At 40.1% G+C, this 71,212-nt stretch overlaps 5 protein-coding genes, 1 long non-coding RNA gene and 1 other non-coding gene across 9 annotated transcripts in view; 5 read left to right on the plus strand and 2 right to left on the minus strand.

Annotated features, from left to right (window-relative positions):
- Positions 1-2,003: 2,003 nt before the first annotated feature.
- On the minus strand, positions 2,004-2,075 carry TRNAP-UGG. The gene has a single exon. It is a non-coding gene; the product is annotated as a tRNA-Pro (tRNA).
- Positions 2,076-12,659: 10,584 nt separating this feature from the next.
- On the plus strand, positions 12,660-17,598 carry LOC122007166 (protein POLYCHOME-like). Of its 3 annotated transcripts, none has more exons than XM_042562972.1 (6): positions 12,660-12,785; positions 12,892-13,021; positions 13,096-13,160; positions 13,261-13,327; positions 13,706-14,002; positions 16,726-17,598. In XM_042562972.1, exons 5-6 carry the CDS (start codon positions 13,748-13,750, stop codon positions 17,221-17,223), a joined length of 753 nt encoding a protein of 250 aa, XP_042418906.1. In that variant the 5' UTR covers positions 12,660-12,785; positions 12,892-13,021; positions 13,096-13,160; positions 13,261-13,327; positions 13,706-13,747; the 3' UTR covers positions 17,224-17,598. The 3 variants fall into 3 exon arrangements, with proteins under 3 accessions (XP_042418906.1, XP_042418907.1, XP_042418908.1); XM_042562973.1 differs by having other exon boundaries at positions 13,709-14,002; XM_042562974.1 differs by lacking the exon at positions 13,261-13,327.
- Positions 17,599-18,432: 834 nt separating this feature from the next.
- LOC122007167 (AT-rich interactive domain-containing protein 5-like) lies at positions 18,433-27,165 on the plus strand. The gene is made up of 13 exons (XM_042562975.1): positions 18,433-19,571; positions 19,652-19,691; positions 20,829-20,881; positions 24,597-24,642; positions 25,032-25,124; positions 25,389-25,511; positions 25,605-25,656; positions 25,730-25,805; positions 26,163-26,229; positions 26,325-26,375; positions 26,452-26,544; positions 26,621-26,717; positions 26,797-27,165. Exons 1-13 carry the CDS (start codon positions 18,946-18,948, stop codon positions 26,802-26,804), a joined length of 1,425 nt encoding a protein of 474 aa, XP_042418909.1. The 5' UTR covers positions 18,433-18,945; the 3' UTR covers positions 26,805-27,165.
- A 25,957-nt stretch (positions 27,166-53,122) lies between these two features.
- LOC122007168 (heat shock 70 kDa protein, mitochondrial-like) lies at positions 53,123-56,221 on the minus strand. The gene is made up of 5 exons (XM_042562976.1): positions 56,008-56,221; positions 55,497-55,573; positions 55,308-55,386; positions 54,626-55,192; positions 53,123-54,548 (listed from the first exon to the last, which is right to left on the minus strand). Exons 1-5 carry the CDS (start codon positions 56,086-56,088, stop codon positions 53,298-53,300), a joined length of 2,055 nt encoding a protein of 684 aa, XP_042418910.1. The 5' UTR covers positions 56,089-56,221; the 3' UTR covers positions 53,123-53,297.
- A 1,914-nt stretch (positions 56,222-58,135) lies between these two features.
- LOC122007169 (aspartyl protease family protein At5g10770-like) lies at positions 58,136-61,076 on the plus strand. The gene is made up of 2 exons (XM_042562977.1): positions 58,136-58,452; positions 59,724-61,076. The coding sequence occupies exons 1-2, from the start codon at positions 58,338-58,340 to the stop codon at positions 60,977-60,979; spliced, it is 1,371 nt and encodes a 456-aa protein (XP_042418911.1). The 5' UTR covers positions 58,136-58,337; the 3' UTR covers positions 60,980-61,076.
- A 1,150-nt stretch (positions 61,077-62,226) lies between these two features.
- On the plus strand, positions 62,227-65,874 carry LOC122007171. The gene is made up of 5 exons (XR_006118857.1): positions 62,227-63,929; positions 64,191-64,482; positions 64,582-65,025; positions 65,117-65,498; positions 65,588-65,874. It is a non-coding gene; the product is annotated as an uncharacterized LOC122007171 (long non-coding RNA).
- Positions 65,875-70,563: 4,689 nt separating this feature from the next.
- Positions 70,564-71,212, plus strand: part of LOC122007172 (transcription factor BIM2-like) — a 6,474-nt gene continuing 5,825 nt past the window's right edge. Inside the window, exons 1-2 of the mRNA XM_042562978.1 lie at positions 70,564-70,883; positions 71,158-71,212. The exon at positions 71,158-71,212 is cut by the window's right edge and continues 57 nt beyond it. Of these exons, the coding sequence (XP_042418912.1) occupies positions 70,790-70,883; positions 71,158-71,212 (149 nt within the window). The 5' untranslated portion in view covers positions 70,564-70,789. The remainder of the gene's footprint in view (positions 70,884-71,157) is intronic.

Here is a 71,212-nt window from a genome sequence, read left to right on the forward strand (position 1 = left end):
AAGCGTGTGATTGAGACGTCATGATGAATCTTCATATTCCTAAAATTATGGTAATCTCATTGAGATGCTACAACTTTGGGAAAAATGGAATACTAATATTGACGAGAAATGTATCTTAGAGAAAGCTCTGAGAAATGTAAAGCCAATGGATACAATGAGAGGCTACCGCCGCAACAATTGAAAGCTACTAATACAAAAGCGTGCAAATAGATGTCTCTCTTTGCCGATCGATTCAAACAGCAGATAATTTAGGAAGAAAATAAGATTATTTATTAGTTTCGCACTTTACGAGGCTACCTTCCAATTGGGGAGATAAGGTCTAGAAACTACCCACCGAAAAGAGTTAACCTTCTGGATAAGGACATTCTACCAAAGTTGAAGATAGATGTAGCAAACAAAACTATGATCATAGAAACCAATTAGATCGACAACCAATTAGATCGACAATCTTGAAGTAGAATTCGAAAGACAAGCGCAGCTTGCATACCTGACATATCCTTGGGGCTGGAGGGGCAACTACTGGGGCAAAAGACGGCCCTCCCCATCCCGGACAAATTCGACAAGATCCCAGCGAAGTAGAAGACCCTGACGAGCCCGATCACCTAGGGCATCAGCATGAACCCGATGACGAAAGTGACGGAGCCGCAGAGCATAAGCGCGAGCGAGGCGCCGAGGAGGAGCGAGGCGAAGCCCGCGGGCGACATCCGTTGCGGCGGGCGCCGCATCAGCGCCGGGGGTGCGTCGGCGAGCGACAGTGGAGGCTGGGGCGCCTGCATGAGGCTAGCGAGGAGCAATTCGGATCCTCTGTCCCTATGTCCCACTGCCGATCGGACAGGTCAGATTACATCTCAAGGATGCCTTGCACATCACGAGGATACTGCACACATCTTAAAGATGTAATGATGCATTGAAATGTAATCTGACCCGTCCGATCGGCAGTGGGACACGTGGACAGAGATAAATGGGGACAGAGGATCCGAACTACTTTTCTCGTCCCGACCACGATGCCCACCGACGACCAGCTGTCGCGGCTCATCCAGATTACATTTCAATGCATCATGGCATCTTTAAGATGTGTGCAGTATCCTCGTGATGTGCAAGGCATCTTTGAGATATATATAATCTGACACATCCGATCGACAGTGGGACATGAGAACAGAGGATCCGAACTACGGGAAAAGTGGGAACTTCAACCCTAATCCCGATGCTGAAGGAGCTGAAGGAAGCAACGGGTCCGGTGACGATTTGATTGGTATTGCAAGGTTTATAAATAAAATACGGAGTGGAGGAAAGGAACGGGTGCGAGTGTTGTTTGGCATATGAACAATGTTTATTATGTTTTGAATATTTTATTATTTATTCATTTATCTTATTTCGAAAATAAAAAATTAATAATGGAAGGTTAGAAACATGGAAAATAATTTTAAAAAGCTTGAAATGTGGACAGAGGAAAATATGCCAACTATATTATTTTTAAAAAATTGTTATTTTATAAAATATTTATTCTAATATTTAATTATTCACGTCCTGATTTTTACTTAAAGGAAACTTTGATTCCAAGCAACGATAATGCGTTTTGTCCATCACTATTCTTTGACTACTCAAGCATGTAATTTAAGAAAAAATAATGAAAACTTTCATTTTGAATTAAAAAAGTAAACGAATATTTTAATTGGATGATGTATGAAGCTTCCGATCTCCAGTGCATGGGAAAAATAGATAGACAAGAGCCAATAAAATGTGAAAAGAGGAAATAGAGAACTAGAAATCAGGTGGAGAAGGAATTTTTCAAGAGGTCTCTTTATTTCATTTTTCTTACCTTCTGATTTTGCATCATTTATTCTGAGTAAATGTTTCCAAAGGAAATAATAATTATTTTTAAACGATCACCTGTCCTCATTTAAAGGAAATAACTTTTTACATTTTCTCTGATTTAATGTTTAAAAAAACTAAAATTTTGAAATGGGAACCTGAAAATGTTTAAAAAAACTAAATTTTTAAATGGGGCATTCCGAGAATCGAACTCGGGACCTCTCGCACCCAAAGCGAGAATCATACCACTAGACCAAATGCCCATTTGATAATAAGAAATTGTTACCATTATTTGTAAAATTGCGATCCTAGATCGTAGGATGCAAAATCATTTTTTGTAGTAAGATCATAGCAGGATCGTAATAAAATCAGAGCAAAATCATAGTATGGTTGGTGAAATCTTTAAAAAGTCATAATTTTTGACTCGGATTAAACCACATAACTTATAATATATAAAATTGAAACTTTTTCATAAATCTATAATTAATTTCAAAGTTTACCCTTAATCATCCCATCTCAAAATCAAAAAATATCATTTAAAGCTTTTTTGGAGACTCGGAATATTTTATCTTTTTTTATTATATTTTTTCCCATCTTTTGCAGAGTTAATGTTAGGGTTTTGAGATTATAAACACATGTTTAATTATTTTTAGTTAGTTTTTTATCAATAATATTCTATAATTTTTTTCTTTTCCCCAAAATGATAAGTTTGTGTATGCCTATTGTCTAGTATTCCGCAGAATCAAAAGTCTTTAGAATATTATTTCTGACATTTATATTCAAATCAAAAAATTTAATAGTTTCTGCTATTTCTGTTAGATGTTTCGTTAGCCTTTGTAAACCACAAGAATATTTTTAAGGTTTAATGTGATTATTATTATTGTGTTAATAGAAATTTTATATTATTTTATTTTTTAATAAGAAAAATATAAATATTATTGAGTGCGAGAATGATAGTTGATGCGGTGATTTGGGGGGGGCCATCCTACTGCCACGGTGGAGGTCAAAGTCAAGAGGGTCAATGGGTGGACGGTTTAGACCGGTTGGACGAGTTATACGCTGACCGGAGATTAAACACCGATCCACCAACTTCGGCAAAGGGAGTAATCAAACCGATGCTCAAATGGCGCAGAAGCCGATCTGAGCGGCTCCTCCGCTCAGTCCAGCATCAGACTCGACACCAGCTGAGCACGCTAACAGTGAACTACCCGCCGAGTGGCTATTCCGCTTGGCTCAACAATCGAGTTTGAGGACAATGGGCTTCCGCCCGAGCAGCTATCCCGCTCGGCACGACAACGGACGACACTTGGATAATGGATTTTCAGCCGAGCAGATATCCCGCTCAGCGCGACAGTGGACTTTCAACTGAGCGACTATCGCGCTTGCGTGACATCAGATAGCGCAAAGATAGTAGAATTCCGACCGAGCAGCCACTCCGCTCGGTCAAGCAACAGACACAGCGGGATATCTTTCGATATCCTTTTGGGAGCTAGTGTCGCTGACAAGCGGCATGGTCAAATAGAATATCATACGGCGGAAGCTTCCATTGTCGCTTCAGAGATATGTTCAGCCCGTTAAGGTACTGTATCAGGGACACTTTACTGACACATCTTTTCGGGAAAAGTTTGGAGATGTGTGCTTGCCTTGGGAAGCGTTCACATGCGCCTCCAAAGCTCTATATAAAGGGGGTCCAAGCATCGGCGAAAGTATGCTTTACACGTGATTTCTACTGTTGCACTACAGTTCTCATTTCTTACTTTGCCGGAGACTGACTTGAGCGTCGAAGGGCCATCGCGGGGCCCCTTCCGTGGCTCGACACTGACACTGCTTGTGTTACAGGTGGGAGCGAGGTCAACAGGAGCGTCACATCCCCAGCATCCATCTCTTTGACTTTTGGACAATATCAGTAGTCAAATTACTAGTTAATTTAATTTTGTATATATAGTAATATAATTTGAGGTGTTGAGGGTAAACGAATATATATATATATATATATATATATATATATATATATATAAAAGATATATATATATATATATATATATATATATATATATATATATATATATATATATATATATATATATATATATATATATATATATATATAGTAATTTATTTATATGTAAATGAGTATTTTTAGATCTCTTTTCTAATTATTAATCTTGTATCATAAAATTTTAAGGATTTTTTGTAAGATCGTAAAATTCTACGATCTTATCCTGACCGATCCAACCTAATCTTGACGTCAAATCAATTCTACGTATGATCGTGATTTATAATATTTGAAAAAGACCCTTATCAAATAAGTCCACTTTAATCTCGTTGTTGGTAGATATATATTATCAAGACTTAATCAGCTTGTAAACTTGAATATCTAGATTATTTTTTTAAAAAAAAAATAATTAACCTGCCAACTTCAATTATTTGATAATCGATTATAAACTGATCCTATATGATCCTGTCCAGAATCTGAGTCGGATGAAGGTCGGATGAAGTGTCGCGGGTGTTAACGGGGAAGAGACTATGATGCTACGGTCGCACGAGCTTCGAAGAACGGTTCCCCAAGTGGCTCTGAAGGACTGTCGGGCCTGAGTCGACAATACTAGAATTTTACGCACACTCCGACAAGCACACGGAACGTTAGAGGCCGAGAACCAAGAAAAAAGTCTCCAGAGCAGGTCCTCTGATGCTCAAGTCAAGTACTTAACAGTGTAGGAAGAAGAAAAGTAAAAGACAAGTATGTAAGTGAGTGTACCTGCGTAAGAGAGAAGACGTTTTTTTTATATGACAATACGCACTTTCTTGAGATTGCCCCCTGCTAGAGGGTGTCGGGTATAAGGATTTGTCGGGTGGTGGAGGGCACGTGGCATTCTCCCATAAACTGGAGGAAAGTTCTATTTACAGATGACCTCAACCGTTGGAATATTCCCTGACATGCAGTAGTTATTCTCTGACAGGTGGTTACGATTTCCTGACTGTTGGTTGGTCCTAGGAAGATCGTACCGGTTCCACTGTATAAAAATTTTGTACAAGTCTCGAACCTTTCCTAAACAACTCATTGTGTCTTTTAGAAATTAAATTAGGAATCGCAAACGGAACTAAACACTATTGATTCCAAATTTAACTTATCTGTTCTTAATTGTTTAGATTTAGATCGCAAACGATGCTTAACATTATTGATCCAAATCCACCTATGTTATAAATTCAATTAAATATTAATTTCTAAAATTGGCTTTCAGAACTGCATGGTGAGACACTGGTCCTTCTTGGGTATGAGATCATCCACCACCGCCTAGATAAAGCCTTTTAAGGAAATCTAATATTTAATTTCCTTATATAACTCTAGGTTTAACCAAAATGAACAATCGAATCACAAATTTGAAAAACAAAAAAAACACAAACTCGAATCACAAATTCGAAACTTTAGAATCATATGTCTCTTGTGTTTGCAAATCATACAAAGAAAAACTAGCATGATGCGGAAAATAATTGCTAGTTATACCTTTCTTTGTATGCAACGACCTCTTGATCTTCTGTCGTATTCCTCGTCTCCTCTTGGACGTCGTGTGAGCGACGAACCTCCAAGATGAATACCACCCAAAAGCTCCTCCTCCTTCTCTAAGTTTCGGTCACAACCACCACCAAGGAACAAAAGAGAGCAAGGGGAAAGGAAAGGGGAGAGGGCCGGCACAAGAGCAGCCCCGGTCCTAACATTCAAGAGGCCTTGGGCAAAACGATAAAATAGGCCCTAATTTTTTCTAATATAGTAAAATTTATTTACAATGACTTCTTCTAATTTTTCTAGATGTAAAATCATCTATAATATTATTAATTTCAAGATTTTCTAAAATCTCTTTTCCAATAGATAAAATTACTAATCCATTCAATCTCTCTTGCGACATCGTTGATCTCATGTATGTTTTCTGTAATTTTAATTTTGAGAAACTTCTTTCAGCTGATCCTACGGTAACAGGCATAGTCAACAATATTTTATAAGCAATTGCAACATTTGGATAACAATCTATATTTTTTTACAAAATTAAGAATATCAACTGCCGACATTATCTCATTTGGTAAAGTTAGTTGTAGTTTTTTTAATTCTGTAAACAAATCATCTAACTCAGCATCTAATGAATTATCATGCGTAAAAGTGGATGTCAGATTAACACAACATTTTCTCAACTCATCATTATCCAATGATTTTAATGTTTTCGAATCAAACAAAAAAACAAATATATTTTTAAATATTTTCATTTCATCAAACCTACTTTTCAAAGAAGAAATTGTCATGTCTGCAATAATCACAAAATAATCAATTCTAAAAGATTCTTCAGGTGATAGTGGAACTTAATCATCTTATTTCTCATCAAATTATTTTTTTCTAAAAATACGACGTTTCGTTTAAAATATTGGCTCTATATTCATATCATATGCAAGACTTTTAGCAATAGTCAAACTTGTTGCAAAACCATCATTCCTATATTTTTCAAAATATGATATTATGTCATCTAATTGTTTCATAGCAGAATCAATGCACTTAGATTTTGATTGTAACTTCTTACTTATCATGTTTATAGCAAATAAAATATCATACCAAATAACCATACCAAGTAAAAATTCAAAACTTTCAATTGAGTTAACTATACTTTCAGCTTCACTCTTAGACTTTGCATCATCACAAATGTCATATAACTCTAATAAAGCACTTCGCACTTTAAAAGCTTGAAACCTAATAGCTTGAACACTTTTAATACGACTTTCCCAACGTGTGTTTGAAAAAGATTTGACAATTAATCCTTTCACATTATCAAGGAAAACTTTCCATCTTTTAGGAGAACTTGAAAACAATGTATATATGCGTTGAACTACTCCAAAAAAAGAAACGGCTTTAACACAAGAATGCCCATATCACTAAGAGTCAAATTAAGACTATGACAAGCACATGGCATGTATAACGCTCTTGGGTTTATTTCAAGCAATCTCTTTTGAACTCCTTGGTGTTTTCCTTTCATATTAGAGTCATTATCATAACCTTGACCTCTAATATTTTCAATACTAAGATCAAGTGATTTTAATATATTTTTTAATTCATTAAAAAGGCCAAAACTAGATGTATCACTAACTTTTAGAAACTCTAAAAAATACTCTTCTATTTTCACATTGCTAGATGACATATTAACACATCGTACTATAAAAGTCATTTGTTCTTGATGACTAATATCCAGAGTACAATCAAGAATTATTGAAAAATATTTTGCCTCCTTAATTTTCTTAATGATAATACTTACAACATTATCGGCTAAAAGAGAAATCAACTCATGCTGAATTTTATGACCAAGATAATGATGATGAATTTCATTATTTTGAATACGTCTAATATGATCTTGCATCACAACGTCAAATTCAGCAATCATTTCAATCAACCCTAAAAAGTTTCTATTACTTTCTTGATGTAGTTTCTCATTAGATCCCCGAAAAGCCAAACAACGTTTAGAAAGACATTTTACAATTGCTAATATTCTTGTAAGAACTTGTCTTCAACGCTCTCTTTCTTTAGAGATTTCTCATTGTAAATTTTTATCAATTGTTTCATTTTTATCTAATCTCATTTTTAATTCCTTCCAAGAGTTCATATTAGTTATATGTTCAATAGAATTTTCATGTTCTTTAAGTCGTTCACTGATATGTTTCCAATCTCTAAATCCATCATTCGCTAAAGAACTTCTATTGTTTTCAGATTTAAATAACTTGCAACAAAAGCAATAAACTTTATCTACATGTTTACTATATACCAACCACTTTCGGTCTCTTTCCTCTCCATTACTTAACTTTTTAAAATAATAAGTACTCGAAAAATGTCTAGAGTTGTGATAAAAAGGAAATGTGAGATTTATTTCTCTTATAGGCCCCTTTTCAACTAAAATATCACGTGCATTGTTATCAAGATTATCCTAATTTCTTGAGTCATATATATCAAGTGGAGGAATAAATTGTTTATTAATATTATTATTCTCATTATCTACTACATTAGTAACATTTTCTTGCTCTCTTAAATTATCTTTATCTTCATTAACATCATGAATTTCATTAGATTCATCATTAACATCATGAATTTCATTAAATTCATCATTAATATCATCAATTTCATTAAACTTCTCACTAACATCATGTATTTCTTTAGACTCATCTATATTATCCCTATTTAAAATTTCTATATTTTCATTAGAACTTGCACTTTTAATAAAGAATTTATTAAGAGCACCTATTTGTGATTCAATTAATTGTTCTAGTCTTTTTCTTTTTTCACATCCAGAAATATGTTTTTTAGGCAACATATTAAAATTCACAAAATCACAATTAAAAAGCTATAATTTAAATCAACTTAGTTTGAGTATAAAAGGAATAATAACACCTGGATTGAAATTATTTGTAGGCTTAGCACTTAGCAGCTTAAGCACCTCGCCTCGGACACGGTAGACTGTAGTAAAACACCTGTTTATTAATTTAACAATTAAGTCAACATTAAATTCCAAATTTACAATTAATTAATTAACAAAAAATTCCTATTCTATGAACAATTAACTTATTAACAAAAAAATCCTAGTACAACACCGTGTAGAGTGTGTAGACTTGCAATCTTGCACTTGTAGTTGCAGACGAAGAGTTGAAGATGGATAGATCTGTAGATGGTGCAATCGTCGGCTTGCAAGTCGCAACAGAGTGGAGCAGCCGTGTAGAGCAGAGGCAAAGGACTGAAGTAGCACTGGTACAACCATGCACGGCGCAACGCCACAACCGTGGAGCGGCGGAGACAGGGAGTCACAGCCTCACAGGCAGAGGTGAGACCGTGAGAGAGGTGCAGTCGTGAGCACTGAGCCGGAGCGATTCGCTAGAGGAGAGGACTCAGAGGAACAGGCAAGCAGCTGAACAGGCCCTGGCGGTGGTAGGGAAGCGGCGTTTTCTTCTTCAGCTCCTCCGACGCCGCTCAGTGCGCCGAGTAGTACACCTCGTGTGGGGACGGTGCGTTTTCGGCAGGGCCGCGGGGGAGAGCGGAGTACCGGCAGAGAGGGTCCCTGTTGTCCCTCCTCGTCGCGCGACCCTCCAACGCGCTCGAAGCAGCAGCCGCCGACCGCCGGAGGTGAAGGAGAGTAGGAGACGCAGTCTCGCAGAGCGGCAGAGGTGAGAGAGGTGCAGAACGGTCGAACGGGGCGATTTCGCCAAAAGAGCAGCCGAGCAGCAGCCGACGATGAATTTCGTGGAGCAGCAGCCGACGAATGCAAAAGCAAAAGCAAAGTAAGTTAAGTAACTTAACCTAATTCCTAAATAAATAAATATATATACATTACTTATTTATAAAATTTTGGCCCCCCAAAATATTGGGCCCTGGGCAGACGCCCAAGACCGCCCAGCCTCTAGGCCGGACCTGTGCACACCTAACACACATGCCAAGGGTGCAACATAACTTTACCTTATATATATACACAATGCTGATACCCTGCATCCTGGGGTTGCGCACTCGAGGTGCGGGTTCGAGAGGGCAGGACTCACTACTAGAAATAAGATCTATAAGGCCACACAAAAATGTCCTTATAGAGTTATAGTATATTTTTAGTGACATCAAAGTTATGGCGACATCATCAAAAAATGTATTGAAATGCGATGTTAGCATAAACCTTCTAATATAATCCTGACATTTGTTTAATGTCATTATAAAATATCTATGTTAACTACAAAAGCATCGTAAATATCGAAATCTACTGACTATCAAAAATGCCACGAAATGTATACTACATGGACATTTATGTATATCTTATTAGTATCTTAATAAGGACAAATATAAATGTCACCTAAATTAATTTATATTGACAATTATAAATATTTTAAAAGTTTTATATAAGGTCAATAACACATGTCAGTAATGATAATTTATAAAGTCATTTTAAATGGTCAGATTTAATAATCTATAATGATATTATTAATTATCAAATATAATATTTGAAAATGACATTACATATTATTACTGATATTTATTCATAATACAAAATATTACCACATATTACAAAAAAATATACATCATCACAATTTACTACTCATCATAATTCACCACTATATAAAATAGAAAAGTTTTACATCCAAAATATCCAATTCATTCACCACGTCATCACAATTCATCTCATCATCACAAAGTACAAATGCAATACTAATGTAATTATGTAAAAATATTAAATCCAACACTAAGTAAATACTAACAAAACATTGAGTTTTAGAACTAACAAAGTATTGTGAAATAAAAAACTTTACTAATTAACTATCAACTATCTTCAACCATCATATACAAAATTCAAGTACCTGTCACCTACAAATACAATCCAAAAATTTGTATAAGTAAATTAAACAATGAAAATATAAACATAATTTAAAAGATGGAATATCATATATACCAAGTGAGAGACAAATAAAATATCATTCCATATGCACTAATAAAAATCTTCACTTATTGCCAACTGCAAATACATTTCGTATTTATTTAAATTTTTAATAATATGATAAATATAAAAAATTAATAAAAGGTTAAAATCATACCAGATGACAAGGCCAAGCTATCAATCCTCCAATTGTATCTTTAAACCTTTGTAAAAGATCATAAGGTCTAATTAAATTTTCTTCAGATTTTAGAACAACTAGTACTTGTACTTCACACCAATTTGGTTCTAGTTTTTGTCTCCCTACTATATTATTTGGATCCATAATGAGAAACACTCTTTTTGTCACAATTTTTGTCGAATCAAATAAGCTTTTGATCGAGACAGAACTTCCAATCTACATAAAAGTGGAAAATATGACAAATATTTTCAAGATGTGTGGAACATATATAATGAACTAGAAATTAAGTGTGGCCCCAAACCTTATCAAAAATTAATGTAGCATGCTTTTGTTTATCAAAAGTTGTGTGGGTAGGTCACCCTCACAAATATTCTTATTGTTGTACATCTTGAAAGCATTTCCTAAATCCTAATCATACATCGACAAATAAGAGAGAGAGAGATACAAATAGAAAATTATCTGAGTTAAAAGTGTTAAGAGATGGCAATGCACTTAATATGTCTCATACAGTATGGTGAGAATATTGCTTTCTGAAATTACCCAATGTGAAGTCCTAATCTATCAAAATTCATTGTAAACGAATACTGTTTAGGACTAGCATAGCATTTAGGTTTTCTAAGATTGTATATATGTATCTAGAATTCTAGATACACATACACACAATAATGATAAGATATTTAAGAGATTTTGCTCACCCAACTTGAATAAGTTCCAACCATTTGTTACTCTGATAATGCAATTATGTAACAGAGTTACTATGACACCAGAAAGAAATGTAAACCTTGATCAATGATACATCCAATATTCAAACAATAAAAGCTTTCAATCAGAAAAACAAAATGGATCATTTTTTCAAATAAATGAGAAAAAGCTGAAACAATCAGATGAAAAAAATTTGGCATAATAGACTTTAATGCATGTCATTCAAAAATTACAAATAACTCATTTAATTTATAATTAAGTGTCTGACATATTTTATAAACTCCAGAGTATAAACAATTGGCATAGCTAAATAAGTAATTTTATCATGCCAAAATAAGAAAGCTATATCACTAATCTGAACAAAGTTGCTCTTACAAAACTGATGTTAGAAGAACATGATTGATTTTACTTGTCTAGCATATGATGCATCATTATAGAACAGACTTGCTCAAATTTGCTTCCACGAAATAAATGAAGTTATAAGTTTACATGTGACTTACTTTTCATTCAAATACCTAGTTTATTAAATCAGCTTGTCTCAAGAGTATTATATATATATAAAACTGATATCTTGCACGTCGCATAGTGCGTGACTGCACAAGCAGGATATCAGTATGATTTTTTATTTTTTTTAAAATTTTTATTTTTAAAATTTAATATTTTCTCGAATATAAATATCAAATATATTACTATAACCCACAAACGGATTACTATATCCATAAATGTCAATTTTTTTTTCCGTTTTTAATTTTTCTTTTAACTGAATACTATAATCCAGTTGAAATGCTTGAACCCTAGAGGTAAAATCTTGAATTTTTTAATATAATTTTTTTTTTAAAACTCTTTACCCCTAGCATTTAAGCATCCCAATTTGATTATAGTATTCAAGCTAAAAAATTTTTAAGATGTTATCGCTAAGGTTCATGTTTCCTAATTGAATTATAATATTCAATTATAAAATAATAAAAATTAAAAATAATAAATGTTTATGGGTATATTAATATATTTATATGGTATAGTAATATATTTGAGATTTATATTAAAAAAATATTAATTTTAAAAAATAAAAATCATAAAATAAAATAAAAATAAAATAACGCACGCTGATATCCTGCCGTGCACAGTTTGGAACTGTGCGACGATATATATTAGTATTTTTAAAAAGCCTAGATAAATGCTTTTTTTTAGGTAGAAAAAAGGGAAAGTGTATTTATCTTTTAAAATTTATTAATCGTTTTGAGCAAATATTAAATTTACTGCTTATAATTGAAGGCTTTTAAATAAACGTGCTAAATTTGAAATAAAAAAACACGGGAATTAATTTGCAAGGGCCAAATCAGGAAAATCATGAAACTACAGGGGCCTTAAATTTTTCCCGAAACTAATTATTATCTTAATGAGGTCTGTTAAATTGAACCTGCGGGACATCTGCCTCGAATTATTTGTCCGCCAATTCTCCAAATTTGAAATTTTGAACGGGCGGAATATGTCCTACCATCGTTTCGGCGGTGATTGGAAACTAGTTGCTAGTCGTTCCACGGCTCGATCCGCATCCGCTCTGAGAGTCCCGTCACCGCCTCGGGTTCCTTAAAACCGAAACCCTCTCTCCCTTCACTCCTTGCTCCCTGGCCGCCGATCGTCCGGAGAACGAACGCTTCTTTCGGGTGAGAAATGTCGATCGCCGTCCAAAATGCGTCTCTTTTCTTTGATTCGATTCGATTTGTTTTTTTTTTTCTTGAGATTCGCTGATCTGATTTTGTTTTCCTGAAGGAGGAGGAATCCGCAGATTTGGTTTTGTTTCGAAAGGTAAATTTGCAGATCCGTTTTGGTTTCGATGTGTTGAGCACGGAGTTTGAAACCGTCACCAGGTGTAAAGGAGAAGAATCTGAAGCCTTTTTCAGTAAGAAATATCGTTTCTCCTGATACATGTCTATTTCTCGATAATTTTCAGCTCATCTTTGCCAATGGACGTAGGGTATCTCCTCATTTGGGAATCGCTAAGAAAAGAAGGAAAGGCAACGAAGCTGACGGCTGTATTGGTAAGCATACGATCATAGATTATCAGTTGTGCACTTCCTTGTTCAATTAACCGTGGGTTCCTTGTATTTGCTATGAACTAAGGTGTTGTTGATTCTTTAGGGTTTTCTCGTTTCCTTGGATATTCTTTTCTACAAAGATCCAAGTTGAGAATCCATTGCCTGTCTCGGTAAGAAATGGGTCACATAAATGCAAATGTTTTGTTTTAGTTCTTCAATTGCTTAGGGTTTACAGCTGCTGGTGGTCATTTTATCATTTCCCCCCAAATTTATCATTTCTTTTTCTTTTACCTTACCTTCTTTTGTCAATGTGCAACGAGATAAATTAGGCTAAGAATGGTGGATACGTTCATAGAAGATCGATGAATGATCTAGTCAAATGCATTGAGTTAGTGTTGATTGTTCAGGGACGGTAGGCATAGTTGTAAAATGCTTTTCAAACTATATTAGGAGGTTTAGAACATGATATGAGTTTGTACAAGAATGATGGCATCAGAAAAAAGACAGCTAGTTTAAATGAATTCACAATTTGTTGGTTTCATGTGCAGTAGTTCTGTTGAAGTAGGCTTTGTGTTCTGGCATAAGAAAGAATGCCAGAGGTGAGTGAAGGCATGAACCGAAATTCAGCTGAAAATGTTGCCACTGGGTTCTGGATCAGGAGGCCTGCTTATCCGATAGGTTTAAGAAGATCCAGATCAAACAACCTCCAGAATTTCATGTCCCCGACTGATAACAAAGAGAATATTCCCCCAACAACTGCAAGGCATTTGGCTAGGCAAAGGAAGAGTCCGTTGCCGCATTGGTATCCTCGAACTCCTCTCCGTGACATCACAGTCGTTATCAATGTAAGAAAGTCTGTCTCTATACTAAATTTACCTTGTAGGAATATTTTTGCATTTATATGTATACACAAAGAACATATGTGTCAATTCTTACAATTTTTGTTTGATGGAAGGATCAATATACTCAATCCTTCTTTTTTGAGCCTTCTGTGTACTATCTACACTGGAATTAATTGTCATCATTATCTTTTAGCACCTGTATTCTTGTTCTTCTCTCCATTTATTGTTCATATCTCTCCTTTAGGTTTCATAATCACTAGATTTTGAGTTTTCCAGATATTCCCTCTTGTTCAAATTATTTACTACAATGATTTTACTTTGTTGCGGTTATCTTTGATATTCTGCATTTCCATTCTTTTATTTGAGAGAACAAAAAAATAGATAGCATATCAAATCTATTTAGAAGTTAAATACTTGATATACAAGTATGCATATGCATACATGTAAGGTGAGAAATGAAATATAAGGAAATTTGGAAGATATAACAGTTTAGCCATTAAATCTTCCACTCCAATTTGCTTATAATCATAGTTATTTGAGGTGTGAGATGTCCCAAAAGTGCATAGGTGTTGTTGGGCGAGATGTTAGGGGTAAGGTGAGACGCATGACTTACAGAAATAAGATACTTTGGATATAAATTTTTACAATTCAAATATATATATGGATTTTTTGCTAAAATATTTCACTAACAAAATTCAAATATTTCACAAACTATTAAATAATAATATAAATATAAAATTCACTAACATTCAAATATTAAAATAGTTTATCTTCATAATCAAAATCAAAATTCAAATTAAAGAAAAATCAAAATCAATTGAATGAAACTTCTAAACTAATTTACAATTTGAATTTGTGAGGAACAAAAAAAAATCATTAGAATGTAAATTTTAAATTAATTTACAATTTGATTATGTGAGAGTAAAAAAACAAAACCGATAAGAAAACTTATGAACATAAATTTGTAAGGAAAAAAACATTCCGTTACGACAAAATAAAAGGAGAAAAGCAAGAAAGTATAGTCAAATGACAAAATCTAGAAGATTGATGTTGATGTTGTAGGTGAGAGAAGAGTTCATTTTTGAGAAGGGAGTGGAGGAGACGTTGATGTTGGTTTTTTAGGGGAGAAGAAGAGTCATGCAAGAGAAAATCAGTGAAATAAGTTTGCAAGGGACTAAGGGGCATTTTCAATGGTTAAAGCTCAAAATGAGTTTTTTTTTTTTTTTTTTTTTTTTTTTGTAATTTTCAATATGCCGCATCATAGGCATAAAAACTTGTTACTCTCTCCACAATAAAAAAACATCCCAACAAACCTCAAACCTCATAGTTAATTAATTATTGGATTCACTCACATGGTTAATTTTGAAAGAAAAAAGCAGGTCTGAATTTTCATTTCTATTCTTAAACTAAAAACCTCAAATCTCATGCCCACAATGGTTCGAGCTTTTTTGTTTAGCTTTTTGGTTTCACAAATCTCTCCAAAAACCTTGCCTTGGAGATGCTCTAAGGGCATCTCCAATTGTTAGAATTCTACAAAATCATTTTTTATGATCCCAATATGCCACATTATGCCACATCAACATTTTAAAACCTATTGAAACATCTCCAATAGTTAGAGCTCCAAATGATTTTTGTGTGGTCCAATTCTTAGCATGTAATTGTATGGCTACATGCATTAAAAAGTAGCTTTGAAATTTTACTATTGCTCTTAAACTATAAATTTCAAATCTTGCAGTCACAATGGTTAGAACTTTTTTTTTCCAGTTTTTTTCATTTTACAAACAACCTTGCATTGGAGATGCTCTTAATGTTCATTTTCTAGGAGAGAGGAAGAGGCAAGCAAGAAAAATATGTCGCATGCATGCAAGTTAATACAATTTAATTAATTTAAAGGGTATTTAAGGTTTGGGTTGAATTGTTTTTAAAAAACTTCAATAAAGCTAGGAAAATCATACCTTAAGCACACCTTAACCTCTCAAAAGGCGCACGCTTCATTCAAATACTGTATCTAGGTCACTATCTAGGTGTAGATGGTGCACCTGGCTGTGCCTTGCGCCTAGGCACAATTAGGTGCATGCCTTTCATAACTATGCTTAGAATCAATTGTCATCGTGATCCATGGGAAATTCATATGCCTCTCTATCATTACCTCTTATTCATGAGTTTAGTTTGCCCAATATGGCCTTGATCCTTACAAGCACAAACTCCCTATGTCTTTGCCAATGGGCCAACCACATTTATTGATGGAAGAGGATGACAAACCTTTAATGGGTGTGTGTTGGGGTTGCAGGAGAGATATGTTGCCTTTGAAATGCACACAATCACAATTTCTATTACTTTGCAAAAGATTAGTTGTTTTCTATGAACATTCTAACTTCCTTGCTCACGCACCATCTCTATATTGTTTAAACTGACTATAACGGCTTGGAAGATTAGGTTACTGCTAATTATGTTGCTTCCATAGCAACCATACAATCATGTAATTGATCACAATTAGTCGAGTTCATCTCTGTTATTTAATATATATAAAAAATTGTTTGTTGGGTGTTTTAGCTATCCCATGTATTTGTAACACATTTCTGTAGTTCTTCTTGCTCAACCTGGCCGAGAAGCATATATTGATAGGTAGCATTTTCTCTTTTTATTTTTTCCTGCTCATATGAGAATACTCTCATTTATGTGCATTTCTATTGCTGTGGTGTGATGGTTTTTTATGGGTATTCTAGGCCTTGCAGAGGAGAAAAATGCGTAGTAGAGCAACCAATGCACAACAGAGGAACTCCAATCCTGAAGAATTGTCTATCGGTGGCCCAGTAGCTGATGATGAGCTGAATGCTTCTGAACATACTCCTATCACTCAAGTTCTACCTTTCGATGTTTCTGATAACTCTCCAAGTCTTGCAGATACTCCTATTAGCCAAGTTCTCCCTTCTGATGTTTCTGATACCTCTCCTAGCCCTTCGGATAGAAGCTTTTCGTCCGTTACTCCTCTTGGAAACGATATGACTACCCCATCTTGTTCCAATGTCTCCACCACAGAGCATCCTTCGTGCTCGGAATCTGTTTCTAGCAAAACATCAACAGAAGATCCAAAATCAGTGGAGTACGAGAAAAAGCTCCAGAAAATCATCGAGGAGCTGGAATTGGTTGTGAAGGAGAAATTGAAGATGACACCCAAGAAACCTGCGCAGAAGTCCACACGCATTCTTATGTCTATGAGATAAATACAAAGCATATTTTTCATGGTGAAGGGTTATTGCAGCATCTCTGCTGCTCATACCGCCTCTCATTCTATCCTCCTCTAGAATCCATGGTTTAAGCCAGCATCTCTTCTACCTTTACCATGGGTCAAGACAGTATCTCTGCTGTCTATACGATGCTGGAAGTAATTGCTAGTTTTAAGACAGTATCTCTGCTGTCCACATGCATTTTGCTACAGTACCCTTTGAATTGGTTTGGCAAATTTGATCCTCTTCTGGCACCTTTTCTGGTACCTGATATAACACACTCGATCAGGCTGAAAAAAAAAAATTGTGAGCATTGTACATTTTCCTCAGACAATAAAAGTAGACAATATAATTCGGTACTTCTTTTCTACACTTAGACATTTAATTGTGAGCATTTAATTCATCTACTACAAACGGATTACTGGCTCAGTCGAGGAAGTTCACTGCAGAGGAATGGTATACAATATTTTTATTCGCACAAATATTTTTTTTTAATTCAAATTAATATTTAAATATGTTTTATTTGCACAGATAGTATTAAAACCTATATGATTGATTCTGGATTTTACTTGAATGATATTTGATGGGTTCCATATATCTCTCACAATAAGGGAATATTTTTTGATAAGATATTGCGATGATATAATAATGTTGTCTTTTAAAAGAGGTTGCTATGGGTTGATAGGCTATATGTTAAAAGTTATCTTGTATTCGGCTAACAAGACTAGTTAGACCAAGTGTCTAATATGTATGATTAGATCTAAAGTTTAATCGGTTGGATCATTCGATCAAACTAATCTTCTCGTATTATTCGGCTCTGAATGGTGCTAACAACTTGGGGTCTCATAGATACTGAGAGATTTAGGATTTAATTGAACTAAGGGTTCGATCGAATGACCGCTTAGTCGAGCCAATTGACCGTGCTGACCTCGAATGTTGACTCTTTCTTAATTTTGACGCAAATTCTGCGGTATCTTTTATCATGAAAAGCAAGTTAGTATTTTGAATATTTCATTTAATATATATTACCACATTTAAAAATTTATTTTAAATTATCATAATAAAAGAGGTAAATAAAGATGAATGAACGAATATATAGAATTTCAAAATTTCTTAATGGAGTTTAGAAGAGTTTGAGCCCAAATTCTTTAATGGGCTTTGATTTGGGCCTCCAAGCTGGTTGATTGAAATCCGGTCACTGGTTCGATTCTTTGTTCCTTGAATAGAGTCTAGGGTTTACAAAAGGGGCAAATCGGAAGGATCGCGGTGCTCGAATTTTTTTCAGCCATTTGGCAAAGTCGCAACGTTTCTATCAAATCCGGTCGTTAGGGCGTGCGGCATCTCGACCAAGCTAAGTTATTAATTTCCTTCCTTGAAGAAATTTACTGCTATCAGGAACTCCGATTTCTCCTGCTCGCGGTCAAGTTTTGATTTCCAGTTTGAACCTACGCGAACTCAAAGCCCTAGGTTTTTTGGGGGAATGGTGGTTGAATGTTATGTGGGAGAAGAGCGTAAATATTGGTTTTTGATGGATAGATCTTTATTTTGGAGTTGGGATTTGAGCGAAATTGGAAGCTTTTATTCTCAGTAATTGCTGTCGCTAAAGATCACCATTGTTGAACCTGAACCTGGATTTTTAATCTAGTGCTGTAATATTTGACCAAAGCCACGGTCAAGAATACCTACTCTCTCTTTCTCTCTTTTTAATTTGTTGAGTCAATGGACGAAATAAAGGATACAAGTGGCTCTGTAGCAAGTACTGAACCAGAGAAGGACATGCTAGAGATTACTGAAGATGAGCATGTTAATGAGGAGACCGCAGATGTGGAACTCACACCTCTAATTGATAATAACCCTTTAGTTGAGAATAACTCTGTGATTCAAGCAGAAAACTTCACTAAACTGCATGAGGAGCCTGTTTCGGTTGAACATACTGCCAGAAGCGATGAGGCACCGCAAGGTGATCCTGCTTCGAAGACTGATGTCGTGGATGCCTCTCATCAGGTTGCTATTGGTGATGCAATGACAGAAGAGAAGATTAAGGAAGAGAATGTGCAGCTTGAGAATGGGCAGTCGCTTGTCGCAATGGATGAGAAGGAAGATGACTCTAAAGTGAATCAAGTTACTGAGGCCACTGTAAAGCAGGAAAAGGGGAAGGAAGATGATGAAGAAGGTGCAGAGGGTTATATCCAGTCTTCTGAGTTTGACTCTTTTTTGGATGGTGAAGATTCTGGGACAGAGGATCAGCAATCAGCTTTTATGAAAGAGATTGAGAACTTCTACAAAGAGAGGAGCTTGGAGTTTAAGGCACCTAAATTTTATGGCGAAGGTTTGAACTGCCTAAAGTGAGCACAATTCTTCACTCTTTTCCGGCTATGTATTTGCTTTCACCTCGAGTAAATGTCTAAAATATTTCTTGGGTCAGGTTATGGAGGCAAGTGACGAGATTGGGTGGCTATGACAAGGTACCTCAGAGTTATCTTCTAGACATTTGTCCTTTGGTTTCAGTATCAAATTTGTTTCTTTATTATGGTCAGTTTCATAGAAATTGTATTTTCTAAAATACTAGCATTTTTTTTTGCATATGTAAAATCAAAGATGTATAGAAATTTAATTTGCTCAAATAATTTCTGTTAAATACCATGTTTGGTTACTGAAGTTCCATTGGATCTTCTATTGATATTTTCTTGTATTACTATTTTTGTAATCCAGAAGCCTTTGATTGTTTGTATATTCCATTTTGGGAGTTGTGTTTCCATTTGGTATATAATCTTCCTTCGGCGTTGATTTAAATGTAACTGAATGATGGTACAATTTCAGCCAGTTCATTCCACTGAATCTACTGTTTATATTTTTTTCTTTATTACTTTTTGTGTAATGAAGGGGAGCCTTGACGCAACGGTAAAGTTGTTGCTTTGTGACCAAAAGGTCACGGGTTCGAATCCTGGAAACAACCTCTTGTAAAAAGCAGGGTAAGGCTGCGTGGATCCTTCCCCGGGACCCCGCATAGCGGGAGCTTCGTGCACCGGGCTGCCCTTTTATTACTTTTTGTGTAATCCCAAAGTCTTTGATTGTTTGTATATTCCATTTTAAGGTTGCATTTCTATTTGGTATATAATCCTCCTCGGGTTTTAATTTAAATATATTTGAATGTCGACACAATTTCAGTCAGTTCTTTCCTTTCATTTTGGTCTAATTTCTTACCTTGCATTTTGTTTCCATTTGGCATTGATTTAAATGTAACTGAGTGATGACACAAAACTAGTTTAAGGTTGTGGGTTAGGTTGTTTTGTGTTTATCAACAGATTAATAACATACTTGCTTGCAGACTCATTAGCATGCTTAGAAGAGCAAACTTGATCCTAAACATGTGATTTTATACTGGGAGTACTCTTTCTCTTAATGAAACAAAAAATATGCTGTAAATGCTACCTTAAAATTTATATTTCTTGTTGCTTTTCCTGACTTCTGGTAGTAGCAACCAAAACATTCAAACACATATTTTATTTGATGCTTCAACAGTTCAATCACACCATCAAAATTATTTTGAACTACTTAAGTAGGCATAATATTAACAAGAGTACTTATTTTGGTTTCTTTAGGTGACATCATGCAAACTTTGGCGACAAGTGGGAGAATCATTCAAGCCTCCAAAGTAAGTATTCTAACCCATTAGTCTAATATGAAAATTCTAGTTAATTTATTAAAAATTGATATAATTGATTTGATTATTGTTATGTGATATAGCTTTACATAGCATTCATACAAGGATAAGTTCTATGTAACACCCAGTATTATAACCTGCATCATTTTTTTTTTTTTTGTTATGATTCTTTACATTACTTATTTAACCAAAACTGCCAATTAAAATTCAAGGATCTAAATTTCTTCTTACATGCCTTGATTCACCTGCCTAGTAGTAAGTGATGCATATAAGATTTAGGGCTTTGTTTTAATGTTTGTTTGAGTTTTAGATTTTAAAAATTATTTTAAAGTGTTTTTAAAAAGGTTTGTTATATTTGTTAAGGTAAGCTAAACCTTGTCCAATGAGAAGTGCTGTTGTTAGGTGATATAGCTTTACATAGCATTCATATAAGGATAAGTTATATGTACCACCCAGTATTCTAACCAGCATCATTTTTTTTTGTCATGATTCTCTACATTACTTATTTAACCAAAACAACCAATTAAAATTCAAGGATCTAAATTTCTTCGTACATACCTTGATTCACCTGCCCAGTAATAAGTGATTCATATAAGATTTAGGGCTTTGTTTTAATGTTTGTTTGAATTTTAGATTTTAAAAGTTATGTTATATTTGTTAAGGTAAGCTACACCTTGTCCTATGAGAATTGTTGTTTTTTTTGGTTTATAAAGGGATTTAGATACATTATGTATTTTATTCCTTAGTTTAATAAAATTTCCTTCGGTCTTAACTTTTGATTCTCTTTGTGAGATGGTTATGGTTATACTCGTGCGCCATCAATTTTATACTCAGTATTGGATAAAGTTGTACTAGAAATGAATTTGGTTTAGTCTCTTTGATACACCTATCCTAGCTCTCTCATCGATTTATTTTACTTCCCTTAAGAACTTGAGCCTCCTACACTGACATGATCACAAGTCTTAATTTACATGATATCTTCCCATCTCATGTTTGGTGTGATCCCCTCTTCATTTTCTACTTGACCTCTCACTCTCCCTTAAAGCTTATTGACCCAATTTCTTGCGAACTGTGCACATCTCCCCATCATTAGGATTGCTCTTTTTCCTCCAACCACTATCTCGTTCTCATGAAAATTGGCCCCTTTTTGTGAGATCCTAACATGCATGACCTTCCTCTCAAGAAACTTACACTCGATGTCACAAACTTCAATCTCTTCATGCATAGACGATATTTGTGCCTATTTTTTGTTCCTCGATATCTCCGATGTGGGTGATATCAACACAAGATGCTTGTTATACTCTTCTCCCTTCTACAACATAAGCCACTGAAGGTAGAGCATCTATGCCCGCGTTGCCTGGGAAGAGCTTACAACTAACACAACCCCACACATTCTGCAATACAAGTGCAATGATTCCTCTACCCACCAATTCCACTCCAACACCTTGACCATGACTTCTCTTGCTTCCTCTGCCAACTATGTGAACCACCTACACCATGCCGCTCTTACGTTGTCATCGATCAAGGACCTCACTTGCTCACCTCTTGACCTATGCCCTATTTGTTATCAAGGCCACCACACCATTGGCGATGGTTGCTCCCTAGTGTCATGCATCCCCCTTCCTATGTTTTTGTCACACCCTTTTTTCCATGGTTGTCTTATTGTTTGTACTATCAATCTCCACCACAACTTCCTCTTTTGCTAAGCCTGTCCTTAGAATCCCATTGCTTCCTTTGGTAGATCTATGCCTTGTGCCTATCATGCTCTCCTAGCAGTAGTGTTGACCTCGTAGGAGTCGCTCTCTGATACTCACCGATCCTCTAACACCTTTTTCAGCAATCGCAAGTCTACAATACTATTTCCCTTCATCAATGCGACATGAAATTTCTCTTTTGCACTTGTGGGTGAGCCTCAATTTAAGATGTGATCAATTTTTTTAATAGTCTTTAAAAAAACTTTTGGCATACTGATTCATTCTCCTATTAGGATCTGATCAAATGCTTGGATTCAATCCAAGGATTTTGAAGAGTGACATATGATACAAGAATTGGGGGACTCTAATGTCCATTGCAAGCACGGCTTGGATCAATTACAAGATTATGTTCCTTCCCAAGTGCCCATTGCATCAAAAAAATTGCAAGATGGATTACAAGAAAGAGGAGCTTCACCAACTAATCAAGATTTGACCATTTCAACACCAAAGAAATTCTCATGATTACAGAAAAATTGTGACTTATTTTAGAAACTTAGTTTTGCTTATTTAGTTAGTTAATTAAATAATAGTTATTTTTCCCTCAAAAGTTTTATATATAATTGTACATCATTCAAAGAAGTCCTATGATATTGACCATTGGAAAGAAATTCTACTAAGTAATGGATATTATAATATGCTTCGGGTGATATAGTAAATTGTCCCCTTTCATAGATAATTACTCCTCCAGAGGTATTCGTCTATCTTTCCTTACTGCGAAGGAAATTGATTTTTTTTAATTATTATTTATTTAACTTACCTAATTTATTTAAATCTTAATTCAGGATCCAAATTAGAGAATTTGGTAATTTACTGAATACATTTGAACTTCCATCTTTACATATTGATTTTGTCATAGTACACCCCTTTAATCCTTTGCCTTCTTCCTTGATGTTAGTAGTATCTATAGGAAGAGATGACCAAAAGAAAGGTGTCAATAAGGATAATGCTTAGTCCCTCAAGAATTAAAAGGAAAATAAAATAGAACTATTTGTTACTAATTTGAAAGGGCCTCCAAAGAAGCAAGTGATACAGAATTTATTTTCTTGAGAAATAAAGGGTAGATGAACATACACCAAAATGTCAGCCAAGGAAATTTTTTGAAGAAATCATGCTTAACAAAATTGTAAAGTAATTATTACTTATGCTTGGGTACAATAACAGAAAGATATTGATAACTCAGTGGGAGTCAGGTTCTTCTTGGTCAGAGAGAATGGTGCATTTTAAAATTAGGGCTTAATTTTAGTGTTTACTTTAAATTTTGAGTTTTAATCTTTTAAAATTGTTTAATGTTTTTAAAAACGTTTTGTTATATTTGTAATGGTAAGTTAGATCTTGTCTTAGGAGAACAGATCTTTATTTTTGGTTCATAAAAAGAATTTGAATCCTCGTGTGATTGATTCAACATTTTGATAAAAAAAAAAGGTTCTCTTTTTGTGAGTTCCAATTTTCAGTTAGAGATCAATAATTTCTCTATGTGATTTTCAATGTGAGATCAATAATTTCTCAATATCAGATATTTATTTCTCCACGTGGCATCAATTTCGGTAGTAAGAGTCTTTGTGAGTTTTGTTCAATTTTGGTATTGCATCAATATGGAGTTGTGAGAGATATTGTACAATAATCTGTCTCATACTTGTACAATATCTGACACATGAGATGTTATAAAAAGGATTGCACTTTAAGTGATGCTTTGCAAATATGTCGTATGAAGATGCATGAAAATAGGTTTCAGAATATGTAGAAGACTCGTTCTTTGAGCCTTTCTGAAATGATATTAAGTAGTTTGCGATGCCAATATACATTGGTGGAATTTTACACCAAATTGATTGTGAAAATAAAGCCAAAGATAATATATGTTCCAAGAATTGTCTTCTATAACTTCCAACAATATCATCTCCAGATTACTTTTGCTTCTATCATATTTGGCTGATTCTTTATGATAATTCTTCCAGGACGTGTACTACTGTGTCGTGGACTTTCAGGATTTTCTATGAGAAGGTAATGGATATATCACTTTAAGAATTTCAAGCAGAATCTCAGGAAGAAAAGTACATTATAATTTTTTTTATTAAACTTCAAAATGACTCTATACATCTTGTACTAATTTTGATTCTCAATATTTTTGAAGAGTTGCTACCTATTCAACATTTGTTCTCTGATTGATGTTAAAAATTACGACAGAAACTATAAAATACTTTAGCCTGGCATATCTAGAGCACTAGAATTGATAGTGAAAGGGGAACACATTTGCTTTCTTCCTCTTGTCACTACTGTGGTTTCTTGTTTCATTGTTCGCTTTCCATCTTTCTTAGTTCTTTGTTTTGCAATCATTTGTCACCAATTCTCTCTTGAATAATTGTGTTGGATAATTCATTTGTGACTTGCAGGCACTTCTCGAATACGAAAAGCATAAAATTCAGACTGGAGAGCTCCAAGTGCCCATTTCTTCAGTTCCAGAGCCTATTATTTCTGAGCAGCAGGTAATTTTTAGCTTTTGTTTTATATTGAATCAAGATCTTGTCTTTTTGTATAGATAACATTGCATTGTTGATGGTAACATTTCATGTGTATAAGGTTTATTTGTCTGGCCTAAAGTATTGTTAGTTGATGATAACATTTCATATGTACAAGTAGCAATGGTTTGCAATGTCACTGCCTCAGTAGATGAGTGATTCCAGTAACTTATTCAATAGTTGTTACTATTTAAAATGTTAATCATGTGCATGCCTTTGAGTCATTTGCAGATTGGTGGAAACCAATCATCTGGTTCAGGCAGAGCTAGAAGGGATGCTGCAGCGCGTGCTATGCAGGGTTGGCACTCTCAGCGCTTGCTTGGTAACGGAGAAGTTGGAGACCCAATTATTAAGGTCGTAAGATGTTCTGCTATTATTAAGATTATCGTGTTGGCTTTCATCAAGTTTTTATGATTTTAGACGCTCATTTTTCTTTTGCTTTTGTAGGATAAGAGTTCATTTCAGTTACCAAAACGCGATAAGCATCTTAAAGGCTTAGGTTTGGATCCTTAAACAAGCTTTTGTACATATCATCAATTTCTGGTTGCTTATTTTTCGTGAAATATTTGAAGGTGGAATGAAGAGAAAGAAAACACCGGGCCTCGAACATTCAGTCAAATTTGCACGTACTAAAGACATTAAACCACAGTTAAGATTCCTCTTGATCAGATGATACTAATGCATATTGGCATCGACTATCTTCTTCAACTAAATCAGAATGAATCATAAATGTGCTCATGGACATAAAACCCTAATCGCTTGCTTCTTACACCTCCCAATATGCACCAAAATTGTAGACCTAGTTCCAATTGTTAGCAAAATTGATAATTTTCTCTCAACAAAGCTGACCTTCATTTCAACATTGTTGAGTTGAACCCATTATCCAACCTCTCATAATCCATGGCTTGCTTGTGGAAGTAGAATAGTTTTTATTTTCCTGTGTCTGTTTGCTTAACCTTGCCAATTTGAGGGTAGATGCTCTAACAATTGATGTGCTTGTTACAGAACTGATTCCATGGTTTTTGATGTTGGGACTCCTGCTGATTGGGTGAAGATCAATGTTCAACGAACGGTATTTTCTTTTTTATTTTTGTTGCACAGAAACCTTCATCGCACTTAAGGCTTCTTTATAGTTGAATACTCTCTTTCGCCGTTTTTTGTGTGCAGAAAGATTGTTTCGAAGTTTATGCTTTAGTTCCCGGGCTTTTGCGCGAAGAGGTAGCTAGTGTAATGCACTCCTGTTAAACTCGTACATATTCATGAGGCTGATATTCACCAAATTCACTAATATCAGGTGCATGTGCAATCGGATCCTGCTGGACGTTTGGTTGTTTCCGGTGAGCCAGAACAACCCGATAATCCCTGGGGTGTTACTCCTTTCAAGAAGGTGTATATCTGAACGTGCGTCTAAGTTATTTAGATCTACTCCTTTTTTATCTCAATGACAAACATTCTATCCTTAGGTTATCACCTTACCTTCACGCATCGATCCACACAAGACGTCAGCGGTCGTAACCCTTCATGGCCAACTGTTTGTTCGTGCCCCGTTCGAGAATTCAGGTCTAACCGCAACCGTACTCCTAAAACATCATATTTTCGTGATATCTAGTCTAATCTTCATTCTTCTTGCTTCTGCCAGACATTTAGAGCTGTCCTACTAAGGTGACAAGAACACATTGTTGTTGCGGTCTGTGAAAGCTGATCGATCGGAAGCTTATCCTTGAAAGCTTCACTGCAAGTCCTGCTTCCTGACCATCTGATCCTGATTAGGTATTTAGTTGGAATCCATTAGGATGATTGATGTAGGTTAACAATAATTGTAGCAGTTTACCTATGCCCATTTGTAAATGAAGATGGATTATTTAATCGACTTCTTTAAACTTATGGACACGGTATATTTTAGCTAATAAACACATTAAGACTTTTAGCAGGCCATGTGTCAACTCTAATGTATAATTGTAATCGTACTATGAGACTTTTTTTTGTAGATTGGAGAAGTATTTGCAAACTTTGTTATCTTAGAGCAAAAGAGATATCGTTCATCCTTGGAAAAAGGGGACATCCAAATGAAATATTTTGTATCAATTAAGAACTTGATCTCACGATCTATTAAAACAAATATTTACACATGCACTAATTGTGTCAATTTGCGGGACTATGGGCTTTAATATTGATCTTGTCTGAAAGTCGATGAGATGGATGTTGGGGATGTGACGTTCCTACTGATCTCCTGTGGACTTCGCTTTCGTTTGTAATACAAGCAGCGTCAGTGTTGAGCCAGGAAGGGGTCTTCCAGCGATGACCCTTCGACGTTCAAGTCAGTCTCCGACGAAGCAAGAAGCAAGAATTGTAGCGCAACAGTAGAAATTGTATGTAAAATATATCTCAGCTGATACTTGGACCCCCTTTATATAGAGTTCTGGAAGCGTGCGTACACGCCTCCCAAGGTGAGCACTTATCTCAATGTTTTACCTGAAAATATGTGTCAGTAAAGTGTCTTTGACACAGTACCTTAACAGACCGAATATATCTCTGAAGTGACAGTGGAAGTTTCTGTTGTATGATTTTCTGTTTGACCATGTCGTCTGTCAACGACACTAGCTCTCAAAAGGATGTCCAAAGATATCCTGCTGTGTCTGTTGCTTGGCCGAGCAGAATGGTCGCCCAGCTAGAATTTTGCTATCCCTGCGCTGTCTATTGTCACGCCGAGCGGGATAGCCGCTCGGTTGAAAGTCCCCTGTCCAAGTGTCGTCCGTTGCTGGGCCGAGCGGGATGATCGCTCGGTCGGAACCCCACTGTCGACATGCTCTATTGCTTGGCCAAGCGGGATAGTTGCTCGGCGAGCAGTTCACTGTTTGCGTGCTCGGCTGATGTTGAGTTTGCTGCTAGGCCGAGCGGAGGAGTCGCTCGGCTCGGTTTCTGCACGTTCCTTGAGCGTCGGTTTGATTACTCCGTGTTGGAGACGGTGGGTCGGTGCTTAACCTACGGTCGGAATATGCCTCGCCCGACCGGCCAAGGCCGTCCATCCGTTAACCGTCTTGACTTTGACCTCCACCGTGACAGTGGGGTGGAGCCCCTCATCATCACCGCATCACAAGCCTCCCCTTCAAGTCTAGTCGAAGGAGGCTATAGTCCAGCTAACTAGACCATTGTATGAACAAATTCCCTCCCGATCGGCCTTCGTCACTGTATGGACTCTGATCAGGATAGGCACGATCCTCGCTGATTGGCCTTTTAAAGCTTGTCGCTCGGTCACAGGCATGCTCCCTCGATCCGATCGAACGGACAAAGGTTTGCACTTGTAGAACTTTTTCCTCGGGCTATCTCGGGCGAGCGCATTGGTCGACGTCACCTAGGTTTCTTGGGAATTGTGCACATCCTCGCTCATTAAGGTTGAACATGTTCCCACGTCTTCCTTAATTGCCGACCTGTGATGGTGCGCCACGTGTCACACCCACAACCGCTACACCCTGACGTGACAGGCGTGATGTGACGTTTGGCGGTTTGAATTCAACGGTGAGATCTTAGTCTGAGTTTCCACGACCTAGATCGGACGGCTCTGGTCGGCCGAGCCCGGTCCTTATAAGCCCGCTATGCCGCTTCCTTCGCACACTTCGCGTGCAAGTTCTCCGATGACCGTCTCTTCGTTCTCCTGTGCGATCCTGTCTCCGACGATCCTCTGCGCCTCTCCTCCGGCAACCTCCGCTTTCCCGGTGCCCCTTTTTCCCATAAGCTCTCTCCCCATCGCGTCTGCTTTCGATCTGTTTTGGCCTCTCTTTTTGTTCCGACAATATTCAAGTGACCTTTCTTTCCCTTCGATCGCATTTCTTTTCCTTTTGCCTCTGTTCTTGAGATGACAAGCTCTTCCCAGTCGTCGACTCCTGTCCCTAAACTCGGGTACACATCCATGGAGTCTAGGTTTGATGGGGGCGACGTTAAGAGCCTGCGAGACTCCTTTGAAATTCCTCCCGATCATCAGATCATTATGCCCTCCTCGTCCGATCGACCCAACTCTGTGCCGACCGACTGCATTTGTTTCTTCCGGGACTAATTTATCATCGGTCTGTGGTTTCCCCTTCATCTCTTCATTCCTCCAGTGTGTAAATATTTTCACATTTCTCTTAATCAACTTGTGTCGAACTCCTTCCGACTGCTGTGCGACGCCATTGTCTTGTTTTGGCTACATGACATTCCTCTTATCCCCTGGATCTTTCATTATTTTTATTATCCTAAACTGTTCGATCCGGGGACCTTTCTCGTCCAGTTGCGAGTTATTTTGGTATTCTTCGACAAGATGCCACCTCCAACAAGCACTGAAAAGAGTATTTTTTCTTTATGCGCCTTCCCGATCAGTCAGACTTCCCGGCTAGTTGGCAGCTCGAAGTGGCGCCTCAGCCCCCTCTCAAAAGTTACAAGAGACGATCGGATTACTTGAACGCAGCCTCCATGTTAGCCGGTCACAGGTATGACATCCATAAGCTGCTGTTAGAGGGCGTCTTGTACATCTTCGGCCTGAGTCCGATACACACGCGGCTGCCGACCAGCCTAGGTATGAAGCCTCTTTACATCTTCGTTTGATGCTAACTGATTTTTGTTCTCTTGCAGCCGAAGTCATGATGCGAGCACGTATGACCGTCAAGGCGAAGCTCAAAGACGCCACGATCGATGCGGTGGCTAGTGAAGAACTGACAAGCCGAGGCCTGCAATCGGTCGACTCACATGACGATCCGCTCGGCGTGAGCGAGGAGACACCCGTTGGTGTGGGCGATGGCTGTTGGGATGTATACTATAATCCTAGCTTTTGTATGAACATATGTTTTGAAATATTTTGAAATGAGAATCACTTTGTTCAAATGTTTACATTTTATATTTATATATATGTCAATCCAGTTATCCATTTAATTTATATTGTAGATAACATGGTGTGTAGTGCCACACGGAAGATTATGTTATCGATTTCTTATAAATTATAAATAGTAGCTCACAACCAAGATGGATTGGGACAAACCATTGGAACGGTTGTAGTGTAATTTGGTATTAGTCTGTCTTGACTATAAAATTCCACTAGTACACTAAGCATGTATTGAGCAGGACCGTTTGAGGTTGTTCGATTTATACTGACTACATAAAAGAACAGAACCTCTGTTATTATGGATGTGCGCCCTCTTAATCCCTATACAATAACAAGCACGTATACTTAATATTTATTTCTTTAACTTATCAATGAGTGAGATTTATTCGTTAAATCAATAGGCCCGATGAGTTGGGAGATAGTATAATTTATATGATGTGTTGTTGATTATAGAAGGAATCTATGTCCTAATTATTTAGGTTGATGATGCCCCCTTGAGGAGTTTATAAGGATTATCATGTAAACCCTGTAGGTGGACTTAGTCCGGCATGATAATAAAATTAAGTGGTACTACTCTTGGAATCATATGTTAATTAATTGGGTTGTCAGTAACTCAATTAATTAACGGACATACAATATCTTAAACACGGGGAGATTAACGCACTCATGATAAAGAGCCCATATTGTAATATGGGATTGATGCGATAGTTCAATAATAACCCTTTAGTGGTATGAGTTATTATTAATGGACTTGGGTTAGGTATTCGGGCCGAACACAGGAAGCCCAAGCCCATCAGGAGACCTAAATCAATTTCTCCTCTAGGTCCCTGTTGTAGCCTCTATATAAAGCCTCGCATCCACCCATCCATAACTTGGTTTAGTTTAACTTAACTTGGTTTGGTTTAATTTAACTTGGTTTGGTTTAACTTAACTTGGTTTGATTTAACTTGATTTGGTTTAACTTGGTTATAGAAAGAAAGATTTTTTTAAAAGAGAATTCAGTTATAGAAAGAGAGATTTTTTCTAAACAGAATTCTGTTATTTTTTCTTTCTTTGTAACCGACGGTAAGCCTATAAAAAGGAGTAGGTGGTGGCTCCTAAAACCTAATTTTCTAATTCTCCACAATCCTCTTCTCTCCATGTGGCCGGTGCCTCTCTTCCTTTGCTAGGGTCGACGCCCCTCCTCACCTTGCTAGGGTCGCCCCTTCCTCACCTTGCAAGGGTCACCCCCCTACTCTCCTTGCTTAGGGTCGCCGCCCCCCTTCCTCTCCTAGTTAGGGCCAGCGCTCCTTCCTAGCAATCAATTGGTGGTTGGTGGCTTGAAGAAGAGAAAGAAGATTAGAATGTGCCCTATCTTAGAGCCTCATTTTGTAGCCGACGGTTTGGAAACTGAGAAGAGAAGGAGGGTGGTGTTGTCTTGGTAGATCGTCGCCCACACGATGTCTAAGAAGAGGAGAGGAATACGGCAGAAGATTAAGAGGTCTTTAGCTACAAAGAAAAGGTACAACTAGTTTTTTAATTCCGTTGCGTACCTAGTTTTGTTTTCTTTATATCATTTTTGGAATAACAACACAAGAGGCTAGCAATCTTGTACGTCGATCAAGGTGTGCTTTGATCATTCAAGAATTTGCTTGATTGATCAAACACATGTTTGATCGAACATGCGGGTTGCTAGGAAAAGTTCTGTTCTTGTATAATTTTTTTTACAAGAAAATTGAAACAGAATGAAATTCCAGCTCCTTCAAGGGCGAGGTCAGCCATGCGCCGAGTGGAGGAGTCGCCCCGGGTTCACAGCCTTCATCCAAGCAGTGCCCCGTCATTCCTGTCGAGGAGCCATCGGGCTCGGCCTCCTCCGATGTGCCATTGAACACGTGCAAGAGGCGCCGAGTTGAACCTTCATCGCGTTTTGCGGCGCAGTCGGCCGAGCGGGTTGAGATTTCGACCCCGGCTCTGGTTCAACAAATGGTGGTCTCCGTGTCGTCTGATCGGACATCGTCCCTTGCCGCTCTGCCCCAAGGGACTCTTGCCGTGCCGCCGGTGGCCTTTATACCGCCGACTTCGAAGCCCTCCAAAGTTGAGAAGCCCCGCATCCGTCCTACGACGGTGTCTTGCCCCTCGGGTTGGCAATCTCGGCGCAGTCAGCCTCGAGCGGCCAGCGCCATATCAGTGCGATCCTCCACTTGCCCACGGAGGAATACAGCGAGCCCAGTGTCGGGTATCAAGGCCCCGAGCATCAAATCAACATCCAGAGACTGCTCGCCAAGATCTGGGAGAACGCATGAGCCCGTGCGGCGATGATGCCTCTGGGCGCTTTCTTTTGCTTGTCCGTAGTACTGGGTGGAGAGCCTGGTCATGTGCCACAGACTCGCGTATTTAGAGGAGGGAGTAAAACAATTGAACGCATCGAGCGACCAATCATACGCCGCTCAGGAAAAGGCAGATGCCAAGGTGGCCCGACTCCAAGCCGCTTTGGAGAAGAGCGAGAAGTTGCTCGAGGCCAAACGAGCAAAGAGCACTGGGCAGGCCACCATGCTCGAGTGGTTGAATAAGCAGGTCGCCACTTTTGATAACAAGATCGAGTCGGCGAACGCGAGGAAGAACTGGACCATCACCGACCTGGACAAGAAGAATAAGGAGGCTCGGGCTCTCGCCCAGAAGCTGAAGGAAGCTGAAGACTTCCTAGTCTCCAAGTGGCACAGCAGCTCAACCAAAGAGACAACCCTTCGCGACCAAATTGCCACCGCCAAGGGTGAGCTGGTGGGCTCCTGGGAGGCCTTGAGGATTTATCTGAATGACGAGAGAGTAGGTTTGAGACCATGAAGCAAGCCTACATCCGTTCGGATGCATTCTGCGATAAAGTCACCGACCGGGCCCTTCGACTATTCAACTTGGCGATCGAAGGGACGATCGATCAGCTTCGCGAGGGAGGCCACCTGCCGACCGATCTGACCAGCAAGGTCATAAGCCAAGACAAGCTTACAGTCGCGCTAGCCGACGACACACTGGATTATCTCGAGTGAGGCAGAGCCCTGTAATGTGTAATCTTCAAGTTTTGTAAAATTTTTGAAGTTGAAATGCATGCTCGTCCGCTCGGACGAGCTTTACCTCCTTGTATGATTTTTCGCATCCTGCTTATTTGCCAAGGCTCTTAGCTCCGTTCATCATTTTTCTATCTCCCGATCGGCTCGGGGAGTATTTTAAAGAATAGCGCCAAACAGTCGCCCTGTTCCGAAGACTTCAGATTTTTGGCCGGCTATTCCCCGATGCATGCCCGCTCAGTAACCTTTCGAAGACTGCTTGACCCCAAACGGGGAAGAGAAGGAAACTCATATGCTACTCCGACCTCTCAACCCCGAACGGGGGAGATATGAGATCTGATAAGTCGATCTGAGACCATAAAGACTGCTAGACCCCGAGTGGGGGAGACATGAGATCCGAACGCTGAGTCCGTGATTTAAATACAATTCAAACCCGGCCGAGCGGCACGGGAGTCTCCGACTCAAGGATTTATAGCCCCCGCTCGACTGTTGATAAAGCTCCGGGTTTAAGGTCGCTGCTCGACCGCTATTGACGAATTCGTGAAGACTTGAGTTTATGGTCGTCGCTCGTCCGCTGATGTAGACCCGCGTTTAACGTCGCCGCTCGACGATTTGGTGGAGACCCACGTTTAACATCACCGCTCGACGGTTTGATGTAGACTTACGTTTAACGTCGTCGCTCGACGGTCAGTGTAGACTCGCGTTTAACGTCACCGCTCGATGGTCGATGGAGACGAGGATTTAACGTCGTCGCTCGACGATTTGATGTAAACTCGTATACCCGGGTTTAAGGTCGCCGCTCGACCGTTGAGGGAGATGCACTTGAGAGGCCTTTGCCTTTTTATTCAAACTTTGCCCTATGTTTAACGTCGCCGCTCGACGGTCGGTGGAGATGAGTGTTCACGTCGTCGCTCGACGATTTGATGTAGACTTACGTTTAACGTTGCCGCTCGACGGTCGGTGGAAATGAGGGTTTAACATCGTCGCTCGACGATCGGTGGAGACAAGAGTTTAATGTCGCCGCTCGACGATTTAATGTAAACTCATACACCCGGGTTTAAGGTCGCCACTCGACCGTTGAAGGAGATACACTTGAGAGACCTTTGCTTTTTTATTCAAACTTTGCCCTGCGTTCGGCAAACACACAACTGATACAAAGTATAGGATTCACTTGTGCACCTCTCATCCAGCCCTGTAGGGTTGAAGATGATTCGCACTCTATGGCTTCTCGAGCTGCCTCCCCTCTTCATCCTCCAGATAGTACGCGCCCGATCAGAGTTTCTGCACGACCTTGAACGGTTCTGCCCATAGGTGCTTCGAGCTTGGCGACGTCGCCGACCGACTTTACTGTCTTCTAAACGAGGTCGCCGACCTGGAAGGACCTCGGGATCACTCGAATATTGTAGTTCTGCTTCATCCGCTGTCGATACGCCGTTAGCCGAATGACAACTTTGGCCCTTGCTTCGTCCACCAAGTCGAGCTCCATCAGCCTCCGTTCGACGTTCCCTTCGTCGTAGCACTACACCCGATCAAATTCTACTCCGACCTCCACGGGGATAACTGCTTCGCTGTCGTACACCAACTGGAATGAGATTACGCCGGTCGACTCCTTCGGAGTCGTGCGGAGAGCCCACAGCACACTGGGGAGCTCGTCGACCTAGCTACCTCCCATGTGGTCAAGTTGAGCGAGCAAGACTCTGAGGATCTCCCCAAGGGTAGGCCACTGAGGTGAAGGATTGTTGGATGTCATATCCTTCACACCATTTTCTGAGCTCCCGACCGACAAATTGTTTTCCATTGTCGGATACGAGTCGGCGTGGGATTCTGAACTGACTAATAATGTTCTGCCAAATAAATTTGATGACCATCTGCTCGATGATTCTTGCAAGCGGCTCGGCTTCTACCCACTTTGAGAAGTAGTCCACCTCAACGAGCGGAAACTTTCGCTGACCGATCGCCATTGGGAATGGTCCAATGATATCCATGCCTCATTGGTGGAATGAGCACGATACCATGGACGCTTTCATCTCCTTAGTCGGGTAGTGCGGCATGTTGTGATATTTCTGGCAAGACAAACAGGTCGCCACCGTCTGAGCGGCATCCTCTTAGAGGGTTGGCCAGAAATATCCAGCCAAAAGTATTTTTTAGGTTAATGTGCGGCTGCCCGGATGACCTCCGCAAGAGCCTTGGTGTACCTCTTTCAGAATGTACTCGACGTCCTCCGATCTGACGCACTTGAGGAGGGGTCGGGAGAAGGCTCTCTTGTAGAGCTGGTCGCAGATCAAAGTGAATCGTCCAGCACTCTTCTTCAGTAAGCGAGCTTCCTCCGGATCAGCAGGTGCAGCTCCTGACCGCAAGAACTCTGTCAGGGTCGTCCTCCAATCGTTAGGGAAAGTAATTTCCTCCATCCGGTCGATGTGCGCCACCAGTGAGACTTTCTCGATCGGCTGACCTATGACGATTGGCGTTAACGAACTGGCTAGTTTCGCTAACTCATCTATCGCCTGGTTCTTCGATCGAGGGATCTTCTGGATAACGACTTCTTGAAATTTGGCTTTCAATTTCTCAAAAGTCTTTGCATAGAGCCTCAGCCGTGTGTTGCTTATCTCGAAGGTCCTAGATAGCTATTGGGCGACGAGCTGGAAGTCTGAGTGGATGAGGACTTTAACCGCTCCCACGTGCCGAACTACCTATAGGTCGGCTATCAGCGCCTCGTATTCGGCTTCGTTGTTAGTGACTCGGTAGTCCAGCCGAACGAACAACTGCATCCGGTCCTCCCATGGTGAGATAAGCAATATGCTGATCTCGCTGCCTTCCCGAGTGGACGAGTCGTCCACATATATTTTCCACGTTGCTACCGGCTCATCACTCTAAACTTCTGTGACGAAATCTACCAAGGCCTGAGCCTTGATCGCCGATCGAGGTTGATACTGAATGTCAAACTCACTGAGCTCTGTCGTCCATTTAATCAGCCGCCCGGACGCTACCGGATTAAGGAGAACCCTCCCCAAAGTGCTGTTAGTCATCACTATTATTGAGTGCGCTAGGAAGTACAGGCGAAGCCTTCGTGTGGTGAGTACCAATGCATAAGTCAACTTTTCGAGACCAATGTAGCGGAATTCAGCATATTTTAATATATGACTCAGAAAACATATAGGCTGTTGATCCTAGCCGTTCTGCTTGACCAAGGCTGATCCAATGGAATGTTCGTTGGATGCCAAATAAATCCACAGTGACTTACCCACAATCGGCTTGGCTAATACAGACAGGGAGTTCAGATATTCCTTCAGCTCCTCCAACGTCCGATCGCACTCGGCTTCCCATTGGAATTTCGTGGCTCAGCGAAGCACCCTGAAGAACGACAGGCTCCGATCGGACGACTTGGATAGGAATCGAGATAGCGTCGTGATCCGACTGGTCAACCTCTTTGCTTCCTTCAAGTTCCGAGGCGGTGGCATATCTTGCAAAGCTTTGACTTTGCTTGGGTTGGCTTTGATGTCCCGCTCAGTTACGATATAGCCTAGGAAGCATCCGCTTTTCGCGCTGAACAGACACTTGCTTGGGTTCAGCTTTATTCCGTATGCCCTTAGCGTCCGGCAAGTCTTGTCGATATCTGCGCATAGGTCAGAGGGATTTAATTAGTATGTCGCTGACATATACCTCCATATTACGGTCGATCTACCGTTGGAACATCTTATTTATTAGCCTTTGGTAGGTGGCTCCGACGTTCTTTACTCCGAACGGCATGACGTTGTAGCAATATGTCCCGTCGATCGTGATGAAGCTAACCTTCTCTTGATCCTCCCGAGCAAGCGGCACTTGATGGTATCCTTGATATGAATCGAGCATGCAGATGAGCTCCCAGCCCATCGTCGAGTCCACCATTTGATCGATCCTAGGGAACAGATAGAAGTCCTTCAGGCATGTCTTGTTTAAGTCGCGGAAGTCGATGCAGACCTGCCATTTGTTGTCCGGCTTGGAGACTAGCACAACGTTGGCAAGCCAACTCGGGAATTGGACTTCCCTGATATGGTCGGCCTCCAGTAGCTTCTCTATCTCTGCTCGGATGATCACGTTCTGTTCTGCGTTAAAATCCCTTTTTCGTTGTTTGACCAGTCGAGCGTTCGGTCGGACGTGAAGCGCGTGTTGAGCCACGTTCGGGAAGATGTCGAGCAGCTCATGTGTCGACCAGGCGAACACGTCGTGATTCTGCTTGAGGCAGGCAATCAGCTCTGCCTTTTTCTCCTCCTTCATGTCGGTGGCGACGAAGGTCGTGGCTTTCGACCAGCTCGGGTGGATCTGGACCTCCTCATTTTCTTCATATACTAAAGTGGGAGGTTTTTCGGTGATAGCATTACCTCTAGCCGTGGAGTCTTCCGAGCGGCTTTGGCCTCGGTCTTGACCATCTCCACATAACGGCGCCGAGCGGCCAGTTGGTCGCCCTTGACCTCGCCCACCTGGTCGTCCACTGAGAACTTTATCTTCTGGCAGTAAGTTGACAATACTGCCCGGAACTCGTTAAGGGCCGGTCGACCCAAGATGACGTTGTACGCTAATGGTGCATCCACCACTATGAAGTTGTTGGTCCGGGTCCTCCTTAACGGCTCTTCTTCCAGTAAGATGGCCAACCTTGCTTGGCGATCGACAAAACTTTGTCGCCTGTGAAGTCGTAAAGTGGGGTCGCGATGGGTATCAGCTCGCTTCGATCAATCTGTAGCTGATCGAACGCCTTCTTGAAAATGATGTTCACCGAACTCCCCGTGTCGACGAAGGTCTGGTGAATGGTGTAGCTGGCGATCACTGCTCGGATGATTAAAGCATCATCATAAGGGATCTCGATCCCCTCCAGATCGCTGGGGACGAAGTTGACCTGAGGCCCTTCAGCCCTCTCCTTACTGCACCCCATGACATGGATCTCCAACCGCCGAACGTATGATCTCCGAGCTCGGTTGGAGTCACCGCCGGTCGGTCCATCGGCTATCATGCCTATCTCTCCCCGGGAAGCGTTGTTCATGTTTTCCTCTTCCTGGGCGGATGGCCTATTTCGCTCGGTCGGGAACCTGGAGGGATCAGTTTCCTCCCTTCATTGATGGTGATGGCGCTCGGGCTCGCTTCTTTCTTCCTCTCGCCGCCCGATCGATCAGTGTCGATCTCGTCGATAAGGGGATGGGGAGTGGCGGCGATATCCTCTGGGGGTCGGTCGGCTGACGATCAATGTCAATTCTTGGTAGTCCCGCGTGTTGTGCGTTGCCGACTGGTGGAATGAACAAAATATAGACATCCATACCTTATCCTTCGACGCCTTAGGCCGACCGGACGCCACATGTTGTACGACATGTGCCCTCGTCTTTGGGCGCGGTCGTGCTCCTTCAGCCCTCGGCCCCTTAGGCGACAGATGGCTACTAGCCGGTCGACGCTCTGTCGGCGTCGAATGCTCGGTCGATGCCTCCTTTCTTCTGGCCGTCTGGGCTTCTTCCACATTGATGTATTCGTTGACCTTCTTGAGCATGTGATCGATGTCTCTCGACGGCTTCTTGATGAGTGACCGGAAAAAATCTCCCTCGGCGAGCCCATGGGTGAAGGCATTCATCTGGTCTCGGACGAAACCGAGGGGATATCCATGGCCATTTGGTTGAAGCGTTGAATATACGCTCAGAGCGCTTTCTTGGGCCCTTGCTTCAGGGCGAAGAGGTTGATGCTCATCTTCTGGTAGCGTCGGCTACTAGTGAAGTGGTGTTGGAAGGCGGCTCGGAAGTCTTTGAAGCTGCGTATCGAGCCGTCCGACAGTCTTCTGAACCCAATCTGGAGAGAGTTGTGAGAAAGACTCTGCACTTCACCCCGTCCGTGTACTGGTGCAACATAGCCTCGTTGTCGAACCGATCCAAATGATCATCTGGGTCGGTCGACTCATTGTACATCCCAATTACCAACGGGGTGTAATGTCGGGGCAGAGGGTCTTGTAGGATCTCCTCTGAGAACTGCCTGTTGATCCATTCGGGTGACGCGACGCTTCGGGGCGCTTTACCTTTTCGCGCATCCCGAACGGGCGTAACATCTGAAGATGATCTCCGCTCCTGATGCGCTTGGGCTATCTCCGAGGGGGTTTGGAACAGAGCTCGATGGAAGGGGATCAGCACGGGCGGCGCTTCCCCCTAGGTGTCGGTCGATCTTTTATTCTGCCCCCATACGGAGAGTTGCTTCATTCGGTCTTCTTGCCCTGCTCGCCTATCAGTCGTCGATGTTGTAGGCTGCGGTGCTAGTCGATCGTGTTGTTGCTCTATTATTTTTGTTGTTCGTGCTTGCACGAGCATCTCCAGCTCCTTCTGAGTCAGCGTCATGGTAGTTAGTCATCCAGCGTCTTCCATCTTCTCGGCTCGGATTCAGGTGACATTCCCACAGACGGTGTCAAATATGATCCTATCTGAAAGTTGATGAGATGGATGCTAGGGATGTGGTGCTCTTGCTGACCTCTTGTGGATTTCGCTCCTGCCTGTAATACAAGCAGCGTCAGTCCCGAGACAAGGAAGGGGACCTCGACGATGACCCGCCGATGTTCAAGTCAGTCTCCAACGAAGTAAGAAGAAGCAAGAACTGTAGCGCAATAGTAGAAATCGCATGTAAAACATATCTCCGCCGATGCTTGGACCCCCTTTATATAGAGTTCTAGAAGCGCACGTGCATGCTTCCCAAGACGAGCACACATCTCAAAACTTTCCATGAAAAGATGTGTCAGTACATTATTTCTGATACAATACCTTAACGTACCGAGCATATCTCTGAAGTAACAGTAGAAGCTTGTGTTGGTAAAGGCGCGCTTGAGGCGCGCCCGAGGCGCTAGGCGCACAAGGCGCTGGGAAAAATGCATCTTCCCAATCGAGGCGGGCGTTGTTCGCCAGGCGCGCGCCTTTGCACCTCAATGAAGCACGATCGAGGCGCAATCGAGGCGCCGCGATAGATCGTGACCAAATCTGGATTTTAAACAAAAAAAAAAACATTCCAAATCAGCGTTGTTTGGAATTAGGGCATGGGAAACAGGAGCAGAAACGCAGCAGAAAACGCAGGAAGGAAGAGAACGCAGGAAGGAAGAGATCGCAGGAAGGGAGGAAGAAACCTGAACCCATTTTCGTCCGCCGCCGCCATCGCTGAGTCGCGCCATTGCTGAGTTGCATCGTCGCCAGGTATGTTTTCCTTCTTTTTTCTATTTTTTCTGTTCTTCACTTCTTCTTCTTCTCTTCTTCTTCTTATTCGTCTGTTATCATCTTCTTCGTCTCTTCTTCTCTTCGTTTCTTTTTCTTCTTCTTTTATGTGTTTTTTACCTGCTGCAGTTCTGTATTCTTTTCACCGCTGAGTATTCTTTTCGCTGTTGTCCGATTTGTGTTCTTGCTGTGCTGCTGTCAGATTTTGTTTTATTTTGGTTTCCTGTTTTTTAATTTTTGCAGGTTGTTTTTTAATCATCTTCTTCCTATTGCTGTCTGGTTTTGGATTTTTAGTACTATTTTTTTGTTTCTTATTGGTGCTGTATTGGTGCTGGGCGTCCACTGTCCAGTATTTCAATCCATTGTCCAGTATTTCAATTTTTTAATGTTGCTGACTTCCTACTGCAGCTGGCGTGCTGCTGTCCACTGTCCAGTATTTCAGTTTTTTTACTATTTTTTCATTTTTTTTTGTCTTTACTGCTTTTTGTTTTGCTGTATTGGTGCTGGCGTGCTGTCCAGTGTTTCAGTTTTTTTACTATTTTTTATTTTTTTTGTCTTTACTGCTTTTTGTTTTGCTTTGAAATGAACATTTCTATTTTTTTTTTTGGTTTTTGTTTTTTCAGGCGGTAGGTACAATGCCTGAATTGGTCTAAGTTTTACTTTTAAATTGCTGGTATAGATTGTACAATGCTTTTTTATTGTTGGTACCTTATTAATTTTATTTTTATTTTTTATTTTTCAGACCATTTTCTTGTTCAATTATCATGGAAGGTAGTAGTGATACTCTAACATATATATCAAAAGATCCGGGATGGAATTATTTTCAAAGAGTTAATCCAGATAATAAAAATGATTTAATTTGTAACTTTTGTCAAAAAGTTACAAAAGGGGGTATTTATCGTGCAAAACTACATCTTGTTGGGGGGTTTCGAAATACTACGACTTGCAAAATATGTCTACCTCATGTATGTGAAGAAATTAAAATTTTCATGGAGAAAAAGACGGAGAAAAGTAATCTTTCTAAACTTGCGACAATGAACTTTAAGGATGTAGACCCTCTTGGTGATGATATTGATATGGATGATATTGGGGCTAAAGTTGTGTCGCCGCATATAAGTACAAGTACAAGTTCTAGATCAGTGAATATGCAAAAAAGACACAGACAAATAGGTCCAATGGATACATATTTTGCTCCTAATGTACAAAAAAAAATGTTGAAAGTAGAAAGGGTAAAGAAAGACAAACTACGATAAATGAGGCATACAAGAAAGAATTGAGGGAAAAAGCTTATATGGTCATAACTGAGTGGATGTATGATGCGACAATTCCTTTTAATGTCGTTAACTATTCAAGCTTCAAAAGAATGTTAGATTTGGTTGGCCAATATGGTATAGGTCTAAAAGGACCTAGTTATCATGAGGTGCGGGTTCCTTTTCTAAAAAAGGTTGTTGATAGTGTGACAAATGATTACATTAAGTCATGTGAAACAGAATGGGCCAAGTATGGTTGTAGTTTGATGGCAAATGGTGTTAGCTAGATCCCTAGAGCCAATCATTTGATGATTGTATTTTTGGACTTATTGTATCATATTCTATATAAATAAAGGCATTTGGATTTTGGTTATTATACTTACTTGTATTTGTGCCAAATAAACTAAGTATAATAATGTCCTTGAGTAGACAGTTCTCACCTATATCAATCGGTTAGTTGAACTGATAGTGAGATGATATAGGGAACACTACTCTTAATCATTCCTAGTCGAGTATTAACATTCAGGGACAATGTTAATGCAATAAGACTAGCATGTAGGTCAACTCGATGACTTGATCTCACAAGTCATGGATATAGAGATATCAAGTTGACACATGAGTATACATTAGAGAATGTATACTGAATGACCCGCCATGAGAAAGTATCATAGATCGTTATATGAGTGTCATATACTTTCTCATGTGGCTATTAGTATGACTACTAGTCCTTAGACCTGAAGTCACCATGGTTCCCTACATAAGGAGTTATGTACTTTAGTTTCGTCAAACGTTACCCGTAACTGGGTGAACTATAAAGGCGATTACTGGGTATGTAACAAATTATGCGGAGGGATGTGAGTGATGTAGATGGGATCTATCCCTCCTATATGACGGGAGTGACATCGGTATTCTTGATAGAGTGAGACCACGAAGTGCATGGCCATGCCCAAATGAGTCAATATAGGATATTGAGCTCATTTGATCGAGTGAGTCTACTTGGAGTTCAAGATTTAGATTGGTCAGAGGATGACACGGTCTATGCCTCACATTGATCAATCTAGATGTCTAGGATAGAAGGGCACTTGTCATATATTGTGAGGAGTCACAATTAGTAGTCACAAGGTGATGTTGGATCTCAACATTCTTGTAACTTGGGTAGTAATGATGTGTTGCTAGATACCGCTCATTACTTATGCTCCTAAATAAGTTTAGGGCATTGTCAACGTTACAAGAACCTATAGGGTCACACACTAAGGACAATTAGATGGAGTTTTGGTTCATATGATGAACCAAGAGGATTAGATTCATTTGATGAATCAAATTGGATTAAGAGTAATCCAAATTGGGCTAAATTGAGTTGGACTCAAGTTGATTCAAGTATTCAATGAGTCTAATTTAGATTATGACTCATTAAATCAACTTAATTTAATGAATTAGATTCATTATATTAAGTTGGCTTGAATCAAATGGTTAGATTAGATCAACCATGGAAGAGATTTGGTCAAGTTTGACTTGACTTGAGAGGAAGAGGAAGAGTCAAGTTTGACTTGACTAATCGCCACATCATTAGTGAGATGGCAAGATGTGGACCAATGATGATGTGCCACATCATCAAAGTGTGCCACCTCATGGGAGTTACAACTCCATTCTCTTTAATGGCTACATTTAATGAGAATGGGGGTTACACCTTGGAGAGGTGGCCGACCACTTATGGTTTTGAATAAAAATTTATTTTTCATTCAAGTGTGTATTCATTCCTTCTTCTTCCTTGAGTTCTTCTTGCTCTCTCCCTCTCTTCTTCTTGCCGTGACCTATCAAGGTGCTAGCACACCTTTGTTTAGGTCTTCTCCACCTAAGTTGTCCGTGTGGATACTTCTAGAGGACCGTACGCTTGACGGTCTAGAGATCCGGCATTTTGGACGAGCGGGATACGCGAAAGGCAAGCTTCAAAGGTATAAAAATGTTTTCTTCCTTTGTAGATCTACTGTAGATTGAAACTTTAAACTCGTACTCGTATTTTCGAAAGTTTTCTTCGCACGAGATCCAGTGGCATGGGTGATTCGGGGTTTTCGCGATGCGAAAATGCGGTTTTCGCGGCCCGAAAAACCCAACAGATGGGTAGACAGACAAAAGGCAGAGAACATTGATTAATTTTTTTTAGTGAATTCTCCTTAAGGTTCAGTTTTCATCGAATCAGTTGATGCTTCTGATTATGCAAAGACTGGAGAGAAAATATTTCAGTTGCTAAATCGATTTATGGAGCGTGTAGGAGAAGTAAATGTTGTTCAAGTTGTTATGGATAGTGCAAGTAAAAATGTGCTTGCTGGTAAGAATCTATTTAATTCTTTCTTATCAATATGATTTTTCTTATATATGTTAAACTTATCTACTTTTCTAACTTCTTTTGTAGGAAAATTATTAGAAGCAAAAATGCCACACTTGTAATGGACTCCTTGTGCTGCTCACTGTGTCGACTTGATCTTAGAAGATATTGGGAAATTGCTTGATTTTAAAGCAATATTGAAGAAGGCAATGAATGTGAATGCTTACATTTATGTTCGTCCCGGCATGGTAAATATGTTGAGGCAATTCACAAGACAAAAAGAGCTTTGTCGGGGGGGTGTTATAAGATTTGCTACTGCTTTTCTCACTCTTGAAAGGATGCACCTATAAAAGCAAAATTTAAGAAAAATGTTCATTTCAAAGGATTGGATAGATAGTAAATGGGCAAAAGAAGCGGCGGGGAAGAAGGTAGCTAAAATCATCATGACACTTAGATTTTGGAACAGTATTATGCATATTTTAAAGATATATGATCCTTTAGTTCGTGTTTTGAGATTGGTTGATGGCGAAAGAAAACCTGCAATGGGCTGATGAGGCTATGGATAGGATAAAAGAAACAATTATGAAGGCCTTTAAGGAGAAAGAAGAGAAATATAAAGAAGTGTTTGAAATCATTGATGCGAGATGAGAATGTCAACTTCATCGGCCTCTGCATGCTGCAGGATGTTATTTGAATCCAGAATTTTTTTATTCATACACATTCAAATATCTGTGGAGAAGTGGTGAATGGTTTGTTTGAAACTATGGAGAGATTGATTTCAAGCGCTGCCGAGCAAGACTCTCTATATATCGAAAGGCGGAAGGGCTATTTGGGAGGAATGTGGCAATTAGACATAGAAGAGCATTATCTCCAGCAGAATGGTGGGAATGTTATGGAGCAAATACCCCAGAATTACAAAAGTTTGCTATTAAAGTGCTTTGCCTCACTTGTAGTGCTTCTGGTTGTGAGCGCAATTGGAGTGTATTTGAGCAGATATGTAATAAATATAAATGTTTAATACTATTAGTATGTTACATTTATAAGTAGAAAATATTCTTTGTTATTTTATTATACTTATTATGATTTTTAACATTTTGTAGATTCACAGCAAAAAAAGGAATAGGCTAGCTCAACAGCGCTTAAATGATTTGGTATTTGTGAAATATGATCGTGCCTTAAAACTTCGGTATGATGCACGTGATAAGATTGACCCCATCTCTCTGACAGATATTGATGATAGTAATGAATGACTGATGGGTAGAATGGATGGAGAAAGTGATAATGAAGAAGATGAGTTGGTTTTTGAAGGTAATGACTTAACATGGGATGTCGTTGCTAGGGCTAGTGGAGTTGAAGAGCCTGAATATTGTACTAGAGGAAAAAATATTGCATCCATGACCTCCAGTTCACATGCTAGGCCTAAACAAGTTGAGAAGGGAAATATATCTTCCTCTATGAGACACTCATCTCTAAGACTTAGAGATGAAGATGAAGAAGAAGAATAAGAAGAAATTGAATTTGAAGAAGATGAAGATAAAGAAGAAGAAGAATACAATGAGGATGATCTTGAGCTTGATGATTAATTTGACTTATTACGTTTGTTTTGATAAACTTTGTTAATTTAAATTAGAAAGTTGAAACTTGAAAGTTTGAAATTTTTATTAATTTTATTATGGTGTTGCTTTGCTTCTCATATTTGATATTGATGTGTGTGTGGAATATTAATAGTTATCATATTTGACATATTATATGTGTTAGGACCGAAAGTAGCTAGAGGGGGGGTGAATAGCTCGTCGCGTTCGCTCGTTGCTCAGCGTTGCTTGTTTCTTCAAAGATGTGCAGCGGAAATACAGAGAAACAATCACACAACGCTAACACGGTTGGTTTACTTGGTATCCACCTCACAAGAGGTGACTAATCCAAGGATCCACACCAACACACACACCCTCCACTAATAAAACTCTCCTTTATGGTAACTACCAAGGGCGGAGAAGCCCTACAAGACTCAATACAAGAAGAGAGGGAAAGGATACAAGAAATACAAGCTTACAAGCTTACAATGAGTATAAACCCTAACCCTAGCTTCCCTTCTTGGCTTTGATCCGCCTCTTGACTTGGAGAACTTCCAAGATCCTTCAAGAACTGGCGATCTGAGCTTTGTGAGTCTTGTGGAGGCGAGAAATCTGGAGTGAATCGAAGAAGAGATCATCACAGCAAGCGGCACGAAGCCACGGTCGGAACCCGATCGATTCAAATGTTCCCAATCGATCGGGAGGCTTTGGATCGATCCACGGATCGATCCAGGCGCCTCTGTGCTCAAAAGCGCTGGATCGATCCACGGATCGATCCGGCGCTTATCGCGCAGCAGCGTCCCAATCGATCCGATCGATTGGGACATCTGAATCGATCTAGGGCGATCCTCGGATCGATCCAGATCGATCGATCATCTGGATCGATCCTGATCGATCCAGAGCTTGGTTTTGCCCAAACCAAGTTCCAAGCTCTCAAACCAACATCCGGTCATCCTTGACTGTTGGTACATCATGCCTAGCATCGGTCACTCCCCTGCCAGGACTTCCACCAAGTGTCGGTCAATTCCTTTGACCTACTTGGACTTTTACTGTCATGTCAAGTATCGGTCACTCCCTTGACCTACTTGGACTTTTCTATTCGGATGTCCGGTCAATCCTTTGACCTATCTGTATTTCCGTGCCAAGTATCCGATCGATCCTTTGACCTACTTGGACTTCCCAACACCGGATGTCCGATCATCTTTGATCCATCTGGATTTTCCTTGCCTTCACTCACCGGGACTTTCACTAGCTTCACTCACTAGGGTTTTCCATCCCTAGCTTCACTCACTAGGTCTCTCACGGCTTCACTCACGGGGTTTTCCATCGCCTAACATTCCGGTTAGGACTTCGATCAAGTATTCGGTCAACCTTGACCTGCTTGACTCTTCTTCAATTAACATCTTATTGTCAAACATCTAAACTCAAACCAAGACTCGGCTTGGTCAACCAGTCAACCTTGACCACGAGGGATGTGCACCAACAATCTCCCCCTTTTTGATGTTTGACAATACCACAATAACACTTACAATACCACATGTAAGTTAGGCTAATCCCATAGCCTCATTCTTCATGCCACTAGGTAATGAAAGCATAAGTTAAGCTCTTCATTCTCCCCCTAAGAGGGCAAACTCCCTCTTAGATAATGAAAGCCTAACTTACTCCCTTTCACTAGTCTTTTCATTCTCCCCCTATTGGCACACATCAAACTCCCCTGTAGGGCACACTCAACCCATCTTTAGGCACACATCAACCCATGCCTCAATTTCGGGTATACTTCAACAAATCCATTGTTGAAAGACTCTCCCCCTGAAGAGTTGCTCATCGTTGTTCACAACATCACTCGTTGTGATCAACACGATAAAGAAGATCCCATACCCTTCATTTATCCTTAACTTCTCCCTCATTGTAGACAAATACTCAACCCTGAGCATTTTCTAACCACGTGAGTTCCCACTTGAACTAATGAGGATATCCACTCCCCATTTCAAGTTCAAAAGCTCATACATGAGCATTTTCCTTAAAAGAAGGTTAACCACCTTCCAAGGTTCATGAAAAAATAATTTTTCATGTCTTTAAAGAGTCCCTCCCCCTAAAGACATGGTGGTAATTTCTGTCATTGCACCAACAATGACTTGGAATCCCTAAACCTTTAGGAGACCCAAATTTAGAAGTTTTGAGGTTCAAATATTCAAAATTTGAAACAAACCTCAACCTAAACTTCAACTTAGCCTTCCTTAACCAATCCATCATTGTTTTCCACACGAAAACACCCGTTTTATGTATACAAATGTATTTTTAGGGGTTTGGAATGGTTACCTAGACTAAAATAGGTTTAGAGTGCTGAAATCAGACCTTCCCAGCCAAAATCAGCATCCTGGATCGATTGGAGTTGGGTTCCAATCGATTCAACCTATTTGAATCGATCCACTGATCGATCGGAGTGTGATCGATGCTGATCGATCCAGCGAACTTCAGAAACCCCTAGAAAATTCTACGGAAGATCCAGAACTCCAATCGATCCACGGATCGATCGGAGCCTCTGATAGTTGCTAAATTTCAAATTCAGCCAACTTCAGAAACCCCTAGAAAATTCTACAAAAATCCAAATATCATGAAATTTTGTGTAGACATTATTTAGGGCATACTTAATCATGAAAAAAATAGTTTTCTATGAAAATACATCATATTTTCAAAGATTGACACAAACTTGAAAACTTGCAAAAACTTTAGTGTTTTCTTCAAGTTTGTGTCTAACTATTCAATGGTGATTACTATCAAAAGACAGCCTTCACCAAGGTTTTCCAAAAACATTTAAAAACATTTTCAAAACCAATATCCCATCATGTTCCTTGGGCATAATGCACATAACTTGTACATTAGCTTTCCCAATGATGGGAAAACACATAACTATGTGTTTTGATGAAACTAAAACTCAAAAGAATGCACTAAATCAACATCTTGAGTTTTGTTCATCTTCCTAACATCTCACTTGTATCTAATGTACACTAAAACACGTACAAGTCATCTTATAGTCCTTGTGAGATGTGAGATTTTGGTTTTGCCCTAATCTAGAGATCATGCATATCTATCTAGGCATTCTAGAGATGTTAGACATCCACCTAGGATGTCACTTGTCAATAATTGTTGTTAAATGCCATTTGTCCTTAATTACAAGGAAATAAACTAATGCATGATAATGTTATGGCATACATCAAAATAAAATAACTTTCAAAAGAAAGATTCCTATAACTACATGATGTATGAATGTCATGACATGGTATTTTTGGATTTTGCATAATAAAACATGAATGCAAAAATAGACATGATGTCATGGCATATGATGGGCAAACAATCATGGCAAGATTTAGCATAAATAAAGTATTCCTAGATTAACTATCTAAGTATCCTTAAAATCTTAGCTAAACTTACAACTTAAACCTAGATTGCCCTAAAGTGCTTCAAGAAAATGCCAAAGCCTAAATTGGCATTTCTAATTCCCTTGATTAATGTATGCCAATTGAAAGTAAGCATATCCTCAAATGTTGGCATATTTCATTTTCTCACAAGAGTAGCACTTTTAAATTAAGGCCCGGATTGCCTTAAATTTCCTAAGAACATACCAAAATCCCAACTTGGTAGTTCTTATGAATTTCCCAATATGTGCCATTTAAGACTAAAATCAATTCTTCCACCATTAGGCACATTTTACTCTTTCAAGGAGTAAATAATAATTCCATTTCATTTTCAAAGGTTAACAAAACCTTGAAAATGCTCCTTGAGTGTCAATTTCCTCAAAGTTGGGTTAACTACCCTTCTAATTGGAGTTGACACTCTCTAACCCATTTATGGGGTAGAGAAAATGCTCCTAGGAACCCAACACCTATTGGTGCTCCTTGGATGCTCTAGGTACTCACTAGGGATAACTTCCCTAGATACCTTCCTAGTGACCTTGTTGGGCTTCTTAGAAGCCTTGGTCACATTTTCTAGGTCAACTCTAGGGATAGCCTCCCTTGTGACCTTGTTTGTGACTTTCTTAGACTTCTTAGAAGCCTTAGTCACATTTGTTGCAAAAACACTCTTAGGGATGACCTCCTTAGTATTTTTGACTTGCCCACTAGACCTAGGGTTTGTTCCATAACTATATGGAACCCTATGATAACTAGGCACATCCTTCTTAGCCTTTGGTTTGTATCCCAAACCTCTATTGCTATTGGATGGCTTTGATTTTCCTAACCCTAAGTTATGCTCATTTTGCCCTAATAGGATATTTTTCATCCTTTTTAGGGTCTTTTCCATTTTATCAAATCTTGACCTTAAGACTTGATTTTCTATCATTAAGTCCTTAGGTCTTGATCCATGAGCATTTTTGTTTCTAGGCTTGTATCTAAAATCCTTAGAATTATTGCCTAGATTTTTACCTACATCCCTAACCTTAGGTGTAGTAGTCTTGGCATGTAGGGCCACATGCTTTTCCTTAAAGCCCTCATGCTTCCTATTCTTATGGTAAATTGCATTAAAATGATAAAACTTAGAACTATCATGCTTTTTACCATAATGTAAAGGGGTAGGCTCAATAAAAGATACCTTCTTCTTTACCTTGGAGGCTCCCCCTTGACTAGTGCCTCCTTGAGCCTTGACCACCTTTTTCCCCTTGGGGCATTGACTTCGGTAATGCCCCTTTTGATTGCAAGAGAAGCATATAATATGCTACTTGCTCTTCTTTGTGTTAGGGGTGATCTCCTTGGGCTTCACCTTGCCTCTTTGTGCCACTTGGCCCTTCTTCTTGGCCAATTTAGGGCACTTGCTCTTGTAGTGCCCATGTTCCCTACACTCAAAGCATATAATATGATTTTTATTATTAATTGAAATATTTATACCTTTGCTTGTAGGGGTGACATCTTTTCCTTTGGATCCGGAGGTAGAAGCTTCCTCTTGATCGGACCTTGATTCTCCTCCATTTGATTTTTCTTGACTTGTGGAGGTAGAATCTTCTTCCTCCTCTTCGTCTCTTGACCCGGATGTAGAAGCTTCTCCTTCTTCTTGATCCGGCGTCACCAAGGATTGCTCCCCCTCAATCCTAGAGGTGGAGGCTTCATCATCTTGAACATGAAACAAGGAGTATGCTCCCTCCTTGTTCCCTTCGTTGCATTCCCTTGAGGATGAAGCTTCTTGGATTTCCTCTTCTTCGGAGGTTGAGCATCTCTCAACCTCGGAGTCCTCCTCTTGGTCTTGCTCCAAAGAGTCACCCTCTCTGGATTCTTCATGATCTTGTACAATGGAGGGGATCTCTTCATGAAGCTTGGCCAATTTGCTCCATAGCTCCTTTGCATCTTCAAACTCTCCAATTTTGCAAAGGATGGTGCTTGGCAATAAATTGACCAAAAGCTTGGTCACTTTGTCATTGGCCTCGCACCTTTGGACTTGCTCCGGACTCCATTTGCTTTTCCTTAGAACTTTGCCCTTTGAATTTCTTGGAGCCTTGAAGCCTTCCATTAAAGCAAACCATTGCTCTATCTCCATCATAAGAAAATTTTCGATTCTTGATTTCCAAGAATCAAAACTAGTAGAAGTGTATGGTGGAGCCACCCTTGTGTCAAATCCAAGCCCATCTTGGAATTGCATCTTGAAGTTGAGCTTGATAAAGTCTTGAACTTGAAGAATTTGCTCCAACTTCTTCACCCTCTAGCTTTTCTTGATATGCTTGACCCTTCTGGCGATGATTCCGGTGAAAAGCGGTCTCGCTCTGATACCACTTGTTAGGACCGAAAGTAGCTAGAGGGGGGGGGGGTGAATAGCTCGTCGCGTTCGCTCGTTGCTCAGCGTTGCTTGTTTCTTCAAAGATGTGCAGCGGAAATACAGAGAAACAATCACACAATGCTAACACGGTTGGTTTACTTGGTATCCACCTCACAAGAGGTGACTAATCCAAGGATCCACACCAACACACACACCCTCCACTAATAAAACTCTCCTTTATGGTAACTACCAAGGGCGGAGAAGCCCTACAAGACTCAATACAAGAAGAGAGGGAAAGGATACAAGAAATACAAGCTTACAAGCTTACAATGAGTATAAACCCTAACCCTAGCTTCCCTTCTTGGCTTTGATCCGCCTCTTGACTTGGAGAACTTCCAAGATCCTTCAAGAACTGGCGATCCGAGCTTTGTAGTCTTTGTGGAGGAGGCGAGAAATGAGGTGAATCGAAGAAGAGATGCATGACCGCCATGCGCTGCGGCTTAAATCGGCGCGGTGGAACCCGATCGATTCAAATGTTCCCAATCGATCGGGAGGCTTTGGATCGATCCACGGATCGATCCAGGCGCCTCGTGCTCAAAAACGCTGGATCGATCCACGGATCGATCCGGCGCTTATCGCGCGAAGCAGCCCAATCGATTCAGCGATCGATTGGGACATCTGAATCGATCTAGGGCTTGATTCATTGGGAAGCTCGATCGATCGCTCGGACAGTCTGGATCGATCCTGATCGATCCACGCTTGGTTTTGCCCAAAACCAAGTTCCAAGACTCCCAAACCAACATCCGGTCATCCTTGACCTGTTGGTACATCATGCCTAGCATCTGGTCACTCCCTTGACCTGCCAGGACTTCCCACCAAGTGTCCGGTCAATTCCTTTGACCTACTTGGACTTTTCTGTCATGTCAAGTATCTGGTCACTCCCTTGACCTACTTGGACTTTTCTATTCAGATGTCTGGTCAATCCCTTTGACCTATCTGTATTTCCTCGTGCCAAGTATCCAGTCAATCCTTTGACCTACTTGGACTTCCCAACACCAGATGTCCGATCATCCTTGATCCATCTGGATTTTCCCTTGCCTGGCTTCACTCACCAGGACTTTCACCTAGCTTCACTCACTAGGGTTTTCCATCTGCCTAGCTTCACTCACTAGGTCTCTCACCTGGCTTCACTCACCAGGGTTTTCCATCTGCCTAACATCCCAGTTAGGACTTCCCAGTCAAGTATTCGGTCAACCTTGACCTACTTGACTCTTCTTCAATTAACATCTTATTGTCAAACATCTAAACTCAAACCAAGACTCAGCTTGGTCAACCAGGTCAACCTTGACCTGAGGGATGTTGCACCAACAATATGAGTGTGTCAATAGTTTAGTAGTCATCAACCTCATGTTCAAGAGGCGCGCGCCTCGGTGTGCCTCGCGCCTATCAGCAGCACTAGCTCCCAAAAAGATGTCCAAAGATATCCTACTGTGTCTAATTCTGCCCTCGCGTTGTCTGCTGTCACGCCGAACGGGATAACGCTCGACTGAAAGTCCCCTGTCCAAGTGTCATTCGTTGCTGGGCCGAGTGGGATGATCGTTCAGCCGGAAGCCCACTATCCACGTGCTTTATTGCTTGGCCTAATGGGATAGCCGCTCGACGGACAATTTACTGTCCGTGTGCTCGACTAATGTCGAGTCTGTTGTTAGATCAAGCGAAGGAACCACTCAGCTCGATTTCTGCGCGTCCCTTAAACGTCAATTTGATTATTCCGTGTTAACCCACGATCGAAATATACCTCACCCGACCAACCAAGACCGTCCATCCATTGATCATCTTAATTTTGATCTCCTTTGATCTTTACCATGGCAACAAGATGGAATCCCTCATCCTCATCGCAATAGGTATATTAGAAGATCACAAGAGGATTCTCGCACAAGAAGCATCGACGTAAAGTGCAATATTAAATAAATGTTGAACAATTATTAAGAAATGATTTAAGGAATTCCAAAACTACCATCGCAGAGCATAAGTTTTTCAAACACCCAGGAGTATAGTTATTACACCACTAACCAAAGATGGAAATGGTTTTCAGTGAACGACTCACTGCCTAAGGAGTGATCAAATGGAACCTCCAGTCTCAAAAATTATGTCGGATACAAATTAGAAGCCTACATCTTCGCTTCCTTGTACTCCGCCTCAGGAGTCTGGTCTCCAGCCGAACCAGAAGATCCACCAGAAGACCCTCCTCCCCCGCCGCCTTGTTGCATGTGTTGCCCGATCTTGGAGACTGCTTTGTTTGCGGCATCAAGTTTCTCCTTGATCATGTCCACGTTGTCGTCACCCATAGCAGACTTCAAATCGGCAACTGAGTCTTCAATCTCCTTTGCGACTTCAGCGGGAATCTTGCTTCTGAACTCGCTGAGACTCTTCTCGATACTGTAGATTGTAGTATCTGCTGTGTTTCTGATATCGATCAAGGCCTTCCTTTCCTGGTCCTTTTGTGCATGGATTTCTGCTTCTCTTACCATCTTCTCTATCTCCGATTCAGAAAGCCCACCTGAAGACCTTATCGTTATTTCTTGCTCTTTGTTGGTTGCCTTGTCCTTAGCCGATACCTTCACAATGCCATTTGCATCGATGTCAAAGGTGACTTCAATTTGAGGCATGCCTCTAGGGGCAGGAGGAATTCCAGTTAACTCAAACTCTCCAAGAAGCTTGTTGTCTGCCGCCATCTCCCTCTCGCCCTGCAATACACGGATCCCGACTTGGGTTTGATTATCAGCTGCAGTTGAAAAGGATTGACTTTTCTTTGTAGGAATGGTTGTGTTTCTGTTGATGAGCCTGGTAAATATCCCTCCGAGGGTCTCGATACCAAGGGAGAGAGGGGTGACGTCGAGCAGAAGGAGCTCTTTAACATCACCTCTCAAAATCCCTCCTTGTATGGCGGCTCCCATTGCCACAGCCTCATCAGGGTTCACACCCTTGCTAGGTGCCTTCCCGAATATCTGGTTGACAATTTCCTGAACCTTTGGAACCCTTGTCATTCCACCGACCAAAAGCACCTCATCAACTTCTTTAACAGAGATGCCTGCATCTCTCACACAATTGATGCAAGGGCTACGAGTTCTCTCAATAAGCTGGCCGACAAGAGATTCAAACTTCGATCTGGTCAATGTAATGTTGAAGTGCTTTGCTCCTGAAGCATCAGCAGTAATAAAAGGAAGGTTTATCTCCGTTTGCATGGTCGATGAGAGTTCTACTTTTGCCTTTTCAGCTGCTTCTCTCAACCTTTGTAACGCTAATTTGTCTTTGGATAAATCGATGTTATCTGTTCTTTTGAATTCGTCAACTAGATAGTTCAGCAGTGCACTATCAAAGTCTTCACCGCCAAGGAATGTGTCCCCATTGGTAGCCTTAACCTGAAGATGGAAAATCACATAAAAAAGATTGCAACAAAGAACATACTATAAACCAGAGAAACATGTCGAGAACAAACCTCAAACACCCCGTTAGAAATTTCCAAGATGGATACATCAAAAGTTCCACCACCCAGGTCAAAGACAGCAATCAAACCTTCCTTGTCATTCATTCCGTATGAAAGTGCAGCCGCAGTCGGTTCATTGATAATTCTCAGAACTTCAAGGCCTGCAATTCTCCCTGCATCCTTTGTGGCTTGGCGTTGTGCATCATTGAAATAAGCAGGGACTGTGATGACTGCCTTTGAGACAGATTTACCAAGATAAGCCTCTGCTGTTTCCTTCATCTTGGTGAGGACAAATGCACCAATCTGGCTCGGCGAATATTGCTGACCATTCATCTCCACCCAAGCATCTCCACTAGGTGCCTTGACAATTTTATAGGGAACCATCTTTAGTTCCTTTTGAGTCTGGGGGTCGTCAAACCTTCTCCCAATCAGTCTTTTAGTGCCAAATAAGGTGTTTGTTGGATTCGTCACAGCTTGTCGCTTCGCGGGAGTACCCACCAAAAGCTCACCCTTCGGATTGAAGGAAACAACAGATGGAGTAGTCCTTGCACCTTCTGCATTCTCAATCACCTTTGGTGTCTGATTCAACCAACCAAGATAGAAACATTAGAAAAGCTAGTGCCACACAAAGACTCAGGCTTAACCGCTTAAACAAATCAAAAAGGCTTTGTAAAGAATAGGAAGCATAATGCACCTTCCCCTCCATGACCGACACACATGAATTGGTAGTGCCCAAATCAATCCCAATAACATCAGCACTCGCAGGCTTTGAGCTGCTTACAATCAAACATTTCAGAACTTCCATCAGAAAAATATTACATCAATGCTCTTGCAGCATTCAGATACTAAATAGATAAAGTGAGAGCTGAGATCAAAGTACTACCTGAACGCTCTTGCAGCAGTGGTCCATCTTTGAGACAAAGAAGACATGCCATAGGATGCTTTTAGAAAACTGGAAGCCTAGATATACAGAAACCAAAAAATAATATAAAGATGCGTTGAGCTAAATCCGTACTAACATAAATAGGTTGAAAACCAAATTCATATAATAAAGATTTCATGCTGAAGCAAGATAAAATTAAGCAAACACCATAAAACTGGACCAGTTTAATCTGTCAATACAAAACCTTCATCATCTACGTCCAGACCATCAACCATACCTCTACATAATCAAAAAAGAAGGGAGAATTCTAAGATTTTTAGATCTACGACAAAATCGGGCACTTGCCGCATGAAAATCCAGTCTTATACACCATAATCAATATGACTATACCAGATAAACAAACGCAGTGGTACTTTTTTTGTTCAAAGAAAAACGCCAGTTCGGACCAAGAAATTCTAGATCAAACGAAAAAGATGTACAGTTTGCCCAATCGGAAGGTAAAGTTGGAAACCTGCGGCAGTGCGGAGGAGACGGCCGAAGTGAAGGCCTTCGATCTAGACATCCTCGAGAGAAGCACGGAGCCGTTGGCCATGGAAGGAGAGATGAGGCACGCGGGATCGAGTGCGGCGGCGAGGCGAGCGGTTACGATAAAGCGGGTGAAGCGATAAAACCCTAGATATAGTGGGGGGATGCGGGTCAAACTAAAACCCTAATAAGTCGCGAGGCGGAAGCTTGGAGAAGGGGCAAAGACGAGAAGGTTCTAGAATTGTACACTTAAGTCGGATGCCCTAGAAATCGACCGTTGGATTTTTATTTGGGTAAAAATAAATTAAACTCAATGTTAAAAAAAATATTAATTTTTGGTCGAAATTGCAGAGGAATTTTAATTAACCATATAATAATTTAGAATATGGGCTCTATTTCACCTTAGGCCCAAAATGGACGTTGACGGGCCTTTTAAACTGGGCTAGTGGGCCATTCAACTGAGCCATAATCCAATCTGTCAAATCCGAATGCTTTTTCGCTTTTCACCCCTCCATGTTTGATGAATTTGAATAAAGGGTTGCAATGATGAATATACGAGATAATATCATCTTAGATATAAGTTTCACCCTATGACTAAACCATAGGAGTTCATTGACAACTTACAAAGTCATGATTCGCGTTGCCATCTTGATTACATTATCAAACAAGTTTACCGTTCGATTTCGTTGTAGACCCTTTTTTTTTTTATGAATTTAAGAGTCTAAGGTTCACTTGACTAATCTTAAGTTAGACTGACTCTGATTTATCTATTAAATAAATTTGAAATATAATTTATGTACACTCAGAAGTCAATCTCTAAAATATTATGCAATTTGAGTTTCAAATCCTAATCCTTTGAGCGTTTCACCATTGTACATTTGTACTCTATCCATAGAAGTATGTTGACCCTTCTCTTTTGTGTAGAGTCTTTCGTCGGATATAGTAAAACTCAAAATTTCTTAACTAACAAATCTTCGCGAAACAAACAAACACTTAAACTTTAAAAACAAGTGTTGAGAGTAGAATTCAATGTGAATTGAGTAGTACTTATAATGGTACCAAGATGCTGGTCACAACTGTAATGTACAACTAACCCTAACTCTTACTTAAGCATCAACTTTAATTACTTGATGTGATGTGTATCTAACCAATGGCTGGCAACATAATTATCTAATTAAATAACTTAACCATCTCTGGAATATAAAAATCCCTGTCTCCATCTGCCAACTCTGATGATGAACTTGCTCAACTCACAAACCCTAAAACACTGAAATTAAGAACAGTAAGAACAGTCTGAAACCCTAACACACAGTGTTCTTTTCAAGCATGAGCTGTTATGCTGATACATAAATTCAGCACAAAAGAGTACAAAAACAAGATAAAGTTCGAGTGATGATGATGGATCTTAGACACACCACATGGTGGTTGACACTTCACTTTCTATGCTTCAATCACATTGAAAATATTTTTGTCTCGTGGCTAACACCGTAAGGTTTCTAAACCATGAATATTACTTCGGAAAGATTCAAAGAATTGTTCAACCTTGTTCATTTAATTGACTTTACTCATCACGCCTAATACCAAGTTTGCTTATGAACGTTTGATTCATTTACAACCTCTATTGATGAAATTGAAAACGATGAAAATTATAAATCGAACCTAAATCGTTAGTCATTGTTGTCTTCACCAGAACAATTTAGAGATCAAAATGAGACACCTTTACGGGCAAGTTGATATTCGGTAAGAATTAGGACGATGATAGCCATATCTTCTTCCGGACAGAAAGAGCGAAGTTTCGTTACATTAACCCTACGGGGACCATGGAAGCGGGTTAACAGATTTCTACCACAAAATATATATTCATCAATTAGATCACTTAGCTTTATTGGGTTTATCTGCAATTACAATCATAATAGAGAAATAAATACCATCATACATATACACACCTCTATCTCTATGGAACAAGCAGGAATGAATGAACTGAAAAGAAGTGTATCTGTTTAATTAGTTGTTGATTACCTTCATTCTCTTGTGGTAGCCATTAAGTAAAATACTGAGTATTTATGTATTTATGGATGCATTAACTTGATTGGTTGAGGCCCAAGTGGTTGAATTCATTGTTCACTTTCCTGTGAGGGAGGGAGAGTCTTGTGGGCTGTGTATCAAAAGTCCTCATCTCTTTTTGGTTTTTGTTTTTTGTTTTTTTATTAACTTCTCTGTTTCACCTTTTTGGAATTTAATTTCTCAGTGGGATTTGTATATAAAGGCCACAAAGTGAGAGGAGAGAGTAGCTGAAAGGTGAAGAAGCTGAGAGTTATGAAGAAGTTGTTTCTGCTCCTTCTTCCTTGTTGCTTCTTCCTTGGCCTCACTGCAGCTGCTGCTGCTGCTGACTTTGGGGTTCGCTCAGGCTCATGCTCTTCCAAGTTCTTGGGTAAGTAGTTCCTCTTCTTTTTCTTCTCTTTAGAAAGAGTTTTTTCTTTAAGTTTCTGTTTACTCTAAGTGGGAATTGAAGAAGAAGAAGAAGAAGAAGAAGAAGAGAAAGCTAAGTGGAAAATTTTTCTAGAAGAAATGGAAAGGAAAAGAAAAGCTAAGAAAGAGGAAGTAAATGAAAGGAAAAAGGGAAATTTGAATGGCCGACCACTTAATTTACGTTAAGTGATTTAATAATAATAATAATAATAATTTTATAATGAATAAAAATAATCTAGTCGGTGCCTCCATTTAGAGTGTGCTAAGACAATGAAAATAAATTGTTTTTTATTTTTTAAAAAATATATAAAATAGTTGTTTGAACTGTGTTCCAACAAAACAAAAATTAAAATATATCATTTTAATAAATTATCAAAATTTAATACCACTCAACCCAAATAATATATATATATATATATATATATATATATATATATATATATATATATATATAAAGGTTTCATCACTTTTTTTAACTTATAATGGAGGACTAATATAAAAATAATATTAATATGATTTTAAAATTCTAATACATCTAGCTAGAGATTTTGAATCTTCTATATTATTGTCCTTGTTCTTTCGCTCCAAGGGATCAAATGGTCCTCCATCAAGTCATTAAGTCATTGCCAACTAGCAATGTTACTATGCTTTTTTTATGCCATCTTAATTGACAAGAGTCCACTAACTCAACAACCACAAGTCCAAGTTTGAGATGGTCCAATACTTTATCACCAAACTTGTGATCACTTTCACATTAGGACAAAATATGCACATTTAGAACAATTCTATATTTTTTTTGTTGGGACAACTTTGTTGACCTTAAAACTAGTTATCTTTATCACCTATTTTTTTAGCCTAGAGATCCTAGACCCTAAGGATTCAATTTTAGGGATCTGATTTTAAATCCAATTTGATTCTGATCTCAAATCAATCTAGTATAGAATCATGATGACAAAAGATGAATATATTCATCCTCAATATCTCTATCAATTTGTCCCAAAATTAATACAATAGTATATATTATGGTGTTAAGTATGCTATGGGTCCATGTGCATCGAACGAGTGTTGAACTAGATAGAGTGAAGACATTGGAATTTTTTTTTTAAAGGATCAATATTTTATAAAACAACACATAAGAAAAATACAATTTAATAATTTCCTTCTCATTAGTTTTTTAATTTTCTGATTATTTTTTCAGTTCGTAATTAATTAGCCATCCACGTGTACGTACAGATAAGGCGCGGCATCTGAACCGTTCCGGCGTCCACGTCACCCTCCACCACCCGCGGAGCCCCTGCTCGCCGGCGGCTCCGTCCCCGGACCTCGACTTGCCCGCCATCCTCAACCACGACGCCGCTCGCGTCCTCTCCCTCGACGCCCGCCTAGACAAATCCGCCCGGTCCTCCCTCGCCCGCCCCTCCGCCGTCGCCGCTCCGCTCTCCCCCGGCTCCGCCGTCGGCGTCGGGAACTACGTCGCCCGCATCGGCCTCGGCACCCCGTCTCGCTCCTTCTCTGTCCTCGTCGACACCGGCTCCTCCCTCTCCTGGATCCAGTGCTCCCCCTGCCGCGTCTCCTGCCACCCTCAGGTGGGCCGCCCCTTCGACCCCGCCGCCTCCTCCACCTACCACCCCCTCCCTTGCTCCGCCGCCGCGTGCGACAGCCTCCAGGAGGCCACCCTGAATCCCTCCGCCTGCTCCCACTCTGGCGTCTGCATCTACGAGGCCAGCTACGGCGACAGCTCCTTCTCCGTCGGCTACCTCAGCGAGGACACCCTCACCTTCTCCTCTGCTTCCCTCCCCGGCTTCGTCTACGGTTGCGGCCAGGACAACGAGGGCCTCTTCGGCCGCTCCGACGGTCTAATCGGCCTGGCCCGCAACCGCCTCTCCCTCCTCTCCCAATTTGCGCCGAGCGTCGGCAACTCCTTCGCCTACTGCCTCCCCACCGACTCCTCCGCCGGCTACCTCTCCCTCGGCAGCTACGACTCCGACCGGTTCGCGTTCACTCCGTTACAGTCAAGCACCCTCGACGACACGCTCTACTTCGTGCGCCTCGCCGGGGTGTCCGTCGCCGGCCAAGCCCTCTCTGTTTCCGAGGCGTCGTACTCCGCCGCGCCGACGATCATCGACTCGGGGACGGTCATCACGCGGCTCCCGCGGGAGGTGTACTCTTCGCTAAGCGCCGCGGTGACGGCGGCGCTGAAGGGGCGAGGGGCGGTGCCGGCGCCGGCGTTCTCGATCCTCGACACGTGCTTCCGCGGGAGTCTCCGGCGACTGGCGGTGCCGGCGGTGGAGATGGTGTTCCAGGACGGCGCCGCCCTGAGGCTCGCGGCGGCCAACGTGATGATCGACGTGGACGACGCGACGACGTGCCTGGCCTTTGCGCCGGCGGGGAGGGTGGCCATCATCGGCAACAAGCAGCAGGAGACGTACAGTGTAGTGTACGACGTGGGGAGATCGAGGGTCGGGTTCGCCGCCGGCGGCTGTGGTTGAGCTCATACGGCAGCGGAGGAAGATATCGTGCGCCGTCAATTATTATTTAATTGTAAAAAAACTAATTAACGAAATAAAGTGGAATATCCAATATCAATGGCAGAATATATCAATTAAAAAGCGAGCAAAATATCAGTAGATAAATCGGGGAAATATAAATTATAATAAGAAAAATTAGAAAATATATTGAAAAACAATAAAAACAAAATTTAGGAAAATAAATAAATTGGATTTCTTCCCGCGATCGGCAAAAAACCTCTGCCTTCCCGATCTGCAATTGCTCGAAGTCTCGAATCGAAGGCGGAAAGGGGTCTGCCTTCCCCGGAGGAAAAGATCGAGGTTAGCTTTTTGTTCGCCCCTTCCATTTTGTGCTGTTCGCACCTTTGTGTGAAAGAAAAATCTGTTCTTTGGACTCGCAATCTGCAAATTAGCTCCATACCTCAGAAAATGAATGCGTTTGATTCGTATTCGAAGATTCGGCAGTGGTCGAGTACTCAAGTGACATGGGGAAAACGCAGTTAGGGGTTCGATTCGTTAGGCGCGCCACCATTTTTCTCCTGTAAACATCATGGCTCGGTGTTGCTGTAGTCTCCTTGAGAATATGATATATCATCTGCATCCTGAGAAAAGGTGCTTTCCATTGTTTCTAAATTTGCTGTTTTACAGAAAGGTGCCTATGCGGTTGCATTTCTTAGGAAGGTAAAATAGAGTGTGTTCGCGCAAATTTTTGCGAAACTTAAGAAGAATTCTTCTGATAGTATATAATATAGCAGTACCAGGGCTCGAATGGTTTGCTGCTTTGTGGAAAATCTTGATATGATAACAAGAGAAAGGGGTCGGTGTGCAGCTTATTTTCTAGGATCCATTCAGTCTCTTTGGATGTTATAATCCTCCATTATAGTGAATTTTTTGGTCTTCCTCATTGCCCATATGTTCTATCCATATTCAGATTTTTCACATAAATATTTATGGCTTTGCATTTGATGCTTCTTTCCGATGTGCGTTGTTGCATGCCATTGTAGATTAAAAGGGGGAAACCAACCTTCCGTGACTGCTCTATACTTATAGTTACAGAATGATCCTTGATTTGAAAGGTTGAAGGCACCTTTGTTGTTCTTGGACAGTTTTGAAAGCAGTTTTTTTTTTTTTGTGCAGGATCATTCAAAGGTAAAAAGTACTGCTGCTGCTCTGAAGGAGTCATATGTTGAAATTGAATCATCAGATTCTGATGGTGAAGGTAGTAATTCCCTTTTCTCATTTTAATTCAGGCCTTTGTTACCAACTATATAGAACCATCCTTGTTAGGATAGTCATCCATGTTTAAGTTAGTCAGTGAATGACTTCCTTGTCGTCTTCTCTTCCAACTCTTCATTCTAGGATTAGCTCTCCTGTTATTAATAGAGATTTTGATGAACAATAGCCTTGTTATCTAAATTTCCTTGCATATACTCACTCTTACTGCACTTGCTTCTTGCCAATGCTAGCATAGTGATGCCAAAGGGAAAAATAGATTTTGAAGGTCTATAAGTTCTTATAATTTATTTATCTTAGAGTCACTTGTAATATATATATATATATATATATACCTTGTCACTATATGTATGAAATTTGTGTTTCAAATTCCAGCAATCTTAATTGAGGACCTTGTATTGTTTGTTGGGAACATCATTTTTTTCTCATTTGAGTTTCTTTCAGAAATTCCAAAAGGTGCTAGATTATTATTAGACTGTGAAGCTACATAAGTGTTACAAGATATGCAGGAACACATGACTGTTCTCTCAGAAGATTCAAAAATAAAAATGCTTGAGTACTGGCTTTGAACCTTTTTCTTTTTGCTGTGCTTTGTTTGCAGAGTATGTCATAATTGGAAATTGTTATTCTTTATGACATTTTTTCGTAGGTCATTTAACAAGGCCTTGCAATATTCCAAAATCAACTATCATTATAAAAACGCAAAGGCCGTGCGACAAATTCTGGAGTATCCTTCAGTTTCTAACATGTTATTTTGCTAACTTTGCATTATGTCAATATTTGAAGAACATCTTTCAATTGGACCATTAACTTAAATTTCTAGAACTTTGAAACTAAATGTGGTTACCAATGGCCAGATTTGTACAGTAGCTTAACTATTGTTGATTTATGCATTTTGATTCCCCTCAATTTAGAGCGGTGATCAAGTCAACAAAGGGGGAGTAAGCTGCTACTTTCAGGTGTAGAACCATACTTTTAGCTACTGTTGGTAGGAAACCTAATCTATGTAATCACTGTGTGGGATTGACCTAGTTTAAAAGCTAGGTTTCAGGGAGCATGATCGATTCGACAACTCTAGCCTTCAAAATAGCTGTTGAGAGCCAATAATATCTGAGTCATAGGAGCTATGTACACAATCTATTGTTTGCTTGTTCGCATTTCCTTTAAGAATCTCAGTTCATTTTGCTTGCCTTTCGAGGTTGTAACTTGTAGCTGGAAAATTCTAATCATAATGAATTTCCAAGTGCATGCTCTTCTAACTGATTCCTCACTTTCTACTCTGTTTGACTGCATCAAGTCTAACAACTTCCGCAAAAGTGAGTTTGGAGTGACTAATGAATCTTTCTAAATGGGTTGCTTTCACTAATCTCGCTCTCTCTATTTCTAAAGGTAATGTATAACTACAACTTCAGGAATCCCATTTTAGCCTTCTTCTTTTTATTGTGTGTATAGTTTTTTTCTTTGTTATGATATAAGTACTAATTTATACGGTACCAACTAAATCCTTTCGCAGATGAAATACCATCACAAGTTAATACATTTCACTAAATCTCCACCAATTGATCTCCAGTGATCGGAAAGCAATCGGTGGCAGTCGCACTAAAACATCCATTGGACATGATAGCATTGGCTGCTTGTGTTGGGTGAAAAGAGTCCCAAAAGAGATATTGATCTCTGTTGGAACATGGACGCTCCATAGGTAAGCAACTGAGCTGCCCTCCATATCTTCCATGACCACAACAAGCTTGGTTAGTGACCAAGAACCCTAGGAACAATGATTCCAAAAATCAAAAGTGAGATAAACATATAGATAAAGAAGGTAGGTTTTATGCACACTCCACCAATTTTCCATGTACTAAAAATCTTTACATTAGTTCATCATAAAACTCAATATAACTTTGAAGAGTGGAATTCAATGACCTTACCATACTTTGAAGAGTTTTGGACCATGTCAATGAAGGTATCATAGATGTTGTGGAACACAAAGAAGGAACCCGGCAGAGTGGAGTTCAGCTTGAGCATTGCTTGTTTGAGGTTTTGGTTGAATGGCCTCACTAGGTCATTAACCACTTCAACGCATCCAGTGGCATTGGGGTTCATGGCTAATTGATTAGGGATGCACCCGAGTGGACCGATCCCAACCAAGAGCATCTTCCTAGCTCCTATATTGTACATCCTCTGAGAAGGAATAATTTTAGTTATGAAGATGCAGGCTTACAGTTCCAAAACTGATACTACTTATGAAGATGCAAGTATGGATAGCCATAATTTTATCGTTGTGTTCCTCCATGTATGCAAGGCTATCCTTTATAGTTATCGACTACTGACATTACCATCAATTGTTGTGACAGGTTGTCGACGAGCAGCTTGGCAAAGTCTTCCCCAGAATAAATCCTACTAGTGGAGTAGAATTCGGGAAGAAGATAGTTGTTGATATAGTCATTGCTTCCGATGGTGACGATGAAGAGTGAGCTTGAAAGGTAGTCAGACAGTGCCTCAGGATCTAAAAGTAGGGTTGTCAACTGTATCTCAACTGTCTTACCAAACAGCTCAATCTGCTCATTGAGGGAAATCTTGCTTCCCTACATCACAACACAATACCTTACTAATTCCATTGTGTTTCTTTAAGAAACATAATTCAAAACAAGTAGCAAAAGAGAAGAGAGTCGAGTTACGTAATTGTTTCCAGTCTCATCAAGAATGCCTGCAGCAGCCGATCCATAGTTCACTCCTCCCATGATCATGGCAGCACCTGATGGCACACTGAGATACGGCGGAGGAAATGGCAAGCCCAGGTATTTTGCTTCACCAAATCCTAACTCATTTAAATTCCTGTCTCCCAAAAGTATATATACAATCAAAAGTTAAGACTAACTACCGGCATAGTCTGTGACAGTTAGGCCATTGCAGAACCGACCGGTCGGGCCAATGAAGTCGATACCATAAGGGTAGTAGTTTGCTCGGGTGACGGAAGCAATGTAGTTATTGTTGCCACTGTCAATGAGGGAGTCACCGAAGATGAACATAGCCGGAACTGTTGCACACCTAGTAGTAGTGCAAAAGAGGAGGCCCTGGAGCACCGCCATGAAGAGGTTGAGTCTCTTCTCCATTCTCGCGAGGGGCGAGTGAAGGAGGGACTACAACTACTACTGATTTAAACACTTTTGCTCATGAGATGGAATAGAAAGCACTATTCTTCTTTGCTTGCCATTGATTATGGCCATTTATGTGGAGGAAGTGCTCCCTCATTCATTTTTAGATCACAATGGTATGCACTTGATGGCTAGTCACCTCTCTAGGCATGGTAAATTAGATGAATCAAGAGTTTTATTTTTATTTATTTATTTTGGTTTTCAGGGAACCAACTAAATGGCACATGATGACACTGAGGGTGAAAAGTTACAAGAAGATGACCATTGGGGGAGTCTAGAAATAGTACTCTTGCAAGAGAGGTTGTAGGCGAGCAAATTTATTCGGCATGCAAGCAAGGATGTCTAAGAGAGCCCCTCTCACTCAACCGATGTGGTGTATTGGTTAAATACTCAGCAGAAGAAGAAAGAGAAACAGAGTTTAAATTCTAAATGAGATAAGTATTTTTAGGTCCGTTTTTAAGTATATGTAAGTTAAGTTTCAGATTTACTTGATAGATGAGATAGAAGAGAAGTCACTTTAAGTAAATTAAAAAATATATATTAAACTAGATAACATCGAATATAGGATGATCCGCTTAGTCTCACTGCAGCCACAAGTAGATAAGAACTAAATAAGTGGGTATTTAATCAGGTTTCATAGTGAATATTTAGATTCAACTTGTTATAGTTCTCAAGTTACTTAGGGAGGTTTTCATGGTAAGTAAGATAATTTTAAAATTAAATTAAAATATTTTCATTTGAATAGTCTATATTATAGCAAAGATGAATTTATACTAAAACTATCCATTTAGATTTGGCTTGAGAAGGAAAATAATAATAATAAGTCTCATATGTGTTTATATTAACAAATAATATTGATCCTGTTCGAGAGTCGAGGTAATAGATGTTGGGAACGTGATGTTTTCGTTGACCGTTGGTGGATTCCTTGTCAATGAAGCCTGCAACCACAACAACATCAGTGCCGAGCTAGAGAGGGGTTCTCCGGCGATGACCCTCCGACACTCAAGTCAAACATTGATGATGTAGAAGGAACGAGGAAGCAAAATGGCAGGGTAACTGTAGCTACAGTAGTAATTGCGCATACCTTCGTCGAAGCTTGAGGGTCTTTATATAGGACTCCTGGGGAGCACACTCCTCGAGGCGTGTACGCTCCTCAAAGTATATCCTGAAGAGACATGTCAGAAAAGTATCCCTGACACCATACCTTAACGACTCGAGCATATCTCTGACAAGACAGCGGAAGTTTCTGTCGTACAATCTTCTGCCTAACCATGCCGCCAAGCATGTCGTATGTCGGCGGCACAGGTTCCCAAAAGGATATCCTCTGATCCTCCTTTTGTCTGTTACAAGCCGAGCCGACGATAGCCCCTTGGCGCCGGTCGGGCGATCGGTGTAAACCCGCGATAGTCACGGGTGTTGTGTGACGCTGACGGGTGGAAAGAATAAAACATAGGCGCTCATACCTTGCCCTTTTATATTTTTGGTCGATCGGAAGCTACATGCTGCACGACCTGCGCCCTTGTTTCTTTATGCGGTCGGCCTTCAGCTCTTGGCCCCCTTGGTAGTTGGTGGCTGCTCGGCGGTCGTCGTTCGGTTGGTACCGCGGGCTCGAATGTCACCTCCTTCCTTCTGGCTATCTGGGCCTCCTCCACGTTTATATATTCATTAACCTTCTTAAGCATATGATCGTAGTCGCGAGGCGGCCTCCTAATGAGCGACCGGAAGAAGTCTTCCTCTACGAGCCCCTAAGTGAAGGCATTCATCATGGTCTCCGATGAGGCCGAGGGGATATTCATAGCTACCTGGTTGAAGCGTTGGATGTATGCTCGGAGGGTTTCTCTCGGCCCTTGCTTCAAAGAGAACATACTGGGGCTTGTCTTTTGATAGCGTCTGCTGCTTGCAAAATGATGGAGGAAGGTCGTTCGGAAATCCTTGAAGCTTTGTATTGATCCGTCCGGCAGCCTCCTGAACTGTCGCCGGGCCGAGCCGGACAGCGTTGTGAGAAAGACTTGGCACTTCACCCCATCTGTGTATTGGTGAAGTGTAATAGCGTTGTCGAACTTTCCCAAATGATCATCCGGATCGGTCGATCCGTTGTATTCTCCGATTGCCAATGGAGCGTAGTGTCTCGGCAATGAGTCTTAAAGTATTGCTTCGGAGAACTGGCGGTTGATCCGCTCGGGAGACGCGTCGGCTCGGGGTGCCTTGCCCTTCCTTGCGTCCCGAACGAGCGCTTCATCTGAAGAAGATCCTTTCTTCTAATTTGCTTGCACAATCTCTAAGGGTGTTTGGAATAGAGCCCAATGGAATGAGGCGCGGGTGGAGCTTCTCCATGTGTGCCGGTTGGTAGTCTATTTTGCCCCCAAGTAGAATACTGCTCCGGTCGGTCGTCGTGAGTCGCTCAACCTCCAGAGGTCGGCGTTGCCTGTTGCGCCAGCCGGTTGGCTAGTGTCTTTTGTTGCTGTTGTTCGACGATCTTTGCCGCTCGCGCTTGTATTAGCACGTCGAGCTCCTCTTGAGTGAGCGTCACGGTGTGAAGTCGTCCAGCTTCTTCCATTTTCTCAGCTCGGATGCAGGTGTGTTCCTACAGACGGCGCCAAATTTGATCCTGTCCGAGAGTTAAGGTAATGGATGCTGGGTACGTGGCGCTCCCGTTGACCGTTGGTGGACTCCTCGTCAATGAAGCCTGCAACCACAGCAACGTCAGTGTCGAGTCGGGGAGGGGTTCCAGAGGATATCCTTCTGGGAACCTGTGCCGCCGACAGACGACATGCTTGGCGGCATGGTCAGGCAGAAGATCGTACGACGGAAGCTTCCGCTGTCTTGTCAGAGATATGCTCGGGTCATTAAGGTATGATGTCAAGGACACTTTTCTACCACGTCTCTTCAGGGTATGCTTTGAGGAGCGTGCACGCCTCGAGAAGCGTGCACACGCTCTCCGGGAGTCATATATAAAGCCCCCCAAGCTTCGATGGAGGTATGCGTAATCACTACTGTAGCTATAGTAACTCTGCCATTTTGCTTCATCGTTTTTTCTACATCGCCGGTGTTTGACTTGAGCGTCGGAGGGTCATCGCCGGGGAATCCCTCCTCGGCTCGGCACTGACGTTGCTATGGTTGCAGGCTTCATTGACGAGGAGTCCACCAATGGTCAATAGGAGCGTCACGTCCTCAGCATCCATTGCCTCGACTCTCGAACAGGAACAAGTATATTTATATTTTTATTATAAAAATATATTATAAGAGTCTATCAAAATATAAAAGGTTAGATTTGATAGGCTTTCATGTATAAATAAAATAAAAATCCTTAATTTAAAGCACTAATTTTTCTTACAATTAATCGATGACATTTTATTAAAAAAAAATTAATTAGGTCGAGTAACGTCCTATTTGGGATGATCGATTTGATCTCATGAAATTTTTTTTATGTATTATTAAGATAAATCTAAATAGTGCACATGGAGGTTTATTCTGACAATCAATATTTTCAAGTCCAGTGCCTATTTAAAGAGAAAACTTTTTAATAATATGTGAATTTTGAATTCTAGATCTTTTTAAGATAGTGTAATTTTATATAAAAAGATTAATTAGTCAGGTTGGATAATGTCGAGTCTGGATGACTAATTCAGTTCTATAAAAGTTTCTGATCAATTATTAGAGTAAATCAGAAAGTACTTAATCCGTCTATAAATTTATCCCTTAAACATTCACGTAAACATCCAATTTTGTCAAAGAAAGTAGTGGGATTGTTTTTTTTTAACTTAAAATTATTATTATTTTAATATTTAACATAAAATAAAAGTATTTTTTTTAAAAAATTCAATTAGATTCATTGATTATCTTATCTAATTTAATCGTATAAAAATTTTTCATCGAAATAAATCGAAAAATACGCACGATAGAGTCCAGTATCTTTTTATTGCAAAGTGACCATTTAAATATGGTACCGTAACACCGTAGTCCCATGGAAAAGTCCGGTACGACTGGATGGTAAATTCATGGATTATTAATATAGAGAAAAGAGTAGGAGCAAGAGTCACGTGGATTATGCGTGAGTCACACGTGAGATCACGCAATCCACGAGGAGTGAGCCCCGTCGACAGCGTGACCGCCCACCTTACATGTCGCAATATTCTCTGTGCACGTTTCTTTTTCCACTAAAATCAATACCTTTCCAATTGGTGGTGGCCGCGTGTTCCTTTGGCCTCTAATACGTGACCTGCCAGCGTAGTCATTTCGGATCTCACGCCCGCCACCCAAAACCAAATTCAAAGGTCGCCGCTAAATCCGCTCCAGAGAAGGCTGTATGAAAAATACTGGGCATTTAAGGGGATTCTGTGCATATTTGAACCTTCTAGGACATTACCGGCATCTAGTTCGTGCCTTTTTGCACATCAATACCAAGACTTATGGATAATTATGGATCACATTTATATTAAATTACTTGGTTGGCCGTTCGAAGTATAAATATCATATCAAATTTATTAAAAAATAAAAAAACTAATTTTTTATTGCAATAAATATATCAGTGAAATATAAAATTATTTGAAAAAAATCAAGAGATCATTTTTTATTTTTGTTAAAAAATATTAAAAATATGTCATCCCATTTTTATATTAAAATCTTTATTTTAATTAAAATTATTCAATATTAAAATAATTTTAGTTAAATTAGAGTAATTTTGAGTAAATTAAAATAATTTTAACATATAATAAAACGGTTTTTAAAAAATATTTAGAATAATTTTGTTTCATGATAATTTTTTAAAATTCTTTCATAAAATAATAATTTGGAGAATTTAAAAGCATTGAATAAAAAGGCAATTTAATATGATTTAATAATTGTCAATTAGCGCTGTAGAAATTTTTCTCTATTTATCGCTTTAATTTTTATCATCTTCAAAATTAATTGAGATACATGAATTAAAAAAAAAAATGTCAATGAGTGAGTCATGCGAAATAGTCACATAATATTTTCGATTTTTTTATTAATTAAAATAATATAATCAATTAAAATAATATAATCAATTAATAATATATGTATAAAATTATTGGTGAAAATTAATATGAGACAGTGTTTTGTTAAACAGGGGGGACATTTATAAAAAGGTACAGTTTGGTAGTGAAATTTAAATATTTTCCATTTTTGTATGAATTTGAAAAATAGCAAATATTAAGGTTTGGTCGTCTTTCTGTTTGCCCTTCGCGGTGCTTCTCTTGCTTCACGCGGCAGCGGCCGGTCCCCCCTTCCTTCGTCCCCCGCAGGGCTGAGGAAATTGCGAGTTGTTTTGTACTCTTCCTCCGCCGTCCCACCTCCTTGTGCTTCTCCTCTTCGTGCTGTGGTTCGTCTTCTCCAGGTCTCGAAGTGGCTAGTTGTTTTGGGAGCCGCTCCGGAGGAGAAACGAGACATGGATGCTGCTGCATCGAGATCCAGCAGGGGATTTGAGGATGAGGACGACGATGAGTTGGAATTCGGGAGGAGGGAAGGTCCCTCGCATAAAGGTGACTCCTTTGCGTATTTGATCGCGAAGCTTTGGCTTGTTTCGCCTTTTTCAGATGTGCTTGCTATTAGCCTAGAAATTCTCACCGGTTAATAATGTGGGAATTTATGCTCCTGGATGCAAAATTCATAAACGCATCGTTTTGGGGTTTTTTTTTCGTATTGAATTAGTTGAGACTTCCAAAACGGTATTTTGCAGGCGTTAGTGCCTGTAATTTGCTTTTGGCTGTTAAGAGTTCTCCTGAATTCTTAATATTTTCTGGTTGGTGGTAGTAGATTTGACCATCAAAGTAGATGGGAAGGGAAGTGGCACGGATGATCTTCCCACTAC

This window comes from Zingiber officinale, chromosome 7B (genome assembly GCF_018446385.1).
Source record: "Zingiber officinale cultivar Zhangliang chromosome 7B, Zo_v1.1, whole genome shotgun sequence".
Classification (NCBI taxonomy): domain Eukaryota; kingdom Viridiplantae; phylum Streptophyta; class Magnoliopsida; order Zingiberales; family Zingiberaceae; genus Zingiber; species Zingiber officinale.

Coding starts and splice junctions, on each gene's coding strand:
- LOC122007169 (XM_042562977.1), top strand. CDS start 58,338: ATGAAGAAGTTGTTTCTGCTCCTTCTTCCTTGTTGCTTCTTCCTTGGC. Junction 58,453..59,723: donor ATGCTCTTCCAAGTTCTTGG/GTAAGTAGTTCC, acceptor GTGTACGTACAG/ATAAGGCGCGGCATCTGAAC.
- LOC122007166 (XM_042562972.1), top strand. CDS start 13,748: ATGCCAGAGGTGAGTGAAGGCATGAACCGAAATTCAGCTGAAAATGTT. Junction 14,003..16,725: donor ACATCACAGTCGTTATCAAT/GTAAGAAAGTCT, acceptor TGGGTATTCTAG/GCCTTGCAGAGGAGAAAAAT.
- LOC122007168 (XM_042562976.1), bottom strand. CDS start 56,088: ATGGCCAACGGCTCCGTGCTTCTCTCGAGGATGTCTAGATCGAAGGCC. Junction 55,574..56,007: donor TCTCCTCCGCACTGCCGCAG/GTTTCCAACTTT, acceptor CTGTATATCTAG/GCTTCCAGTTTTCTAAAAGC. Junction 54,549..54,625: donor TTTCTAACGGGGTGTTTGAG/GTTTGTTCTCGA, acceptor TTCCATCTTCAG/GTTAAGGCTACCAATGGGGA.
- LOC122007167 (XM_042562975.1), top strand. CDS start 18,946: ATGGACGAAATAAAGGATACAAGTGGCTCTGTAGCAAGTACTGAACCA. Junction 24,643..25,031: donor TCAGGATTTTCTATGAGAAG/GTAATGGATATA, acceptor TGTGACTTGCAG/GCACTTCTCGAATACGAAAA. Junction 25,657..25,729: donor TAAGCATCTTAAAGGCTTAG/GTTTGGATCCTT, acceptor AAATATTTGAAG/GTGGAATGAAGAGAAAGAAA.